This window comes from Maylandia zebra, linkage group LG11, assembly GCF_041146795.1.
Source record: "Maylandia zebra isolate NMK-2024a linkage group LG11, Mzebra_GT3a, whole genome shotgun sequence".
In the NCBI taxonomy this organism is placed as follows: domain Eukaryota; kingdom Metazoa; phylum Chordata; class Actinopteri; order Cichliformes; family Cichlidae; genus Maylandia; species Maylandia zebra.
The window spans coordinates 26,021,580-26,072,534 of record NC_135177.1 but is presented as its reverse complement, the minus strand read 5'-3'; the positions used below and the strand labels follow the sequence as shown (position 1 = coordinate 26,072,534).

Genomic DNA, 50,955 nt, shown 5'->3' with positions numbered 1-50,955 from the left:
CATATTATGTCATGTTTTCGTTTTTTTCATCTGAGGCTGCATTTAAATCATATTAGAACCTGGTAAAGACCCCACATAATTATGCTTTTTAATATGGTCTCAAAACTTAGAACTGAAAGAAGTTTTACTTTCATTGGTGGAACATACTGGCAGTATAGTTATGCGGAAGAATGTAAAATACGTTGTACAAATGGAAAAGATAGTAAAGTTCCTCCTGAATGATTACTATTTAGATTATTATATCAAGATATAAGGTTAGGAAACTATGGTAGAGGTCCTAATTTTGCCCTTGTTTTCTTTCTTTCTTTCTTTTTTTTTAACAAAGCACGTTAAATGCACAAGCCATGTAATACGGTCACCAGTGATGTGTATCTATAAGGAGAACTGTGTCAGGACGCTTCATCTGTGACCCAGGATTTTGCGCTTGTTTTTTGTATTTTTGATTTCTTATGATGTATTGGAGAAATGTTACGTTCTAGTGTTTATTATTAGTATGTCTCAGGTAGTTATCACCCATGTTTCCTTGTTTAGGTGTCCTTTTCTGTTTCCTGCCAAGTCTGTCTTGTCCTCTATGCATGACCTTTAGCTATGTCTGTGCCTCATCCCCTTTATCAGATTCTCTTATCTTCCTGTATGCACAACATACTGTACATTCTTGCACGTAACTGCCAGCATGTTGCACCATAGTTTTGTGAAAAAGAAAGTAAACTTTCTTTCAGTCCTACGGTTTAATGTATGAGGGCACTGTGTGATATGTAAAACATAATTGAAAGAGGAATAATTTCTTGTTATCATGAATCAGTCATCTCTATCTGAAAAAACTACTTCTCTCAGCAGCCATCAAAGGAGAATATAATTTGTTTTTACAAAATGTGATTCAGCTAAAGTCACGGCACCATGAGTGATTGATACTGACTACCCGTGGTAGGCAGAAACAAGAATTTTCCACTAGTCCTGTAAACCACTTGTAAAGAATTATGGATACACCTTCACCATCCAGGAAACCAACAACTGCAAATCATAGCATGCAGAGGGGAAATCAAAAAGAAGCCAACTAGTACAGCAGTGCCAATGCCAAATATCCAGACTTCAGTGGCAAAAGCACCCTTTTCTTTTTTTAATTCATCAACATGCATTTGTTTGGACAGATTTGCAGCAAAGCCATTTCCAAGGCATGTTGAGTCCAATGGGTAGCTGAAAAAGGCATTACGGTTTTCAGAGACCTAACACACAGTGCTTTGACAACATGGCAACCATATAAAATGTTTGTCACAATAGGAATCTTTCCCACTACCCTGAAACGGTTATCTCCCATGGAGCAAGAAACATGTGTCTGTCCATCAGCGTATTTTCTGAACTGCTTACAAGTTCACTTCTTATTGGTCCAGAGTTAAGAGGCTTTTTAAATGGAGAGGAAACAGGGATAATCTCTTTTCTTTTTTTCTGAATACTTTGCGTCTCATAGACGTACTTGAGAATTTGTTCCACAGTTTTCTGTGGCCTCTGCACAGTGTTCTTCAGTTTTCCCAGGAAGGTTTCAAATGGGAATCAAGAAATGCTATCCAAAAGGCCAAAATGTTCTGTATCTTGTGCAAGGTGTATTAAAGAATATACATTATAGCTACCAAATTCAAGACCATAAATAAAACCATATGTGTTTTTACAAGCTGCTTCAAAACATCTCCTGCATGACCACAGTTATCAATACACAAATTGGGACTCAGAGCGATTACCCCCAGGCACACAAGGTGCATATAGTCTAGCACAAAACCTGAGACTAACCCTACAACCAGCTTATTCAGATGTGACACCCCAGCCTAGTGCTCTTTGTAGGCCAAGTCAAACTGCACTTTGATTACTCCAGGGAGTGACACCAGCAAAATTAAACCAATACACACATATTAATAATATATTTATGTAATAGTGTGACAATGCAATTTATAAGCAGCCATTAGTTAAAGTCATAATCAAAACAGCAAATAACTCGTGTTTTGAGGAAACTGCAAACCCTCCTGGCCAATAATCACACAAGCTGTAAATGCAGGAAAAAGGAATTCTAACAAAGTAACATTAACACAGGTTAAAAACAGAGGGCCACAGCAATCACAGTAAAAGCAGTTGGGACTGTGGCCCTACAAGACCGTTCAGTTCCCCTTAAATAATCAGTTTCCTTTGTTTTGGGAGCAGGCACAGCAGCCAGAGATGGATTCTACAGTCAGTACACTATTTCTGATCAAAATTCTCTCTGCAAAAAAACACTGTGTGTAAAAAAATTTTTATATTTTATTTGCTTTTCTAGGAGAATAAAAACAGTGACAATAAAAATGATGATGATCTTCTGTGTTCTGCAGAGAAAGTGTGCTCATTGATCTGCCTTTCTGACTGTTGTGCGTGCTCCCAACACAGGGGAACTACTTCTTGCTCAAGGCCGTTTTTATATACCCCTACCCTCATTGCACTGTGAGATGGCATTAAAAGAAAAACGTAAGAAGGTTACATGCAGCTATATTCCTCTAAAAAAATCTAGAACCCAGTAAAATTGGTCTTGTACAGACATTTATTAATGCTAATCTTATAAAACAACAAGATAACACAGTAATACTTATACTCAGCTGAGGTAGTTAAACTCAGTTGCCTGTTCAACCTACTTCCTATATCTTATCCATATGGTACCCATAGAACATAGCCCATCTGGGCTGGCTCATGTGGGTCCTCAGTGGGTCTGCCCACTTGGAACTCCCACAGCCCTAGTAAATTCCACATGGGGTCATACTGGTATTTGCTATTTGCAAATGTAGAACACAATCACATAAAATCCACAGTGTCATGAAAAGATCTTTGTAGACTTTGTATTCAACTATAATAATCAGGGAAAGGAGTTTGCCATGATAGAACAATATTGCAGCATCCAAGTCTGACAGAGCCTCGTTATGCAGCTGGAAACAGTCAAAGCTGAAAGAGTTAACTGAACACTACTCTTCATGCTTGAAAACAGAGAGAGCCAAGTTGAACTGGAAAGGTTTCTTAGTCAAAAATGTGTAGGCATAGAACACTCTTTAAAGTTTCTGTTACAAAGGTGGAGCCAGGAAGATGAGGACTTCTTGTCGTAACAGTCAGAGAGAGGCCCAGGTCAGATCTGAGTTCTACACAGGTACCTGTACTATCCTGTTAGTCTCTGCCCATGGAAGAAAAGAGGCTAGAGAAAAAGCAGGCAAAGAAGAAATATAACCAACTAGTTTGAATCTCAAGCCAGGTCACAAACCAGCTAAGAGTGAAGGCAGAGAAATTCCAGCCAAAAGTGGCTAAAAGTACAGGTACACGTGTCCAGGTCTATGTGTTAATAGACCTCTCTGCATTGAATCATACCTGTTATTAATCTCCGTCTCTCTTCATCCTGTTTTCCTTCTCTTACCCCATCCGGTCGCATCAGATGGCCACCCCTCCCTGAGCCTGGGTCAGCAGGAGGTTTCTTCCTGTTAAAAGGCAGTTTTTCCTTCCCACTGTCGCCAAAGTGCTTGCTCATAGGGGGTGTGGTGGCAGATTTCTTTTCTCACTTATTAATCGCATATTTAATCATATCACATTAGTAATAGTAATTTCACTTTCTCACTTAGTTGTTTGCATGTTCACTACAGAGGGGCCTTCTGCTCTACACACATAGTGAGGCCATTGTAATGGGAGACGTTAAACAGATGTGAGACTCCTGCTTATCAGGGATGTAAATCCTTAGGTGACGGCTGAGCAGAAAACAAGGTCATAATTCTCTCTCTGTTTTTTTGTTTCCTCTCTAAGGGTTTTGGCATCACACAGGCAGACATGAGTGAAATGAAGCAGGTTGTGCAGTGATTACAGAACATCTTAGTGCGGGGCTCATTATCATATCATTATTCATTTTAAGGTGTTGAGCCCATAGTGTTTAAAACAAGTGGGTGACATTACTTAAGAAAAGTTATTGGTTACAGTAGTTTTAATTAAACACATGGGATGATCCATGGTTTGGGCAAATTATGTCAACAGTAGTGTTTTTAATGATTTGGGGAAATAAACTGCACATGGCACACTTGTGTCTGTGGTGTGGGATGCCTTAATACTCTTATAACCTACAGTTGTTTGCAAGCGTGAAGTTTGCATTTACTCACTGATTTTGGTTTCTAGGTAACTGTGGTGTGGATGCAGGCTCCAGGCAGAGCCAAGAGTTAGACCCACTTAACATGACAATAATGCTGATTTTATTCTCTAACACAGGGTGTAACCCTGGGCTGGAGCGAAGTTACTCTGGAGGAGAAGCAGCTGATGTTGTCTGAGAAATTTTCTAACTAACCTTTTACTTTTTGTTATTCTCCTAGTTCTGATGAGTTGACTCATGGGAGAGACCATGTGTCAAAATGGGGGATTCTACGGTTAACATGAAACAATGCTTTCTATGTTTCCCATCAGTTTTTTATGATTTTGCCACCCAAGAGGGATCAGCGAATGAATGCAGATGGCACCTGATTAAACAGACAGGCAGTTTCCCTGGAAAGCTTAGTGTGTTTTTGAGTTAAGGTGGTCGTTGGTGTGAAGTTAATAATCATTTTATAAATGATATGCATTTATATGACTCTCTGAACATCACAAACTCTGTTAGAGTCCTGAACATGAGTAAAAGTGATTGGAGTAATTATAGCATGCAAGTTTTACAGCAACTTGTGCACATTTTGTAGGGTAGCTAGACTGATTTTCTAGCATGTCAGTTCCTGATGCGTAAGTGCATTAGACCCTTATTGTAACAACAGTTGTGAGTTCCTTTGACATGTGTACGGAACTTTAACGTATTATTTGACACGCTAAAGGTAAGATTTTCAGTTTATCACATTTCACTGAGGGATTTTGATTGGCCTCAAACATGCTGATGTGGGGTCAGTAAAGATAACTGTAAATGGCTTTGAGAGGGTTTATACTGTTTAAATGGGCTGATGGCCCTACAATAGTAAAGAGTACAGTACACTGCATAGATAGAGAGGAAAGATCTATCACTCTGTTGTAAATTTAGCTCAGAAATGTTTGATATATGTTGGCTATGTGGAAATTCATGGCTACTTCTGGGTTTTACCCCAGACTTTGAGAAACGCTAACATTGAATTTAGTTTATGTTTGTGGTATTCATTTACCTATAGTATGCATGTTCACTACTGAGGGGCCTTTTGCTCTACAAACACAGTGAGGCCATTGTAATGGGAGACGTTAAAACAGATAGTGAGACTCCTTCTGCTTATAAAGGATGTAAATCCTTAGGTGACGGCTAAGCAGAAAACAAGACCCTAATTCTCTTTCTGTCCCATGTGACTATGGTGGGTCTCATCAGCAAGATAGATGAGTCTGCATATCAATACCACCTATAGAAATACATTTACTTATAAAATTGGCGACGTGTTTAATACTTACATACATGAACTGTTAATATTTGACATTTTACTTCTGTTACTTAAAGTACATTTTCTGTTTTAATGTGTCTGTTATTAATGAACACATACATCTAATTCAATTCAATTCAATTCTTTATTTATTTGTCACATGTAGTTATAGCTGGTACAACATACAGTGAAATGTTTTTTCTGGCTAAAAAAGTACTCCCCCCGACTGTGCAAACATGCTAAAAAGGATTTTACATAAGCTAAGAAAAAAAGGAAAAGAAACAAAAGTTAAAAGTAAAAAAATATATAAAAAAACAATGTAAAAGTCCATATGTTTGTGCTTATAAATATATATCCATGACGTGCAAGATATTGCACTGTAATGAGTTGAATGAGAAGACTATAAAAATATACATATTTACATAGTACAGATGTATATAATAAGGTACGGATAAGGTTCAGAGAAGAAAGATAAAGTGCAAATTATGTACTGTGTGTGAGATTGTCCATCATGTTGTCCGGTTTGTGTTTTGGTTGAGGAGTCTCACAGTTTGTGGGTAAAAACTCCTCCTGAACCTTTCTGTTCTTGTTTTCAGGCTACAGAGGCGCTTCCCTGACCTCAGTGGCCTGAACAGTTTGTGGGCGGGATGGCTAGAATCCCTAATGATCCTGATGGCCCTGGATCTGCACCTTTCAGCATAGATGTCCTGCAGTGCTGGTAGAGATGTTCCCATAGTGCGTTCAGCTGTGCGCACAACCCTCTGCAGGGCTTTCTGTTGCTGTACTGTGCAGTTCCCGTACCACACCATGATGTTGTTGCACAGGATGCTCTCAATGACACCAGTGTAGAATCTCCTCTGTATATTCTTGGAGATCTTAAACCTCTTTAGACGCCTCAGGTGATAGAGGCGCTGTCTGCCTTTACTAATGAGGAAGTCCGTGTGTGTACTCCAAGTGAGGTCCTCGTTGATGTGGACACCGAGGTATTTGAAGTTGGAGACTCTCTCCACAGGGGTTCCATAGATCTGAATTGGGGTGTGAGTTTTCTCACCTCTCTGTTTTCTGAAGTCAATCACCATCTCCTTTGTTTTACTGATGTTCATGGAGAGGTGATTTGCCTCTAATAGTTTTCTCTCCAGCTACAATAACATCTCACTGCATGCTTCACCATATTCCACTATACGGCATTAAAGAAGTTCCAGGTCAAGTTTTAGTTTGGTAATTGCGCAACTTCTTAATCAATTTGAACATTTCTGACAGATGTAACTGGGCAGGTACTGTATATTTCAGAAACTTGTGAACATAAGTAAACCTTGTACCTTTCTAAACAGTACTAATCCAACTATGACTAAAGAATACAGGAAATAGCAATTTTTTTTAGTGTAAGTGAAGAACTCTAGAAAACAACTTATAATATTAGTTGTAGATTCGAAGACTGTTTTTTTTTCAAGTATTAAAAAAAAAACATGCATTACTTCATAAAGCAATGATGTAAAATCAGTTATATGCTTATGGTGAATCTACTCGAAATTCTTGCCTAGTTTATCATACAGCAATATACACAAATAGTAACATTTTGTTTTTTCACAAAACTGTAGGATCCTCTGTAGTTTCATCACTGAATATTCTTCTTTCCATAACAATTATTCCAACATTAAAGTCTAAAGTTAACAACAAAAATATGATTTCAGCCTAAAAATGTAACCATAGCTTTGCTAAATTTATTTTAAGCTGGATGGAAACAACTCACTAAAGTAAACCCAGCATATCACTCACAGACTCAAAGAATCCCTTTCATGAATGTATTGCAGCTCATGTGATACACATAATCCAGGTATACATGTTGTATTTTATAAACAATGACACAGGCAAATGTACAAAAAGTAATCACATTTATTTCAATTTATACATAACCACCATATATTATGTCTCACCACTTACTTTGATTTTCACATCACATGTTGTCATGCGTCACATGATCCCCTCTGATATACATCTCTCTAGACTCTGGGTACATCCAACACACCATAAAGGAAAGACATTTGTGCTACAGTATGTAGGCATGGCTTGGCCAGTCCTGGCTCCTTGAGTCATTTTTGTCTCTCTGTCTGCCTCAGAAAATCAGTTATAAGAGAGTCTCTCAATCCAATTTTTAAAACTTAGTCCAGGTTTCCTGTGTGTCTCTGTGCCGGTCCAAACGGTGGCCTGTGGGCTGGTTCCAAGCAGCCCCCGAACCTCTAGCCAATCGTGACACCAAAGCCACACTGGAATTTGTTCTTACGGTGGTTGAGGAAAGCCCCGAGGGCCAGTGTGAGAGGCAGCGGCAAGAGCTTTTTCTCAAGAGTTGCTCCAACCACCCAGTTACTGTCAACTGATCCTGCAGAAGAGAACATAGAAGTGATGAATTTTGAAATGGAAATGTTTGCTTCCCCTTTTTTGGTAATGTTCTTACTAGAGATGGCACGATACCACTTTTTTATGTCCGATACATTTGGATATCTGCCGATACCGATATGAATCCAATAGTGTTTTTTAATCAATAAAACTGTTTTTTTAATATCTTGCTGCATTTTGTATAAGTTCATACTCAAGTTTAAATAAACAACAACACTAAAGCTATTCTGTTATACCTGTATGTAAAAAATACACTGCACCCAAAATATTTCATAGTTCAGCAATACTGATCAATCTAATAAACTTAAACCTACTCCATCCTCCCTATTCTGGTATTTTAAAGAGTACTTAGCAGAAATATTAAGCAACCTAACTAACAGGGTTGCCAACTCCCAGCAAAAAATAAAAATAGGGAACCACCCCCCCCTCCACCTCATGATGCTTAATCGACGTAATCAACTTTAATTTCGATGTAGGGTGAAAAAAAAATGCACAGAAATAAATTATTTTTCAAGAATAATTAAATAGATTCAACATCTTTCTTCAACACAATTCCAGAATTCACAGATGATACTTTCCCAAAGGAAAAAGTACTATAGCTTACTAGGGTATATTAGACTTAACAGTTACTATATACAGTAATGGACTTCTATACATTTTACATCAGATTAAAACTTTGGGTGTAAGATTCAGATAATTATTTATTAAAAGCTAGACATTTTAAGTGAGAATAAGAAAGAAAAGTATGTCTTTGTGCCCCCTTTTCATGCCCTATCGGCCCCCCTGGCTAAACTTTGCTAGATCCGCCCCTACACAGTTACCAGCCGTCAGCTGTAGAAAAAGATCCTGGTCTAGAAAGTAATATTAAATAAATTCTAACAACAGCTTATCAAGCTTAAACGTGCTACTGTTGTTCAGCCGCTGGTTTCCTCTTTCTCGTGCAAAGTGGGCCAAAAACAAAGAAGAGAGACGGACTCGCGACAGAAAAGCCGATCAGCTGATGATTAAGCAGTTTCACGATTGAAGTAGCAGCAGGAGAGGGAAGGAGAGAGAAGAGGCAGTCGCTCCATATATCGGTTGTTAAGCTTAACGCAGGAATGCTTTACAAACATTAAGAGATGAACTTACACACTTGCTTTACTTCTCTTAGGGATAACTTCCTCGAGATGAAATGCCGGTTTGGTAGCGAGGCTCCAAATACACACAGCTGCTCTATCACGTGAGGTATACTGCTGCGAAGTGCAACGGTTATGAGCCGAGTTACGCCATGTCGCAAGTTTTGTGAGGTGCTTTTTTGATATTTAATGGATCGAATTACATTTTTTATTTCTGTCCGATATCCAATCCAGTAATTTACGTCAGTATCGGACCGATACCGATACGTAATATCGGATCGGTCCATCTCTAGTTCTTACTGATTGTTACAACTTGTGTACGGTATTTACCTTTAAAGAGCAAATTTGCTTTGGGGAGGTCCAACTGGTAACCAAAGGATGTTGTTGTGTCTTGCATCCTCGTGTTGGCTTCAAATTCAACTCCTACCTGCAACTGTGAAAGAAGAAATTTAAAGTACATGTAACATTAAGTCTGTTAATTCAATATTAAAGTACCCATATGCACATTGCACGTGTGCAAAATATTTTCAAAGCCAAAATCAGCAGACTTGCAAAAAATATATTCCAGAATTTAGATTTTGTTACTCACATCAGAGTTAAGGCCAGTTTTCACTGAATGTGGAGTAGAAAATCAAAACAACCCCAAAACACTGTTTTGCTAGGATTCCCAACACTGCAAACTGTTCACGCCAAATGTGTCACTTTAAGGACAACACAGAACAACACAGGATTTACTTCACCTGTGATTTTTGCAAAAAAAACCCAAAAAAAACCCCCCTCAGTATATTTGTTCCTTTATCCAGACTCCAATGTGCAGCAGTCAAACCCACAATCGAGTCTCATCAACACTCTTTGCAAAATTTTACCAACATTCATAATCTTTGACCATCAGAAGCAAAATTGTCTCTGATGTTAATATATGGTTGTGAATTGCTCAATCTCTCTGGCTGCATGCGTTTTTGACTTATTGTTTTTATTGTAAAAATGTATTATGTGCTCAGGAGAAAGAAGCCATTGCTTATCTAAAGTACATTTGCAAGTTACAGGGATTTTCTTGTAAACGTCCCTCATGATTCTCTAGACTTTGGCTATGCACTGGATGAAAGAAGAGAATCTTTTTGTTGTGTTTTTTTCGTTTGAGCTACAAAACATTTTAACCATTACTGTTAAAGACAGTTACAGGTGGTTATGTTGCCCGCAAAATTATGACAGGTTTGGCATTGTGTCAGTGATGGCCTCAGGAGGCCAAACTTCCACATGCCCAAGATGAAATCCTCAGATCTACTGTGAGGATTTATGCAAGTGTAGTGTGACCTGAGTAGTATAGCAACACAATTTAACTGAAGTTAGATACCTGATCATTGGCTTTGTGATAGTATGTAGCATGAGCTCCTGCTCCTCCCAAAGTCAACGTAGCAACATAGTTTTCACCTGTGGAGTTTTTAAAAAAGGCGGGGAGAATTACTAATCCATCTCTTAGATAGCTCACATTTTACCATACCCTTAAAGCTTCATGATAAAATATATCAATTTTAGCACAACGTAGTCTTACAGTGCAGAATGTGAATCTTAAAGAGCGATTTTACCTGTGTACCTGCCCAAGAGAGAGGTGACCGCTCCTTCCTCCCCTGGTCTCCTGTGATACACAAGCTCTCCACCGAGAGTCAGTGCTGGAGTAATAGACTGAAGATAGTGGGCCACCAAAATGCCTGCAGCAGTAAAAAGCATCTATTACAAATACAGATTATATTTTCTTTTGAGACACATTCCCGTTGTACACTTTTTTATATTTTCTAAGCCGTATGTCATGCGATTGCCTGCTCAACGCACTGAGCTAAACTGGCGCCCACAGAGGATGTTTGTAGTCTATAAGCACTCCTAGCTTTTCATTAACAGCTGTTATAATCCCTCCTGTGTAGTTCGCTAGTTTTTTTTTTGTTGTTGTTGCTGTCGAGTTGGGTTTTATTATCAATGGTTGTGAATACGTGACAGAGTATAGTAGTAGTATTCTAAGAAATGAGAACTTCTTCCAGGAGTCACAGTTTGGACACATAGACTGAACTAGCAATGTATTACTTTCTGTAGGTGAGGCAGCACTCATTCATGGACATCAGGCGCCCCCTGGTTTCCATTAATGTTTATTAGATTATTAGGTTGATGCTTTGCTTCTCAGACATCACACAATTCAACTCAGCAGCAAGCTGAAATTCAGTCACATCAGCTGTGGTTCTGAAAGAACATCTGGAAAGTGTTTTATTGACACACGAAAGCATGAAAGGCCCAATGACGCTCAATTTATTATTTTGCTATTAAAAAAAAAAAAATCTTCCTTTTGGACCTTTGTTTATTGAACTAAATGCATCAGGTTTCATATTCATTATTAAGAATAATATTTTTATATTTCATTTTGCAGCACATTTTTTACTTTTTTTGTTGCAACTTCTGCTACAGTTTTGTCTAGGTCTCTCTTGGAAAAGAGATTTTAATTTCAATGTGACTTTTTCTTCAATAAATAAAGGATAACTGATCAAACTAATCTTTATCATACCAGATCCAACAAGTACATCTGGATTTCCGAGCGTCACAGCAGATGTGAAGTCCTCTCCTCGATACTCCATGTCACACTGCCAGTTCACAAACTTATGCTGCTGAGTCTGAAAATAAATAAATAAAAAGAAAATATAAAATACTGAAAGGACAACAAAACATTCACTGAAACGCTTAATAAAAATTCTAAAGGATCACATCTACATGCTATTGCATGTCTACATACCTGTATGGCTATTTTGGAGCGTACAGCTGTTGTAAGATGGTGGATGACCTGCGCATTCAGACTGCCGGTGTTGTCCATATCTCCAACCATCACTGGGAATGACTAGAGAGAATACCACTTCACTGTCAGCTTTTCAAAACTATGTCAACAGCTGTATAAAATGGCAGTCAGCATCAATACCGGTAATACAGAATCTGGGGCTGTGAAAATGTGAAGAAAAACAATCCAACCAGGTGTTTTTGAAGTTTTGAACTCTAATAATACACTAAATGTCAAACACACTAATAATATGTCATTTAAGCCCCTTTTCCATTAGTACCTACTGGGATCAACTTCAATTGGTTTTTCCATTTAGTAAAAGTACTTGGTATCAGGTACTTTTCGATCAAGTACTAAAATGTGACGTCGTCAGCCTGCATGCCACTGATTGGCTGGTCAGTAGCGTCACTCGATGAGTCATGAAGGCATATCATTAACACCATTTTTGAAACCCACCAATAAGAAAAATGGCTACAAAAAACAATACGGTGATCCCTGAGACCAAAGAAAAGGCACAGACTGAGCAAAAGGTATATTCTTGCCACAACGTCCACCTTTTTCGTAGCGTTCGTGTCATGTTAATTACTCTGCGGGACGCTTGGACGTGTTGCTATGACGACAACCACGCATGTTAGGTAGTACTGAATTGTAATGAAAAAACAGTCGATCCAAGTTGAAGTTAGTCGAGCCAGGTAGGTACTAATGGAAAAGAGGCTTTAGAGACAAACTCTAAATGGGGGGAAATGCACACAATTAACACCATAATAAAGTTGAGTTATCTTTAATTTAGGCACACTTTGTATGTTTCAGGAGTGGCATTGGTTATTAATAATATAATATAGCACACACAATAATGATTTTTGTCATCACTATATTCAATTGTTTTTGTCAACCACAGGTCAGACTTTAATGGTCTGGAATACATCTGGTGTTTAAACAGCTTCCATAATGCTCCAAAATTATGTTTTTCAGTTTTGTTTTGTCCAATTGTTTTGCACGACAAAAATACAGATTTCACATAAGTGGCTGATGCTTTACAATTACACAGGACCCTAAATTCCATAAAAAGATCTATCACGTTCACAGACCAACATTTCCTAATGGTCTTGAAACATTCAGTGTATTATAGCCGGTTGTTTTTGATGTCAATATCCACAACTATACTCAAGATATTTATGAATGTCACTGTAAGCCTCATTGTAGCGTATCTCAGCATCCCACTAAATTAGTGAACTATCATGAGGTCCCCTAAATTTTTGAGACAGGCATTTAAGGTGACACTACTTTGTAGGGGTGGGGGGGAAAATCGATACTGTGTAGTATCGTGATATTTTGTTTGCTAATAATGTATCGATACAGGGACAGCAGAAATCGATATTTTGTTACAAAAAAAGTTTTTGTGGACTGGAACTCTGACTTCAGAGCATGTTGATCCTTTTTCTGAGCAAGGATCCTGACATTCCTTCACTGTCCAAATGTGTTTAACTTGTTTTTTGGCAGCAATAAACATGACAGTTTACTTATTTTAATTTAAGACATGTTTTATTTTAATTAAGTTTAAAACTTTTTTTATTTAATGTTAAAATAAAATATTATTTTATTTTAATTTACTTTCAAATTCTTCAGTTGCTGAATGGGCTGCATAGTTTTCATAAATTGCATAGTTCAGAATAGCTATAATTGTACCAGATGGTTGCATTCAGTTAAGTTGGACTAGACTGTAATACAAACCATTCAGTTTGTCAACAATAAAACTGACTGAAATGAGAGAAAGACTGAGTGTGAGACTTTGATATTAGATAAAATGAATATTGATAAAGTTTACCTTTATGTACAGAATCTGAATATCGCAAAATATTTTAAAAATTGCAATAATATCGTATCGTGCGTTAAGTATTGTGATAATATCGTATCGTGGGATGTATGGTGATTCCCACCTCTACTACTTTGGCTCAATAATCCAAATCAACAAGTTAGTTTTTAGGTTAGGTGGCCACATTTTGGTGCTCTAGATGAATTTCTGATGCATATAATATTGCTATTGCTCTACTGTATGTGAACGTCTACAGTTAGTTTCCACATGCATTCAACATATATTGTAATTTTTTCAAAAGAAATTTATAAAAAAAAAAAATGATTATGCACAGATCACTCAAGTCACAGTGACAGACAAGATCTTTTACTGTTTGCATATAAAATGCAATCCCAGGGATCCCAGGAGCTGTGTTGTCCAGGGGCTTTTGCCCCCTGGTAGGGTCTCCCATGGAAAATTGGTCCTGGGTGAGACACCGGACAAAGAGCAATTCACAAGACCCCTATGAGTAGAATAGAATATTTTATGGATAGAATTTTTAGGCATAGCCAAGTAGCAGAAGGCCTTCACTTGGGTGGTCTCAGAATCTTATCTCTGCTTTTCATGGACGATGTGGTTCTGTTTGCTTCATTGGGTGATGGCCTCCAGCTCACACTGGAACGGTTTGCAGCCTAGTGTGAAGCGGTGGGAATAAGAATCAGCACTGCCAAATCTGACGCAATGGTCCTCAGCCGGAAAAGGATGGAGTGACCACTCTGAGTCAGGGACGAGTTCCTGCCTCAAGTGGAGGACTTTAAGTATCTCAGGGTCTTGTTCACGAGTGACAGGAGAAGAAAGCAGGAGATCGACAGACAGATTGGTGCTACGGCTGCAGTGATGCGGACACTGTACCGGTAAGACGTGGTAAAGAGCGAGGCGAGGATAAAAGCAAAGTCAATCTACGTCCCTACCTTTACCTATGGTCATAAGCTCTGGGTAGTGACCGAAAGAAGTGACCGAAAGAACAAGATCGCGGATACAAGCGGCAGAAATGAGCTTCCTCTTAAGCGTGGCTAGCTTCTCCCTTACAGATAGGGTGAGAAGCTCAGCCATCCAGGAGGGGCTCAGAGTAGAGCCGCTGCTCCTCCGCATTGATAGGAGCCCGTAGAGGTGGTTCGAGCATCTGACAAGGATGCCTCCTGGGCAAGGTGTTCTGGGCATGTCCCACCGGGAGGAGGCCCCTGGGCAGACCCAGGACACACTGGAGTGATTATATCTGTCAGCTGGCCTGGGAACGCCTTGGTGTTCCCCTGGACAAGCAGGACGAGGTAGCTGGAGAGATTGATTTCTGGGCTTCCCTGTGGGAGCTGCTGTCCCCGTAAACCAGCCCCCGGATAGAAAGAAGAAGATGGATATAAAATATCACTAATCATCCATTATGGCTTATTAGACATTTATGTGAAGATTCACACTGAAGTAGAGATACACTATTAATGGTGATCACGAGTTTGACTTCAACCAAATAAATGAACATGATCAAGTGATATTAAAAATGTGTTCTGCCAATCAAACACAAAACAAAATCAAATAAATCGCTCTCTAAAATTACCCCCTGATGAAGTCCCCTGCATATGCCAAATAACAGCTGTTACCTGCACCATAAAATGTATTGGATGTCATCTGAACAAGTATCACTAGATTAAAAAGTCAAACATCTGGTACAACAGAAGGTTGTTTCTCAAAGCAGATTATCATCCGTTGGTTTATAAAATACTGGGAATTTAAAACAAGTGACATAAACCAAGAACAAACAATGTGCAAAAAGTATAGCAGACTCACGTCTGTGTGGCAAAGTCACACAGCTAACTGTAGTAAGATGATTGCATAAAGGCAACGTAAACAATGCAATTGTTTCTTATTGAAATCCTCCAATAGCAGGTCAGGTGTCCAGAAAATCAAGCATGTACAGTTTATCCACCCAGCTCATGAAGACATAGTGAAATTGCCAACACGTTTTACCAAAGATATATTCATCCAGTAAACACAGTGATTAATGAAGGCTTTAGGAAAATAGTCAAAATACTGGACAAAGATGTGTTAACCCTTAAGCATTAAGCAATACTACAATAATACTAAAACAGTAGGTCGTTTCCTGCATAATCCTACCTTTTATTTTCATTTGGCTACACTCAGGGATGGCCACTTTAGTTTGTTTTTTTGTGTTTGTTTTTTATCCTGTAGTTTGGACACAACTTTATTTAGTTCAAATTCAAATGTTTGAATGACACAAGACAATATATTTCACCTCAAAGAGGTGAATAAACACTTTAAAAAGATTTAATTAACAGGAATTTAGCACAATATACAAATACAAAGAGTGTCCTGTTTGTTTTGATTTTATCTTACACTTTGGTAAGTTTTCTAGTTTTCTTCTAAAAGATGCACTGAATCTAGGTGACTTATTTTTTGCAAAGCATTGTACATAAGGAATGTAAGGCAACATGAATATAAAAGCTATGCTACATTTACATGACAGTGCAAAAAAAAGAAAAAAAGGACAATTTTGTTCTAATGATTATTTGTGACAAATAACCGCGACCTCAATAATATTCATGCATTTTAAATGAAATGTTGATGTATTTATGGAATTAACATTCAATTCTGTAAACATTACAAAGATTTACACACAACGGTCAGAATCACATCAGTAGTATGTTAAGGCAAAGGCAAAGAAAAAAGAAAAAAAAGAGAGCATTACCTCTGCTGGCCCAGTCTGTTTACTGCCTACATAGGTAGCACCAAATCGATAACCAGAATCACCCAGGGTGCTGAGGGTAACAGTATGGCTGACCTGGAAGTGGTTACTCAAGCCTTTGTTGACCACTAACCGCACCCCTTCCATCTGAAGTGGAAACACCTCTGAAACGAAGCAGGGAGAACAACACGGCTTAACAATGACACTTGATGCAATGATACAACAGCATAATTATGATGCAAAAGTTGAAAAACAAATGAAGAAATGCAGAGAGAGCGCCTCATTTCCAGACCTTTACATTTGCGGTGGCATTCGTCATATGATCCTGGATTTGGGAGAGAGGCTTGTGCATCTGCCGTCGGCTGGTCAGATCCAGCTGCTGGAGGGACGGAAGACACTGAGGGCATAGTGAACCCAGGAGGGACCGACACCAAGCCTGGCACCCCTTGTCCACTTCCAGCTACAGCTGGGGCTGGACTGGGGGAGGCGGCAGCCAACACACTGCCCATAGTTTTAGATGGTAACAGCCTATTGAGAGAGACAGGCAGTGTATAAATACATTATTGTTTCAAAACAGCAATAAAAGCTGCATATTTGCATTCAGATTACAAACTGTTAAACTGATCTTGTAGAAATGGTCAAAAAGTAAATTTGAACATGAACTGCATATCCTGTGAGGTAAATACACAAATACATACACGCGCATATTCTGCTCAGAGATCTGTTACTCATGCTTCATACAGTATATCTGTAAGCCCTTTAGTAACACGGAGCTCTTAAAGCATTTGCTCACAAGACTTCAGCGACCATCAACACCGCTACCCTCATTGAAGCATTGGTGCAGCATGTTGGTTTCAGCTAAGGCCCAATTTAGTTAGACTCTCGAGATTTTAAATACAATAAAAACAGTATAACCTGATAGTAAGACATGTTGTACTGCAGTTGGTTATTTGTTAGTTAAGCCACATATGGATTTAAGCCACCAGCTGACAAAACTATTCACTAGCAGCATTTAACCTATGAATGCTAAAGCGAGCTAGCAGAGGTTGGTTAGCTAACTGGCTGGCTAGGTAGCCATGTGGAATTGACCACGAGATCTATTCGCCCATATGTGAATAGAGCGGTAACTAGATTTACGACGCAAGACAGAGTAACGCCATGAAATACCCCCCCTGCCCCCAAATGACAAAACACCCCCTTCCTTTCTGCGGTTTACCTACTTACGGTGACGGTTTGGGTCCAGGGGTAGTTCAACACCGGTAAAGTTCACAACGTCAGTGACCGTAGTTGACAAGGATCCGCCCATTACCAGACTCGTCTGTGCATTGGCTCATGTGCATCTCATGCCGGCAACAATTGGCTGAAGCTAGGACAACCCTTTTGTAGTGACGTATCATTAGATTCATTTACTGAACATTCGCATAATTCGGCCTTTCACTGAAAGACATTCCAAGGGTATGGAGCGAACAGGAGTGTTTACACAATTATATGCGAGGAACAAAAATATATTAATTATACTAATATGAGAATACGGGTTTTGTGTATTTTTCAAAAAGAATGGGATCATCTCCCAGTGGACAGGGTTATTCAAACAGGTTCTAACTAAAATGTAAATAATGAAATGTTATACTGCATTTTAGGCAAATAAAAGACAGATTTATGGTTTGACTTGGATTCTGTCTTAGCAAGAAATATTAGGTTACATGGATCAGGCTTACACCAAAATGCAATCATTCATGAAATTAAAAAAAAAAACAGAAAGTGCAGCTGTGGAGTGCAGTCACTTGAACTTTTTATCTGCTTGGAATTAGCATTGCAACACCTGATTTAAAAAAATAAATATAGTCAAGAAAAACATGGTTCATCAAGCCATAGAGATAATTTTCTTCTAAGAATAAAACAAAGGATTGCTGTTCTAATCCAGTAACCAAATCCACGAGTCCAATTACTAGTTCAGACACACTGGAAGAAAAATACAGATGCGCATGACAAAAACGAGTCCCCTCCCTGGGTGCTTAGCACTAATGTGAAAGTCAGCCAGAGAAACAAACATAAATACATATTTTAAATAGATGACCCAATGACACATTCATTGGAGTGTAAATGTGTGTGAATGCTACAAAGCAGTTTGCCATAGAAACAAAGTTGCAGTGTGAATGGGTGAATGAGGCATGCTGTTTAAAACACTTAGAATGCGCCACTAGAATAAAAAAGTTCTATATACAAACCAATCCCTGATGTCAAATAGTTCAAAGTCATTAGTGTAGTTACGACTACTGATATGTGACATGTGCTACATGAAATGCATTTATTAGTAAGTGCAACATTATTGAAACTTTGCTATTAGAACTCACAACTGTTTGTACTATTGGTGAAGAAAAGAAAAAGTGTAATGTTTATCATAAGAAACGGGTGTCAAGCTTTGTGCACTGCAGCAGCACAGCAGCCCTTTTTAAAGGTTCGTCAGAGGAAAGAATTTTTTGCCATTTTGGTTTATGAAGGTTTGTTCCAACTCGTGCTCTTCTTTGGTCTCTTTGTGTACTATATTCCAAAATATTAGGTGCGTCTCACAATTAATGCAAATATCTTTAGTAAATCAAGGGAAAGAAACTTCACCTGTAAAGGCAAGAAGTGGTCACACCATTCAGATTTTCTGCCCAATCATCTGAATGTTAATGAAATGGTGATGACAAGAATGAAAGGATTACTGGTGCTGATTCCATTGTATTTTCCACACAGTTTGTCTCAGTGTTACAAAAATAAACCCCGGGAGACTGCTTGTGAGGGTAAAAATGCTAATGAGAAGGGTCAAGTAAGAATGGCCACATCTGTTCTAGCTGACAGAAATAAGGAAGTTGGGGAGAGGGAAATTTTTTTTCCATGTGTGTCATGTTGTAGCAAATGTGTCCAGACAAAAACTGTGGCTTTACCCTAATGCAGTATATGCAAATTTTATATTGAATGGTCTTTCAATCCTTAGTTTCTGCTAAGATTTTAAAAACCTCCACAGAAGAAGGGTCAGATTTCACACAAGGCCTGTGAAAGTAATGCAGTAATGTAATAAAATACCAGATTACTTAATTCAATACTGCAGACCATGCATCAAATTAATTTGGGGTTGGTGATCTTCAAAACTTTTTTTAAACTGATAAAATACATCATAATACTGAGCATGTCATAATTATCACAGACAGTATAAGAAATGACCAAACGTACGTGACCAAAGTTGCAGTTTTTCTTTATGTCACTGGCTCAAATGCATTTCAGCAGGATGTGGACACAAACATTGTAGTTCACAGTTGGCACTATCCACCGAGTTCACCTTTGGTTACGGTTTTATTCTTACAACAAAGCACCAAAAGCAGATCATTTCAATAGTGGCTGAATTTGGTGAGGTCCTTCAACCTTAGCTCAAATCACATAGGCATGATTTCTAGCAGTGTAGTCTGCCACACTGATAGAAATCACTGTCCATGCTCAAGTGGGAATTTTCTGTGGGACACCAGTTTACTAGTAAACTCAAACAGGAAATGAAAAATGTACAAAAATATTATTTTGAGGGAGGAAGGAGCAGAAAGAAAATCTTCACTTTGAATCTTGTCTGATGTGTAGCCAGTATTGTGTGACAAATGCCAGGCACCATGTTTGTTCTGCAAAACAAAAGAAAAAAGCCAGGAATAAAATTATAATCTCCAGTTCCAACCATGTCAATGTGTCACTACTGTAGTAAACCCACAGAGCAGATAGCTGGCCCTGTGTGCAGATCAGCTCTGTCCAAATCTATGCTGACTGTTCTGTAACCCCTTCACCTTTAAATCTTGTAAAGCTTTATATCCTCTTTCATGAAGATTAACTAATCAATTAAAAAGGTTGCTTCAGGAAGAGTGTTCAGATGCACTACATCCTAAAATACCACTATATATGTACTCTTCTTATGGTTCAGAACACAGCGAGCAAGAATATTCTCTCTGGTTTCACCTGTACATGATATACTTTTTAAGCTATTCCTTGCTGATGAATTCACCTCACAATCATAATACTGGAAACACAGAATAGGGCAGTGAATACTCACTGGCCACAGATCAAACAGCTTTTCAGCAGGCGCGTTCAAGGCCAAGCATGAACCCTGAATAACATTTTGATGTAGATTAACTGACAAATGCAATTAAAATCTGTGTTTACACGGTTGCAACAACCTAGTCCTGAGCAACCAAAGGGCAGCAAACATCCCATCTTGTTTTATTTATAAACCAAACTTTTGACTCTTAGAGATTTATTTTTCAGTAATGCTTCAGTTTGAGCCATTCAAGGAACTGACCATTGATTTGTGCAGCTCCCAGTCCTTAGTTTATGCCTTCTCTTCACCATCTTCTGCGTCAACAGAGTGAAACTCTGCAACATACAGGCTCTTGTCAATGCTGCTGGGTATGGGCTTAATGTCAGTAACCAGCTGGTCCTCAATATTCTTCAAATTGTAGCGATCATCTGAAGTTATGAGGTTGATAGCCAGACCCAAGTGACCAAAACGCCCTGTGGAAAATCAACATGGTGTCAAGCTTGTATTAGTAGTGGTATTACAAACAGTAGCTGTAAACCTAACTTATTGACAAAACGACAGGTTACCTGATCTGCCAATGCGGTGGAGGTAGGTCTCTGCATTTTTGGGGAAGTCAAAATTAATAACCACGTTTACAGCCTGGATGTCAATTCCCCGAGTGAAGAGGTCTACAAGAAAACATGTGCTTACTCAACCCAGTGAACATTTGTTCTTCCACTTCACATTTTTCCAATGCAAAAACTCTTCACCTACCTGTGCAGACTAGGTTTCTGCACAATCCATTTCTGAAGTCATGGAACACACGGTTTCTGTACTCCTGCATCATCTTTGCATGAATGTAGAAGCATGAATAACCAAGTTGAGTGATTTTCTTTGCAAGAAGCTCAACTCTCTGAGTGGAGTTACAGAAGATGATAGACTGATTGATCTGGAGCTGGAAGAGAAAAATACAAAATGAAGGGTTATTTCACAAAATGTGAACAAAACTGTTTTGTTGGAAGCTGTGTTTACATTGCGTTGTATTTTTGTTTTATTAGCTTTAAGTGCAAATTTTATGTTTATCATAAATACATTTTCCTTTTTACTTAATCTAACAAAAAAAAAAGTGAATTCAAATACACGTTACAGGCACAGTGGCACGCAAAGGCTGGGTCAAAATTTCCATTACTGTGAATAGTTAAGGAAGGAAGAAAGGAGGACAGACACCCCCCCCCCCCCAAAAAAAAGGAAGGATTTGTTCAGTGGTCCTCAGGTCAGAGAAAACAAAGAGCAACAGAAAATCAAAAGGTAAATGCATTACATGATCATATGTGAAGCAACATTGGTGTAATTTCAACTAAAAAAAACAAACAAACAAACCATTGTCTTTTTACTAGGGTCAGTACTGCGCGAACACAATGTAGGAGCCAATTATATTTACTCTATACCTCATAATGGTCCACAGGCTAAATCATTGTATGCCACTGCCGACTTTTCAGTCAGCCTCCAGGTGTAAAACATGAATATGAATGATGAATATGTTGGTTACTGGGCAAGCTAGCAATATTTTGGATGGCAGTGAAAGACTGATTTCATGAATACTTTCATAAAAGACATGAAAATGTGTCTTTTCATTTTTTATGAAATGCCTCATTTGTAATTTCATCTCACCTGGACGGTCACAGTATTCTGACAAGGGATGCCCAAACCTGTCTTCTTAGATTTTCAATTTATTTTTGCATATTTTCCTACTAATGTCTTCGACTACAACACATGTCATACAACACAAAAAAAACCACTATCACCCCAAGGGGGCAGAGTTTCTCTTCTTAATGGTGCAGCAATCCAGTCTTTAAGTGATGATGCATTAATTGTGCTTCTGGGTCCAAACTGCTCTTCATTTATTGAGGCTGTTGTGATTTTTTTTTTTTTACATGTTTTAATACTTTGTATCTTGTTCTATTTAATCTGAACAAGCACTAAAAAAAAGAAAAGAAAAAAAAAAAAAAGCAGTGATCACTGTCGGCCCCTCTCGGTTTTTATTACAACTATTCATTTTAAAGCTCAATTTTTAAAACCTTACGATGTAACTACAGCCGAGCCCATGCGGTAAATTAATGACCAACCTCGTATTGTGGCTGGATTGTCTCAGTTGTTCTCCTGACTGAAGTTTGGTCCATTTAAAGGATCCTGCTATGGAACTGAATTTGTCCCCAACCATGGGGAACCCTTGCATTAACTTTTATCGAGTAGGGAAAAAGTTAGCGTTCATCAGCTTACTGTGTTTATATTATGCCAACCATAGCTGCGTAGCTAGCCACCATGTAGCACACCATTATATATCAGCTAGCCCAACTTCAATAACCCTGCAAACGTCACTGCTGCTGTTTAGTTTCCTGTCTTCATTTATCTCAGAAGTGAAAAAACGTTTTGTTTTTTTCAGAAATCCCTAATGCAGAACACGGTATGTCATGTTTAGATGGAAACTAGTGAGCTAACTCCCTGCCAACTTCTAACTCTTACATTTCATAAATTCTGTTTTTATGGATGCCTGGATGTTAAACTTAATTGTTACACCTATTAGAGCAGCCACACTGATCATTTTATTAAAGATGAAAGAGGAAATTTAGACAGTTTGTAACTCTTAGTGACGCCCCAGTGTTTGTTTGACTTTGGACCCAGAAATGGTTAATGACGTCAGACTTAAAGACTGGATAGCACAACTGGTTGGTCAAAACTAGGGGTGCAACAATACATGTATCTGTATTGAACCATTCGATACAGTGCTTTTGGTTCGGTACACATATGTATTGAACAATACAAATTTTTTAAATTTATTTTATCAACTTTTCTTCTGATGATGCTGTCTGTGTTGAGAGCTCAGTGGATCTGCGTTCGACTACTCCGCCTAGGATGCATTGTCGAGTGCAGATCCACAGAACGCCGCCTACATGCATTCACTCAAGCTAGCGAGACAGAACCCTAGTGCAAAGATAAGTGGAAGCAGATAAAAACAACAACAAGCACACATGCTACAAACTTTACCCGAGTCATTTAGACAGCCGTTAGTACATGATTCTAAGAGGGCAAAAGAAATAGACAGGACAATTGCTATTTTTTATGCTGTCGACATGCGACCCTTTTCTGTTGTAGAAAAACACCGGGTTTCAGCAAATGCTGAGAGTACTTGAGCCCCGATACAATATTCCTTCACGAACCTATTTCACCGATACTGCAGTTCCTGCTTTGTGCAAGGAGACAAAAGCCAAATTAGAGACGGCAGTGTCAGCAGCACCCAGTGTTGCTCTGACCTCAGACGGCTGGACTTCAAGAGCTACACAGAGCTACTTAACCGTCATTGCACATTACATTGATCTGGAATGGCAGATGAAAAGCAGTGTTTTGCAGACACACATCATCGAAAGTCACACCACTGACGACTTAGCCAAAGATCTGTCAGAAGCTGTGAAAGATTGTAAGTTAGTGCGACCAAATGCTATAATACCTGTAACTACTGACAATGCTAAGAACATAGTTAATGCTGGGCTGGGGGTAAGAATATACCCCACAAGAAGGGTATATTATAGTTTTGATTTTGGAAAGAGACATTTCTCTGTAATAAACTTTTTTTTCCCACAGATGAGTGATTTCTTGATAAGATAGATTTCTTTTATTATTTTGTTGTTTCAGCAACATCTAATTTGAAAACTGTACTTTTGAGTTAAAAGAAATATTCATAATTTTAATACATTACAGATTAAAAAAAAGACATGAACATTTTTTTTGTATTGAAAAAAAATATCAAACCGTGACACCAAAGTACCGAACTGAACCGTGATTTTTGTATATTGTTGCACCCGTAGTCAAAACTAATCGAAATTTTGATTACTTACCCTGGAGAAGAGTGTGTTAAGACAGTGTACCTTCTGTCTTTCAGTCACATAGGCATAGTACTGAGTGATGCCCTTCAGTGTGAGTTCCTCCATCAGGTTGATTTCATAAGGCTTCTGCATGTGCTTACTCTACACAAAACAGTTTACAACAACTTAAACTGTTAAACGAGAGTACAAACAAAGTGAATTCTTACTCATGCAGAAGATTTAATGTTTGACATCTTACCATGAATTTTTGCACACTGATGGGAAAAGTGGCAGAGTAAAGCAAAATCTGACGATCCTTTGGCATGAAACTGATGATATTTTCGATCAGAACCACAAAGTCCTGGGAGAGCAACTTATCTGCCTGAATAAAGGGAGGGGGAGGTAAAACATCAAAAGGAATAGTATGTCCACAAACTTAAAAAAAAAAAAAAAAAAGTCAACAATAAACAATATAGAAAAAAAGAGAGCAAATCGTACTTCATCCATCACCATCATTTGAGTCTTGTCCACTTTTGCCACACCCTTCTTAATTAGGTCCAGTATCCTCCCTGGTGTGGCAATCACTACATGCACTGCAGGAGAAGCAAGCATGAAAAAAACATTTTTTTAACCAAGAAAAGTATTACTGCCATGGTTACTGGGAGCCATCATGGCTCAAGAGTTGGGAGTTCGCCTTGTAATCGGAAGGTTGCCAGTTTGAGTCCCGGCTTGGACAGTTTCGGTCATTGTGTCCTTGGGCAAGACACTTCACACTACACTTCACCCGCCAGTGTTCAGCAGCCTCGCCTCTGTCAATGCGCCCCAGGGTGGCTGTGGCTACAATGTAGCTTGCCATCACCAGTGTTTGAATGTGTGTGTCAATGGGTTCAGTGTAAAGCGCTATATGGCCATTGTGTTCTCTGCCCTTTAAGTCCAGCTTACAAACTTTCTCTCTTCCTGGCCCCATTCATTGGAGACTTAAGAGCCAACAAACAAGAGTCAAGATAAAGGAACAATTTGAACCTCAAATATGAACATATTTGCTACTTAGTTAATTAGTCAGATAAGCAATTTAAATTTAACTATATGTTGGGGGAAAAATAGTAAATATCTTTAACAATATTAAAAAAAAAAAAAAAGATTCAGTTGCAGCCATAAAAATAACTTTTTTAAAATTGTCTTAAAATGTTAAATACCAGTCTCATCAAGACGCATGATGTCATCCCTCAAGTTTGTCCCACCCGTTGTAGCCATGATCTTGACTCCTCCCAGGTGCTTGCTGAGTTGAATGCTGATCTGGCTCATCTGCAGGGCCAGCTCTCTTGTTGGCACCATTACCATGGCTGGAAGGAAACGGATACAATAAGGGCTGATATTAATGCAGAAAAAATTAAGGTTTCCAGCAGCAGAAAAACTATTGATGGAGTAGTGCAGTGCAGCGATCATAATCAGTATATTATCAATATTTTCCATTAGTTTTAGAGCAACAAAAGAACCACTGATCAAAGTGTGCATGTGTGCAGCTTGAGCACAACATCCCTACAGTTCATGAAATTATCTCTACTTTTCAGTCATGGCTGTCATATATTCATGCTCATGTCTCAGTTTATTTTATTGCACTTCACTTAGTTTTCAGTAGTCTGCAGTGCTGCAGACCACTGATTCTGCACGGTACTTTCATGCACTACTCATACGCTGTGAAGCCACTAATCATGTACAGTCTGTCGCTACTTTCTTCCACTGTTGTCTAGCCACCAGGCATCATCTTAAACTGTAGTTGGTTGTCTCAACACTGACTGTAAGCCATCAGCCCAGACCTAGAAGAAACTCACCCTGGATATGATCCTTCTTAAGGTCTATCCTCTCCAGGAGAGGAATGAGGTAGGCACCACTTTTTCCCGTTCCATTTTTAGCCCTTGCCAAAATATCTCGTCCTGATAAGGCAATAGGGATGCTCTCCTCCTGTTGGCAGACAAACAAGTCGATTCAGAAAAATGGGCATGGTTCATTAGGCATGAAGCAATGTAAATAGACAGGACTAAAGGATCACCCCTACTGTTTCTTCTAACAGTCAAAAACGCGCAAAGTGGCACCAATGTTTAACACTTCATACTTATATGTAATCAGGAGGACTAGAGATTGGACTCATTTAGCCTCCTACTCACTGAAATTAAAACTTGTTCCAGAGTAAATTAATCAAAAATGCTTCTCTTCTGTTTGGTAGATGCATATTAGTGTTTCTCCTGCTGTTTTTTCCATTTGTGGACAACTTCCCTGCAAAGCATATGGCTGAGGCATGGGGCTGTATCAAGGCAAAGTGGGGGTAATGGGATTCTGTTAAAGGGTGCAACTATTTATACATCTAAATTAACACCAGAAACAGGAACCAGAGTTCTGGCTACTTTATTTACCTGGACAGGGGAAGGTTTCTCCCATCCCATTTCAAAGATTCCCATAAGCAGTTCTCGCTTTAAGCAGTAGTCTTCAAATTCATTTCCCTTGGTGGATGTCACATCCTGGAGAACACAACTCAATCATTTTAGTTTACTGTTTAAAACGATCCAGAGGTTGAGGATTACAGCACTAGATGGCAGCATGGACTGAGTCTAAGTAAGCATGTATAACTATACTTGCGTCTAATGGCAGTCACCTACCGAAGTTTTCACCCTGGTATCTTTTGGAGGAAGCTCCAGGCATTTCTTCCAGTCATCACCAAACCTAGTCGTAATCAGGAGTACAATTTTTGTAGGGAAGACCCAGACCATATCAAGTGAAAAAAGAAAACAAAATGTTAAAATAAGCACTGCAACATTTAGTTCTTTATTTCATAATCTTCAGAGAGGGAAAAGGGCTTTAAGCAGTGTGATTTGGCTCAACTTGGAAAGATGAAGACCTAATATACTAAAAATACACAACAGCTTAATGTAGTAATTTCTATGGCGAGCATTGGTGAAAGCAACTTCAAAGCAGCACAGCAATACTAAAACTAATGTATGCAAGGCTAATATTATAACTTCTAAGACCCACACAATGGACTAACCAATTATTAGAAGTACTCATTGTTTCAACTAGATGGCAGAAATTAGCCAGATATAAAGAATAACTTTCACTTGTGCATATGTGTATTACTAGTCTAGTTTGTTTTGTTTTTTAAAATTTACATGTACAATGACAATAACCTATTGTATTCTAAAGCAGTTCTGCTGCTGGCCATAATATTGAAGAGCACAGAGAGCATGCTGACGCCTTTAAAACTGCACTCTGGAAACCAGGGTTATTTTTGATGCCCACTGGTTAAGAAGAACTAAAAACAATTTCAAATTATATTCCTTTGGGTAGGCAGATACTTGCCCTCGACCTGTATGCATGTCCCTGTTTGGTAAGTGGGCAAACATCTAAATAAGTGTTAAATGCAAATCTACTTCTTTTGGTTAATTTATTTTGGATCTTGCTTTTAACACCCAAGCTAGCCCTGGTGTGAATGCTGATGATGTTCTAAAATTGTCACATATGCACACAAACCAAATGTGAAGTACATGATCTTCACAAAATTAACAATTCTGTAATTCATGAACTTCCAAACAAAGTACTAAGTGCTGACAACAGCAAAAACATCTTACTGTTAAACCTTAAATTATTAAGTCATGTCAGGACAGGTGTAATGGTAATTAGAGCTGATAGCAGGGATTTAAAAAAGGCTTTGACTGTTTAGAAGATTTGGTGAGAAGTCCTGAACTTTCCCATGGGGTTCTCATGCAGGTTTTCTCTAAAGCACAAGCTGTCAAGCTGCAAAAAATGATTACGTGAGGAAAAAACGACACTTTTCTGTTTTCAAAGTAGAAGAGAAACATTACTAAAGCAAGTATCTTACTTGATGCCTCCACTGCTCTGAGGTATGCTGGTCCTTTTATGGGCACTGGGATGTTGGACATTTGACAGGAGTTCAGACTGTTGTCCACCTGTCTTGGTCTGTCCCCTGAGCTGCCCATTTGCTGGTTTGTTCAATCCAGCCATTGGTGCTGGGTTTGCGGTTCTTGCTGTCGCCATGTGTCCAACACCTTAACTGGATTTTCCTCGCAGTATTGTAATATTTCAGCTCAGTTCCTTTTCACTGCTCTACTTTAATGTGCACATGTATTGCAAAACTAAAACGTGAGAAAAATAAAACCCTTTTCTCTTATCTATCCTTTTTAAACCATGTGTTCACAATCTAACATTCAGACCTCTTCATAAAAAGAAGTTTGTGTGTAAATTCTGCCTATTTACAATACAACTCTCCAAAAAGGAGAAATCAATATAAATAGCGTGACTAATATGACCAAACAAACTTGTGTGTGTTTTTAGTGTGCACTTGTGAGTATGAGTTTGACTGTTACATTGACTGAAAATGGGTAGTATTAAAATATGGACAACTTGATCACATATCTAACTGCTCTCATGTTCAAGTATATAACTCGTACTGCTGGGGTTTAATACTGGATTGTTCTTAATAGTGGTCTGAAAAAAATTACAATCCCTGCAATTTTTTTAAAGCACTGGCAGGCTACATTAAATTTTGGGGGTCATTTTTTTCGGTTTTCAATTCTCCTGTAGCAAAACGCCAAGATGGAAGCCTACAAAATGTTAAAGGAAATGATGAACAATACACAAGAAAAGTAGTCCAGGTTTCCTGCAAGAAATAAACAATGGCGGTTGTTGTTGTTTTTTTAAGCATTAACAGGCTAGTCAAAAGAGACCTGACCAGATCAACGAAATACATTTCAGATGTGTACCAAAGGCAAAGCTCACCTTTGTTATATTGTGACAAATAATGCTGCCACCACAAGACTGGTGGTAGATGGCAAGAAAGTCTATCAAGTATTTATGGAAATATAAGTAAAATGAGGAGGTTGAAAAACGTGGAGTTAACATTTTAATTCGGACAGCTTTGCCTTTGTTTTGATGCCGAGGCTAACAACCAGTGTAAACTTAATAACAGCTGCAAGCAGTTTTGAATTTTAGCAGCCAGTGTTATGGTCACTTAGCTAGCCAGTGCAATTGTTAGCTATGTTAAACAACAAAGTAAAGCCAACAGTGACCGACATGTGTTTAGTTTATCCATAAAGTTACCGCTATCGATAACAAAGTTAGCTAGAATACTTTAACTTACACGAGTGTACGCGCCGTTAAAACTTCACGTACAGCTACGTGGGCTTTGCCATCGAGCTAACAAGCTAAGATTGCGTCTTTTTTTTCCGGTTTGTGAGAAACTGTTTCAAAATATCTGTCGTTTACAAAGAAACCGCATCTGCATCCGTTTACATCTCACCCTTCAGCACTTTCATTCAACCATCCGAGCACGCTGATTCTAGCCTAGGCAGTATACGCTAACGGTGACGCTTAACTCTACCAGTCAGAGAAAGATGCTACCTTTCCCTTACAAACTTACCGCCTGTGTCGTGATTCAACTGTATATCGGCTTTTCGTTTAAGCTTGGTAGGCACTACTTTTGACAAAGGCACAGAAGTTTTTTTTAACCTTTTGTCTCTTCTTTGAGAGAACTGACAATTCAACATGGCCGCGCTCGTTTTGGGGTTGGCTGTTTGAACCAATGGAACTGCCAATTGGCCAATCACGGGCCTGTTTTCAAACGCCTCAAAAGTTTTAGCTACTCAGCTCAGGCCATCACTGAGGCACCGACTCTGAAGCCCAAAATACTGGCAATATGTAATTATAATGACGCTGACATTAACCTTAATACTTTTATTATTATGATCTCATATGAATGTTGCTTATTGAGGTAGTGAAGGTGGGTGAGCTTAAATACATGCAGTCAGCCCTGTGAAGTAATGACAGTGCACCAGAGAAGTGAAGAAGAGAGGTCTGGCAGGTTAGAGTGGGTGGAAATGAGTGTCAGGGGTGATTTGTGTAAAAAAAGGATAGCAGCAAGAGTGACAGGGAAGGTGTGCCTGATGACAGTAACACCTTGCAAACACGGGCTCTGACAAAAAGACATGAGAGCTGGAGGTGGCCACTGTGGAAACCTTTAAAGGGAGCAGCCAAGTAAAGAAGAATATGAGTTTTTCCCGTTAATATGGTCAAATATATTCATGTCATCCAGAAATCCAAACCAGTATCTGATAGCCTTAAATTTATGCACAAGTCGTACATCTCATATAACAAATACCAGTGTGAATTCTTATTGTGGTTGTTAAAACAGAGAATATAATTTTTACTATTAATCAATATCGCATCCTCTTTGGAGCCAACTATAGATAACAGGCACCCGTTGTTAGCTGGTCTCATGAGTTTCACAAATGCTGTTAGTATGGGAATGGCTCTATTATTACTGGGATATTGCACAGGTGGAGCTTTCCGCACCACAGTTATATTATGTCCAAACAAAAAAGGTGTTATGTTTTTGTCAAAGCTGACAGAGAAAATCTGTGTTATTATAGATGCTGTTGGCAATTTGTTTTTTGTGTTCTTGGCTATCTTGAGTTATTTTGAAGAGATTTGTATAATCATCTATTTTGCTTTGTGTTTAAACATTGGTGATTTATCTGTAATGTTCAGATGATGCTTTGGCAGCAGTGAGGTGTTTCATTTCCCTCGTGCTACCCTTGCTTATTGTGTTAGGGGTTTGTGGGTGGGCGTAGAGCGGCTTGGTTAAAAAAGGAAAGTGAAGAGGGGATGGAAACTGTTTTGTCTCACATCCTGTTCTGTCACCTGTGTGCCTGTCATCATACCCCTTTTTAATCTTTTCTTCTTGTTACATAAATACTTGATCACAAAAAGGTTTAAGGTGAATAATAAAGCTAAAGCAAGACATCACATTTTTTTATTATATTGATTTATTATATTTTTATGTTTTATTGTTTTTATTTATAAAAATATCTACATTTTTTTAACATTAAAAAAACACATCAACACGCACACTAACAGACATAAGAGGTACAATGCCTGTGCACAGATTATCAAAAGAAAGGAAACCAGGTATTTGACTGTGCAATATATAAGTCTTACAAGGATACTGCAAACTTAAGAAGTCTTGGTGGCATAATGATGAAGACACTCTTAATGCAATATCCACAGTTCAAGTAAGGCCAGGTACATTTGTTGCATACCATCATCCCCTCTAATCTGCTAATCAGAAATTAAGACAAAGTGCCTAGAAATACTTTTACGATGGGACTCTGAGTTCACTGAGCTTTGGTCCGTAGCAGTCATTTACTCATGTCTGTACATAGTTTTAAAAAATGTTTTTTATGTTCAGTCTTGAATGCATGCAGTGGAATATTTCTACTGATGCATAGTTTTCCAGCAGTGTTTCACTCCCCAGTTTTCAAAGAGTCAGTACAGGACCGGAGTCTCCTTAGAAGCAGCAAGCTAAGCAGGGAGGTTGCAGGCAAGTCTGTCAAGGCATGAAAGCCTGAGAAAGGACACAAACTATGATTGTCCAGGGAAGAAAAATGGGAGGTTTGGCCTGATTTCAGGTGCAGTCCATTCCTGCCCCGCCATCCCATTGGGTGAAGCCCTCTCCAGCATGATGTTGTCTGATTGCTTCCTTGATGCTCGACTGTGTGGACATAGATGCAAGTCTTACTGGAAAATAAGTCTGAGATCGTAAAATGGAAGTCTCTGGAGAGTGGGAAGCATTCTGATGAACAATGTGTGGCGTAGTTGAAGGTGAGCACCCACGACTATGGCTGGGAGATGGAGACCCTAAAGGAGAAGCACAGAGTATAAATTAAATACTGCAACTTTTGTTGTTTCTGTGTGTGAGACAAAAAGACGCTTGAATGCTCCTCACCGTTTTCTGTTAGGTTGCTCTCAACTGGTGAGACTGACATACAGTGCTGATCTTGGACTCTTATTTGCCTGGAGCCTCTTCCTCGTAACACATCTGCTATCTGTAAAACAATTTATTGTTCATTAAAAACTTTGTACGTGACTTAAAATAAGTCTCATAGTGATATACTAAAATAACTAGAGGGAAATGGTGCACTATTCAGGTTTGGCCTCTAGAGGGAACGATACACACATTTACTTCCCATTTTGGCTTCAACTCTTTCTTCCCACTAATAAGAGCTAGGCCAAGTAGGTTTTGCAACTGTTTGTATCTGTTCTGACATAAATTATGTAACACATAGCTGTGAATTCCCATAGTAAAATCATAGAGAGAGACTGAAAATTTGTACAAATATAAGGAACTGATTTACTGTTAGATCAGTAACCTTTAGGAGGTTTATTGTTTTCCAGCACAAGAAGCAGGAACATACAACCATAAAACAGAATAAAAGGAACAACACTGTATCAATGGAATTACAGCAATGTCCATTATATTTATTGTTTTTCCTCTTTGTCATCGCCTCACTCACTTTTTTGTTCTTGGCCACCATCACTGGGGTGTCATTGTGGTAGTTCTTGAGGCTACTGTCAGCTCCACTCTTCAGCAGCAGCCGCACTGTCTCCACCTGACCTCGGCCACATGCGCTGTGTAGGGCCGTGTTCCCACTATATGACTGGCTGTTGACATCACATCTATTCTGCAAAATAGAAAATCACCAGAAAATGATTCATAAAGGAAGCCAGAGTAGATGTCGGTAACTTAGAAAATGAAACAAGAGATAATGTCCCAAAGAGGTTGAGTGTAGTCTGTGATGAAGAAAGGAGAAAAGATTCACATATACAGCATAGCTGCTAAACTCTAAAAATAAAGAAAAACTACAATTATATTGCAATACTTTAAAAAGGACCCTAAGAAGAAAAAAGAATACAAAATTATGCACTGATAATGAGGTGGAAAGAGAAAAGCAGAATTATTTAACTCTGCTGAGTCACAACCCTTCTCTCCCCTCTTCTACCCACACAAATTCATTACCTCAATGAGGAAGTAGACCATGTCTGCGTTATTGCTCTCCACAGCATGCATGAGAGGACTCTGGCCACTTTTGATGTCCTGATTAGAGAGAAAAAAAAAGCACCATGGGAAAAGTCAGAGAATGCAGAGCGGAAATGCAAAAAAGCCGTGATGCTGTGAAACCCACAGTGCTGAGTCGGTACAACAGGGACTGACCATGGCATTGATGTCAGCTCCAGCATCCAGTAACATTCTTGCCAAATCCTTACGGCCCTGCAGAACAGCCAGATGGAGAGGGCTCAAACCTAAGAATAATAAAAAAAGGAAAAGCCTGCATTTTATATTCATGTTCAGATTTTATACGCATTGAAAAAACAGATATCAGTTACAGAGGTACAAATAAATGTCTTCAAAGCTGCTTGGAGATTTGGCAATGCGACACTACACTGACACCAGACCACAAAGGAAGGAAATGTCCTCTTCCCACCCACACACCCAAAACAACCAACCCAACCCATACCTGAGGGTGGCTTTACATTTTTCATACCCACCAACAGACTGTTAAGGCAGTTAAGGAGATTATAAGAATAGGTGTATTCACTGTAGTAATGTAGTAATGCATTTTTCTTTTCATAGCGCTTTCAGTCTGGAAACTGTGTCAGCGGTTTTTAATTCACTTCACCTGGTTGTGCACATGTTTCAACTGATAGATGTAAACGTAAACTGGGTCACAAATACAGGGGGCATGTGACAAAAACAACAAAAATAAACAGAAAATATATCAGGAAGTATAATTTGATTGCTAGCCAACCATGTTTAATTTGATATTTTATGAATCAGTTAAACTAAATCAAAAATTATAATAATCTGAGATAAAAAGATGCTTGCAAATAATTACAGGCTTTATCATACTTAGTGAGAGCTAAAGAGGTGTAAGCAACCCTTTTAGTGTAATACATGCCAAGAAGTATCTTTAGTAACTCACCATCAAAATTTCGGATCTCAAGGCAGGTGGCAGATGATGGCATAGAAAGCACTACAGACAGGCAATCCCGCTGGTCATATTCACAGCAGAGGTGGAGCGCTGTTTGCCCATTACGGTCCAAGGCTGCAGGGTCAGCCCCTGCTTTCAACAAAGCTTCCACCATGTTTGCCTGCTTAGTTATCACTGCCAGATGAAGGGGAGTCTGAGGGGGAATAACAACAAAAATTATAGTTTAAACAAGCCAGATATATCACAGCTGATAACCATAAAGATGCAGTGCAGTGTTTCTCAAGCTTTTGGTTTTTTCACAAAGCCCACAAACAAGGGAAATACATACTTGACATAAAAAAGCACAGTGTTTACTTTGGCTAATTTACGATAACTATTCTTCTCAGTGAAGTTAAGAACGCGGTGTTTTCTTGTAAAGGCCTCTGTTTACCTATAACCTGTTCAACAGGTTAAAGGTCAATGAGACAAAAAAACAACAACAAAAAAAAAAGAAGCAAGAACACATCAACACCTAGAAGAAACACACAATGACCATGAGCTGGCTTCACCTATGCATGTGTATTCCTAGATTTACACAAATACACTCACTAAGTGCAAAGTTTTCAGCACTTAAATTAATATATCTTACAGAACAAACACTGTCAACAAGAGTAGAAGCATCAGACTTTGTGATTAACTGAAAATGAGGAAGAACCTGTTCTGAACCGCAGTCGACAATGCCGGGAAAAGCAAAAGTCACTGTTCACCAGGTGTTTGCCTGGATGAATATTGTAAGCACTGACAAAAATCCCTTTAGCAATCTAGGATGTTCCTGTGGGTGAGGTCACCATGTATCATCCTGTTTATATTATGTCAATTAAGGCTTGGGAGGGCGCAGGCAACCTGGGGTTCATTAAGCAATCCTTAGTTCATAGTTCAGTCATAAAAGGGAAGTATTTAAACCTGGACTTTTTTAGCTGCTATTCTAGTTACACAATAAATGCAGCAAGTAGGAACGGACTGCTTCTCCAAGTTTCACTTTTGCTGTGTTACTACTAACGTGTGTGTGTGTCTGTGCACAGAGAGTTCGTTCCAGTAAAGACTATTAAAGTAGGTAGGGTAGCAGTGGGAGAACATCTTTGTGGAATTCCTCCAATGTGTCAATGCAACTTCCCTGAATCCTATGACTCACAAACATGCATAAGTACACAGTCATATACACAATCATGTTCCCTGAAAGATTTCCAGTATTTGAACTTTCTGCTATAAACATTTACTATAGAACAATATTATGAAATGCTACCATACTATTAACTTTTCCCAAACGCCATTAAGGACATGTCTTAAATCCCTTTCGATATTACTTTACCACTAAGGCCTTTTATGGCCTTTAATATAGACCCCCTTAGAGCTGGCAGGCTCTGGCTTTGGTTTCCTGTAATAGATTTCACAGTGACTAAACTAAATTTCAGCCAAGATAAGAGGAAAGGTAGGAAGGGAATGAAGGGGTGGAGAACAAGGGGAAAAAAACGGAAGTGGCAGAGGGGAGTCCAAGGGAAAGACAGGAGAACAAGGGAAAATCCCTTCTCTTTCCCTTGGGTCTGTCCTCATAGGCTTACATTCCCGAAAGATGAGTGGATCATCATGGATGAGGTAAAAAGATGACAGCAGTAGAGGTTTGGAGGCATGAAAAACAACCCCAGGCAGTTCCAAACAAGGGGAAGGCAGCACAAAGCGCCAAAGACTTGTCTTCTGCTGTGAGCACAAGAGGGTAAAGCCAGGCCTATTGCACAAATAAACATCACATGCTTACGTCAGTGTTGTTGACAGTTACACTGATAGGATCAGTCAGTTCATCAACTATGGTTAGAAACCAAATTCTATAACCAAAGATATATGCAGTGAGAGATATAAAAAAAGAGAGCGAGAGACTGAGGGAGATAGAGAAACAACACAAGTGAGACAGAGAGAGAGAGGCACGCGCATGAAGGGAAAGTCCCTGTAAACTACCCTCTGAACCTCACTGCAAGGTATGTTGAGAAACAGTCCAAAGCAAGGCGGGGGGGAGGGAGGGGTCATGTGACTTCTCGGAACGAGGACACTAAAGTACACACAAACGCACACGGATGCCTTGTTTGTGCACACACATGCACACACGCTCACACTGAAAAATAAAATGGCATACCACCAACGTACCATAAACAAAAAGAAAACAATTATTCAATTGTTAAACTGCCAACCGCATACTGCACTGTAACGGTAACACGTCCACATGGTAGTCTCTGTTCTAATCCACATGGCAGTCAGTGCACGTTTTAGTGTGGGTGGCCCCAAAGGATTTAGTCCCCAAACCCCACAGTGTCAGCATCACGCTACATTATCCGCTGTCGTAAGAGAAGCAAAAGTTTACCATTGTAGTATGTGTTTGTGTAGCTGATAGCATGTGGGAGTATCAAACAGCTGTCTCTATACTATTGTTGTAGTTCTGGGAGTGGAAGGCAAATCATGCCGTGACACTTGCACTGCTCTTCAGTTACAATACTGATAGTAACACTCTGTCAAAATGTTCCATATGCAAAACCACAGAAACTCAGGATTTGTCATCATTGGATAAGTTGTATTTTAATTGTGCCTGGTTTTTTTTTTGTATTAGAAAATGGCCTGTGTCTTCTGGACTACGAAGTGAACTCAGTGTTTTTAAAATTTAAAAAGTTCCCTACCTTCATGTTGATAAGTTTATTCATTGTGCCTGGTTTTCAGTCAAAACCACACAATCTGGTAGGCAAATGACTGTGGCGGGACCTATGCCTGTAAATCTCCCTTTTTGGTTATAACTGTGTATGACTTCAAATGTGAGTGTGTATGTGCATGTATGTGTGTGTGAGTGTGTGTATTGCGTGCATGCATTTTCATACATAGGGCAAACACAGGATATCATAAAACCTATGCTGTCAAGCCTCAGCGATGAGGAGAGACAACAACTGATGATAGCACAAGCATTATTTCTGGTAAGCTTGCCTGTGGCGTTCAATGTGGTGTGAAACCCCACACTTGAGAACAAACTCCAGACTTGAGAACTGAAGCTCTGAAAAAGCTTGGTTGCTTTTCTATTGAGGAATGGAAAAGAGAAAGCCAGCAGAAATCAGGAGACAACAAAGGAGAAAAGAATGTTGAACTGTTGGCTTGGCACCAGTGCCTGGGACAGCCCTGGATTGGGAAACACTTAAAAGCAACTCCATATACACAATCCCAATAAAACATGTTGATAGAGTAAGTAGGGAGTTGCACTGCTCCATCATTTTTTTTGGGAAAAGTCACCCTAGTGAAACTGCATTGGATCTATTTGTCAGTTTTTCACATTAAAAATCCAAAATTGCCCTGCACAAATTAAAACATGTGCAAAATACAAGTTTAAAAGGCGCTTTTGAAAATTTTACTGTGTAATTTTGCATATGAACATTTTTTTACTTAAGGTAAACACACTCAGTGTAAGGTTTCTGGGAGTTAGTGTGAGTCATTTTTGTGCCAATTAATCATATTGGCTTTCTTCTTTCTGAATTTCACAACATGGTAAATCCTACATGTAAACACTGAAAAATCCCTTGCTACATATACAGAAAGTGACCACTAGAAAACCATGTGCAAAATACAGAACACTGGAAATCACACATAGTCCTTCCCAGAATGTGCATGGCTTTGGCTTGTGGCAAGTACAGGTGGAGAAACCGGGAAGGGTGAATTCCACTGCACAACCCTCAGCTGCCATGACCGTAAGTGTGTGATAATGCACTGCAAGGCAAGGAGGAAACCAATTCACTTCCTCTTTCTTTCTTTTCCATGTAAGTGTTATCAGAAGGGTGAGACGGGGAAATATATTGTGCATGCTGAGGCTGTTTTACATGCTAAGCTTTTTCTGCAAGCGTGCACATGTCCACACATGCCAACAGCTCCATAATCAGCAAAGATTCTTCGCTTTAAACTATTTAAATTTCTTTGCAAATCCCTATGACTATAAAAGCTCTGTCTCCTGGCATTTAATGGTCAGAACTGTGTGCATGTGTATATTTGTCAGTAGCTTTATCAATGCATCTGTTTTACCTGGCGGAGATTGTTGTAGATATCAACGTCTTTATGACCCAACACCAAGAGCTGGATGAGTTTGTAGACTATGGCCAATGCTCCCTGGACCACGGCTATGTGGAGAGCTCTGTGAAGGACACATGCACACAAAAAAATGACACAGTCAACAAGTGTTGCATTTTCAAATTGGATTTAACATAACCTATTTCTCATTTTCAACCTGATTATCATTGATCAAACCTTTAAAAGCTAATCTCTTTTCAATCAAATCCCAATCCCAATCCCAAAACCCCTTCATGGCTGAAAAAGTGGTACATGTAACTCTTCACTATTTCCCCAATATGAATCAATATATGTACATATATGGAAATTAGTGTGTGCCTCATTCCTGACCTCTTGTCAGAAACCTGCAACCACTCTCTCTCTTCATCTGTGAGTCTCACTCACTCACTCACTCACTCACTCACTCACTAATTATTGTGCTAAATAAAAGAAGGCAGCACATGCGCACAACCCACAATATTAGTCAGGAGAAGAAAATCATTTAATTTTTTTTAAATTGCAGGAAGTGTATTGGATAGCGTATAACAAGTTGTTGCAGACGATAAAGTTCTCATCAAACCAAAGCTATTTACTTGTTAGGAAACATACTGTTGGGCATAATGCAACATGTGTAAAGTAATGAGTTATAGTCAACTCCAGAAGCATTTCCAGAGATGGAGCATAGACATACACAGACACACACATGAGCAAAGACTTGTTCCAAATTACCAAGCCTGACAAGTTAGTCTCGCTCTGCAAGCTGACAGAACTGTTTTCTTTTATTTCATTTTCTTACTGTGAAACCTGGGCTCTCAGTATTGACTCCAAAGCAAAAATGCTCAGCCACGTTCATGAATGCTTGCTTTGTTTATAACATTGTATGTCCTCTAGTATATAAAACAATACCTTTTGGATAGGTTAACAAGATTAAACTGCAAAACTACTGTGTGATTATGTGCTTGCATGAGTAATGGCAGTTCTTTACATCATATACAGAATTAACCTTTAAAATTAATGCATCCCCATCATAAACAACTTAAAACAACAAGTGGAAATGGAACAATAGCGAGCCTGGCTGAGTCTTTATTAGAAGCCACCTAGTAGCACTTACACACTAAAGCACAATGAAGCTTTGTTCACACATGGCCTATTGAAGAAGTAGGAGAACCGGGTCACCAGACTATTACTTGTGCTATTGTCAGACTGTCACAAGTATATATCACATGAACTTTAGACAGGAAGCTGGCAGTTTTAAAGTCCAATCCACTTATAAATGACAACTGAATTCTCCATGCATCGTCCTCAGGTAAAAGTTCATAACTTCCGTGCAAGTGTAAAAACACCTTAATTAACACGTAGCATGTAAAAACGAAAAACAACAGCTGTGGTTTTGCTAAAGCGATGAGCCAGACTAAGTCAGTGCCTGGAAAAACGTCTTAGATGGTTGCCCGGCAACTTTACTGTGGCAACAAACTTTTTGTTTGTTTTATTTTAACATGTACATCACATTTATATATAGATTAAATGACTGAGACATAGCATCTTCATAATTGTACTTTTTAATTGTTTTCTCCCTGTCGTTAGCATGTATGCTAAACTAAGCTAACCTGCGATAACCAAAGAAGGGGGCGATTATTTTGTGGCCTTTAAACTTAACATGTGGAGGACTAAAGTTTGTTTTTTGATCAAAATCAGCCAATTCTGCTTGATCACTTGATATAAGTTATAACACTGAAAGTTGCACTGACAAGTTCAGTAGATGTACAGCACTGACTCACAGTTCCTTTATCACACAACCTTATCAAGAAACCACTGTCTGTGATCTATACATGAAGCAAATGAACAAACACAGGGCGGGGTTTGGGGCAGGGAAGGGCAGGAAACTGATTGGTGGTGCAGAGGCATGTTGTAGAAAACAGTTTATCAGTTTTCACATTTTTCTTTTTTTGCTCTATCAGAAGAAGCAGCTTCCAGTAAGACCCAGACAAGTTTTATGTCACTTCCTGTTGTCACTAACAAAGACAGCATTCTTTTTCCTCTATCTTGGTCTATGTGCACTGAAATCTAGTTATTAAGCCGTATGGTTTCTGACAGGGGCTTTCTTTAGTTTTGCTCAGTCAGCTTCAACAGATAAGTCATAATCAGACATACAGTGCAATTATGCAACAGGAAACAGAGACAGTTCTTTAGAATAAGTTAAAAGTACCTTTGAAGGCAATATGAGGTCAAAAACATAAGTTCATATAATGACAAAAGCACTTGCAACACTTTGCAACACTCTCAGTTAAGTGAGATGTGTCCCAGTGACACAAAGTTAAGTTAAAGAAGAGTCGCGCTTGAAAAGAAATAGCTTAAACTGATTACAATTTTCAACATTACATACTACATATTAAGATTTCCCCAGTATTATTTTTTTTATCTGTGTCCTGGCATTTAATGATCATAAATATTCCTTCAAAGTGTGTTCTGTAACCAACATTCACTTGGCAGTTGCAGGAAATATGTGTGTGTGTGTGTGTGTGTGTGTGTGTGTGTGTGTGTGTGTGTGTGTGTGTGTGTGTGTACTAAAAGAATGCAAAATAAATGCAAAAAGTAGATAAACCATCTGTGCATATGTATATGCATGCTTAATTCTAAAAGCCACGCTTAAGCAAGGCAAAACAAATGTTCTCTGTGCAAGAGTAGTTTTCAAGTGTGACTGCAATAAACAATTTTGTATGTCAAGTGTGCAGGGCGGTTCTTCCCTCAGCAGATCCCTGTTCCTGTAACTAAGCTCAGCAAAGTGAAGAAATCTGCATCAACAAAGGTTTGGTTATATTTACTGTACATGTTATTGGCTACCCATAACTAGCTTTAAAAAGCACCTGCAGTGTCTCCACAATAAACACTACAGTAAAGGAGATAATCATTCATGGCACAGTATACCTGGTCTCAAACATAGTGACAGGCAATTCATATATGACTTTAGCAGAGTTTTGTGATTCTGAGCCCTGAGAAAAGTGTGAAAAATAGATTTATCTTTGGATCATTCATCAATAACCCTTAACAAACTTAATATTCAGATCCTTTGCCTCCATGTATGCCTATTATCATTCTGTTTATCTTGCTCAGCCCTTTTATATCATCATCTATGTGTCTCTTTTCTCTTAAGATGAAACTGCACTGTTTCTTGTTCCTGGAAGTGGGGCAGACCACAGCCCCAGATAACCCCAGGCCCAGCAGCCCTGACGCACACAGGAGTCCCAAGCTTAACACAGATGGTAACTGTGTGTATGTGTGAGAGAGAGAGAGAGAGAGAGAGAGAGAGAGAGAGAGAGAGAGAGAGAGAGAGAGAGAGAGAGAGAGAAGGCATGTGGTATCCTGTTTGGTATGGAGGGTGAGAGTGCAGCCAGACTGAATGATCAGACTGAAGCCTAACATTTCCTGTGGTCTGTGGACCAGCTGAGCAATGAGATGATGTGTCAGTTTGAACGTGTAGTAAACAAAAGAGAAGCAGAGTCACACCACAGTCCAGTTAACAAGAAATGACGACTTACTTCACATCCTACTGTGCTCGTCATTAACAATTATACTACTTTCAGTCTATGATGGTGCAAATATATTTACGTGGGAACTTTGATGAGCAAGTAGTTTATTATATAAATATACTGTTTGTCATTGCATCCACTAGAGCAAGTTAAAAACTTTACTATGCAAAGAAAAAGCAGTTCTGGCCTGACTCACATTTTAAATCCTTTAATCGTGGATGGATGCAAGTTAAAGAGGAGAAATACTAGCTGTTAGAGTTCAATCAAAAGCACTCATAATTCTATAAGATCTTGAACTTTCATATCTGTGGAGGCACCATCAGTGCCAACTAATGTAAAACGGCTTTACAGGACTATCCAAAAGTCTTGAGCCACCAGAGCCAGTGGTCTTCAATAATAGTTCTCCAGATTTTCTGAAGGTCTTTCAAAGTTTTTATATGTTTCTATATGTCCTCAACCAGAAAAGGCCTTGGATGGATGGACTGGTTACATTAACAAAAGTGATCCTTCACATGCAAGTGATAAGTGATTCAGTCTTATCATTTTTGTGGACTTTCAAGATTAAGTGCAAGTTAGTGTTCTCAAGACCATCTCACCATTACACAAAAAGAGAAAGAAAACAGAAATTCCAGTTTAGAGTTTTTCAACTGATAAACTTACATCTAAACACAACTCAAATATCCATGCTCCCAGAGGACAAACCTAATAATTTTTTAGTTTTCATCTAATCAAACTTAAATGTGTCAGTTTAAACCTATGCACTGAATGGATGCAAGCTGATAAAGCTGAATAAATGCAGTTTGAATAAGAGCATTGCTAAACTATGTATGTCATGGTATGTAACTATGTAACTGACTGACTGGAAGCATACATGTAGGAGCTGTAAGTAAATCAACAGTTTTGCACATCTTCCATTGAAATGACAGTGTAACAGAACAGAAAAGAGGAGTGAGAGAGAGAGAGAGAGAGAGAGAGAGTGAGAAAGAGAGAGAGAGAGAGAGAGAGAGAGAGATGAACCTGATAGAAAGAAAGCGGTAAATGAGGAAGTCAAGAGCGGATGTTTGGGTTTTTTGAGCCCATTCATTTAAAAAACACAGAGAAGAAAAGAGAGAGACAGAGACACCTGAGAAAAACCACAACAGCTTTTTAAAACTGAGCACTCACTGGTTTTCCCGAAACTAAGGGGCTCAGAGGCGCTGAGAACAAATCCCATTGACGTAAAAGCAGGCGCATGCTCACCATCAAACACATTATGTATACACGCACATACATACACACACACACAAACACACACTCACACTCATATGCATACAGTGTGAAAAACGAGAGGGTGCTGTAAATGTTTCTTTCTGAAGAATTCACACAAAATTTTAAACAACCACAAAGCAGCAAGAAGGTAACCGATGCCTGCGAAAGCAAAGGGACTAGGTGTTGTGTAAGGTTTCTGCACTTAATCTGTCTTGCACCGAGTTTCTGCTAATGAGACAGACTTTTGATTTGCATTATGCCTACACAGCAAGTTTAGTGTACAACTGTGAGGTGCACAAGTGGAGATAAAAAAAATAAAATCAGAGCACAGCTAAGATGTCAAAGGTGGTTTACTTTAATAGAATATAAAATAAAAACTGTTGTTTTTAAAGCTTTTTTTGATCTGAGACATGCATTCATCTACTTCCGTGGAACCATCTGTTAAAGATGGATATGTCATTGCAGTTACAAAGCAAATATGAGATAATAAGCAGCTGTAAGATACCACGGGACTTAACTTGTGGCTCGGCTAAATATTGGTCATCATGAGGTTTGGTTTTTTTTGAGTGAATGCAAATGATGATGATACTTTTTGAAACTGCATGATCAAAGTACCAATAAATTCTTGGACATGCTTTGCTTTCGGTCACATGATTCTTTGTGTCTTTGTATGAATTTCTGTAGTTTATTAGTGTGTGGGTGGTAGATTTTGACAAAGTAAAGTAACCATGCGTTAAAGTTTAATATTTGCATTCATGTGGTCTCGAAAACTCCTCTGGTGCCCTGTGTATTCTCACTACCACCACCTCACGCCTCGAGGGACCAGTCAGCTGACTCTGGATTGTTCAACATGTGAATACCAACAAATCACTCTCAGCCTAGATCTATAGTATACCTGTAGCTTCCAGGTTAATATGTTAGGTATGTTAAATCTCAATAAGTCCTTATCAGCAGTGAAAATGCAGTCAATAATGGGAGGGCACACTGACTGACTGTACCTACTCAGTATGCACAGTCAGGTGAGTCATGGAGATCAAATAAACAAAGAACGCTACTGATATCTCACGTCCAGATTGTGCAACAGCAGAAGTTTTGTCTTCGACAGCAGGACATTGACATTAATGTTGTTTGGGTTGTTCCTCGTAAATCAATTGCACTGACATCTTATTGAAGTGAACAGTTTTCCTTGAGAACTTAGTTTAGACTTAAAAAAGTGAAAGCAATAGTAATGATCAGACTGCACGTTTTCATCACAAGGGCCTTTCGATTTTTGGTAAGAAGTTGTGATACATGATTAATGTTAGAAAGCTTTCTAATAAAAACACTTTGATATATAATACAGTAGGAATAATATGACTGCACAATTCCATGCAGCTGCTTTAGTTTCAGGGGTATCGTCGCATTACGAAGGGTGACTGGGAAAGTTGAATCAAACAAAAGCATCATTAACTGCATATGGTTTTCCTACGGTGAAACTCAAAACGTCTGTTGTGAAACTGGATTAGGATGCGTACTCATACACCTATACACTGGAAAACACATTGAGATAATGGGATATGTGTGAAACCTATAGCTTAAATATAATCACTTGCTATCATTTGCATGTTTGAATAAAGAGGCGTGGTCAGGAGCTGAAAAATGAAGCCAACATGTACATGCATGTTAGTTGACTTAGCTATTTTAAGTTAAATCAACTCATATTGACTCCCATATGTATGTGATATACCCACACGCTTTCCTAACCAAGCTAGCTAAGTGGCACTGTAAAGTTAACTCTCCATGTCCTTTTTATATCTATAGAAACTTTTTGCTCCCAAATGACCACCATCATGAAGCTAAAGTTGCAATCATTATACCATGGCCATCTTTTACATACAGTTTGTGATTTTAATGTTCATGGTGTTGAGGATGAGTCTGAACTTGTTGCATATGTCCTTCTATTTACTGTCACTGGCCATGTTATACGGTTTAAAAATGACAATATGAGTCAGATTTAAACTTTACATTTTTTTGTAACAATAAACTTTTTTCTGACAAAGTTTAAGCTGAGTGCAACTTTCATATCTGGCAATTGATGAGTCACCACTTCTGAGAAGTTGGGATTGACTTGAATCTCAGACTCATACTGTACAGTAGACCTCAATTTTCAAACCATTATCCTCTTAGAAGTCCCTCTAATGAAAATTTCTTGAAGTGAAATGATTGTGCTGAATTTTCAAATCCATAAAATGTGCCAAGTTATGACTTTCAAAATGACAAATGACACAATCATGCACAAGGTGGATGAATCATCTTTTAAGTTTACTATATACACCAGTTACCTGGATGGATGGATTGATTGTATATCATAAAGTGACACCCAAATATCAGAATGAAAAAGAAAAGAATCAACATACGTATCTCCATCTTCATCTTGTCTTGTTGCTTGAGCGATACCAGCCAGGACGTTTTCAGTTTGGTGGGCCACAACATTATTTGGCTCTGAGAGATGAGGCAGGCAGAACACTGGGTAATGACCTAAGCAGGGATGACACAGAATGAGAAATAGAAACAATGAGAAAGAGAAATAAAAAGAAGTTTGCAGGGAGAGAGAAAGAAAAGAGAAATGATGAAGATATAAATGAATAATTAGAAAAGCTCCTGGCAAGCAAGTGATTTCTGTAATAAGGAAGTGGATAAGTTACAAGTCATATACTGTAAATATGAGTGTGCTGTATTCAATTATAAATTATGAGCTACTTTGATTCATGCAGTGAACACACTAATGAGGGGTACAGTAGGTGTAAAATAGCTTAGTGGGCATTTTCAGCAGCAGTAGCTTCTCTATGGTCTCTGACTTCACTGTCTTTTCTGCCACAATGTCACACTGGCAGAGAAAACCACTAAAGAAAGGGGAGGAGGAGCTGTCTGTTGCCACAGTTTTAAAAATCAAAACAGCATTAGCAGGTAATGCCCTGTAATACCACAAAAATGATATGCCCCAACATGTAGTGCCTTGCTCTGTCCTCCAAACCTACATTTTGTCAGCTAGTCTGATCATTTTACCCACAGGCTGCTATTTCACGTATTATTGGTTAAACCAAACAAATATTCAATGCGTTTTTCTTTGGAGAACAGTGAAATCAAAACTTCAGATGGTAATTTTACAGACATCTCATGGTCTCATAGTCTCATGGTCCAATTCTTACTTTGGGGTTTAAACACTTACAATATTTAAAAACAAAACAAAATAATAAAGCTGTTGCACAACATACTGCAGTATTAGACTTAATGTTGGCCAGCAGGGCTTACCGTAAGGGAAAAAGCATATGGGGTATCCATTTGGAATCTGTCCTTCCAGCTGCCTGGGAGTCACTGGTGCTATGCCGACTCTTTCCACGGGATCGGCTAAAGTCTTATCTTCCGGAGGAGAAAATCGGTCTTCTCTTTCTGCTTTAGACGGTGACAGTCTCTTGGTCTCCGGTTCGACAGGAATCGGGCGTTTCCTAAAAGGAAGCTGTGAGGCAGATCTATCCGCTGGACGCTTGCGAGAAGTACTGGTTGGTGAGACCGATACGCCTCTGACCGTGGGGCAGTTTTCATCTAAACTGTCCGCCCCTGTGAACGCCGGAGGTGCAGGTGAACCGCCTGTTACCCGAGCGTCCCTGGAGCCACAGGCTGGAGTCCCCCCGGCGTTCCCACGCACTCGGACATTGGTGCGCAAATCCAGCGGCACTGGGGCAACCGACTTGTGGGTACCGTTCATGGTCATGATCCTTGGCATCAACTGGGAGAGATTCTTCGAGATCTGAAGAAGTTTATTGGAATCAGTCAAAGCAAAGTGAACCGACCGTGCGCAATTCCCATATCCATGAAATCAACTGGACAGCGATCAGACCATCACCCTGTTTCCTTTTGAGTCACTAGTGGGGTTTAGATAAGCGTTCGAATTCAATGACCTGTGGGGGGAAAAACACAAAAATTTAAAATAAAATAGTCTACATGTGAAGAAACGCTAAGAGATAAGGTACTTATGTGTGTCCTAGTGCACCTATGACAAGGTAGAGTGCAGCTGCGCGACTTTCATCTGCTTTTAATGAAGTGTCAGAGCGACACGGTGCTTTCCCTTTAAACCGAAACAAAACGATTCTACCACTTAACTTTATACTAAGAAAGGCAGGAAAACAGCGACGAATTCATAGCATTCTTGCATTTCCGACTTCTGACATCTGTCTGTTTTGCATGCAAGTTAAAAACATTTAACACCGAATTTCGCAAGAAGTTCATGGCTCGTTGCTTGTTCAGAGACTCTGTGCAATAGCAATGTACAGAACAAACACGGAGGCACTAGTCGACTGTCGATCGACTGTCCAGCACATGATCAATAGGTGACAACTTTTTTCTTTTAAAATAGTTCAACATTGTTTCACATTTAATGTTTCAACATTAAATTTGGATTCAATACAAATTTTGATTTGTGAGCAACTTTCAGTTTAGCAAGGTAATCAAAGTATTCATTAAATTACCTTGCAGAAACTATTACTACTAACTACTATCAAAACATGAAAAAACAACCCTTTCTGTTACAAAGACGAAGTCAAGGAAAAGATGACTTGATGCTAGATTCAAACATAATAATTTTTTAAGGCTGTCTCAGCCGAGTTTAGAGCAAAATATTTTATTTTGCTAGAGACTGGTCATGAGTAAATAAACGAATAGCCACACTATTAACTGGGAACTACATGAATATTGCTTTGCTTTCTGTCTTTTTTGTTTGTTTTTTTATAATTCAATTCAGGTTCAGCTATATATCCTCAAATCACAACAAATACTGCCCCAAGGAGCCTTAAACCATAGCAATCAGTCAGACACCAACCTCTCAGAGAACAGAACAGGTGAAGGCTCACGCAGGTTCATCCAGTCGTGCAGTAACTTCTAAAAGAAGCATGAACTTCCCTAAGATTTTGTTACTTACCTGTGTATTTGGAAGGCCTATCATTGATTACTTGATGCTGTGAGTTATGGGCTCTTCTGCGCATGCTCTGCACAGCCATGTGGTGGTGGCCAAATGAGACCTTTCAGGGCTAAAGAAAATTAAGCAATATTGGAACTGCAGTTCCTCAAATGACCACTTCAGGCTGACTCCTAAAGAAAGTCCGTCCACATGGACTCCAGTATTAAAGTAACCAGTTTAACAGCACAATTTATTTTAATTAAAGTCCATAATTGTGGTCCTACTATAGCTTTTGGAGCGTTTTTAATGCAATTATCTGACTAGTAATTTGGGTAGTCCTATCCATCCATCTATCCATCCATCCTCTTGTTAGCACTAATAAGTAGGTCTCTATGTCTGTGCCAGGCATCTATATAGTTTGAAAATCAAGCTTGCAAGCTTTTTGACTCTTCTAAATTTTGTGACATCTAATAAAACAACATTGTGACAGTTATAAAGCAGACCACAAATTAATGTGTGACATCGTTTTGTATGCTATCTGTGGTGATGCCCTGCCTGACAAACGCGCTGGCCATACCTTTATAGTTCAATGTCATGATCTATATCAAGGTCATGCCCCAGAGTTCTCTGTGTTTTCAGTAAGCAAAGACTAGCAAAGGAATAGTTGAACTACTCAACTCATTATGCAAAGAAGTAGTGCAGCTACCAGAAAGTTACTGAAACCAGCAGGTTACTGAAGCAAGCTACTCCAACAATGCATTTAGTGTTTTCCTTTCTGTTACTGTAAATATGTTCACTGTGCAAGCATAGCCACATGCTTGGACCATGGCTTCTACCTTGTATTTAGAGTAATTTAAGCTGTTTCTGCCATATAGCAAGCAAACACATTTCATGAGGAAGAGGTGACAAAAGACAAAAGATTTTGAAAGGTAAACTTCCCTTTTGAAATTTTCAAGGATCCTCTAATGATGAGAGGTTGCATACATCCTGGACAGCTCAACAGCCTGTCGCAGAGCAAACACAGAGATATAGACAACCATTCACACTCACACCTAGGGGGCAATTTAAAAATTACCAGTTAACCTAACCCCACTAACTGCATGTCTGGGAGAAACTGTGCAAGCACGGGGTCCCAGCCAGATGGTGGAGTTGAGTGCTAACACCTTCACCACAATGCTGCCTTAGTTCAAATAAGGCTTAATGTGACATTGTCAGCATTTGTCTCAAATATTTGATTAGTTTATCCCTTGCCTTGAGTTGGTGATATCACCAGGCTGCAGATCAGAGCTGAATTCAAGCAATCTCCAAAGGGATTAGGGATAAAGGAAGATTGACTCATCAGTTAATTCATGTTACTGCTACGCTTACAGGTACCCACCTTTCCTGATATCAAATTCTGCATGCAATCCTGAAAATGCAAACACATGCAAAAATCACATCTCATCTTCTTATCTTTAATCTTATCCCACCCCACCCTCTGCCATGTTCAGATTACCTTGGTCAATTTGGGACTTTCCTCTTTCCACTGAAGTGTGGAGTGGGCAACGGAAAGTTAAGTATAGTGTCTAAAGTCCCTAAAAAGCCCTGACACTATACAAACAAGATCTGCAGCTGTTGGGTTATTCAAGCATTATGGTCTGGATTTAAGTGTCAGCCTTTATGAAAATTACATGCTTACTTCTTTTACACCCGGCCTGATCCTGAACACGCACTTCATATCGATTACAGCAGGATGAAAGTTTGGTGAAGTTACTGAAGTTTGGTGACATTTAAGAAGATGCAAATATATGTCAACAGAACATCTTCTCACACTCATTTAACATTTTAGGGACTTAATTCAGGCTTCAGGTGAAGTAATAATCATAGATGATAGAAAGTAAAATATGGACACAAGCTGCAAAACACTGAAATGGGGCCCTCTTGTGCTCTGAGAGCACAGGTGCATCTTGAATCTTTAAAAAAAAATGCAGACATGAATTGAATCTTGCAAAAACATAAATAAATGATTTGGGCCTAAACAAACTTCTGATGTGTTCCCCTGATTAGTGGGTTTGATAGCTGTTATTACTAGCAGATGGAGGAGCACTAACCTACTGCAGCATTTACAGCTACAGAAAATGTGACTTTTAGTGAGTCAAAAGACCAAAGCATTTTTGAAATGTGATATGTATGTTCTTCACTTAACGCAGAGTCAACTGGAATTTAAGTGAAAAGTAATGTAAGTAAAGTAAAAATAAAAATAAAATGAAAAGACTGCACTGGCAGCTGAAAACTGGATGTGCTTAGTCTGATAGGCTGAGTTAGTGTCTCCCCCTTGTGGATACTTCAAGCCAGGCTTCATTTAGACGATGCATGATTAGATGTATCTACTGTATATGTAATACCTGTTTGAAATGTAATTTAAACAAGATACTGACTCGGTATCAAAAAAGAGCAAGAATGAAAATATGTCAGTAAATGTAAAATGAAAATCTTTTCATTTACATTTCACACCTGGGGATTTGTATCTGCTCCTGTCCATTCTGGATTGAGTCCCAGTACAGTTTACATACTGTGCCAAAATCTCAAGCCACCTCTCCTTGCTTCATTTTTTTCCCTTCCAAGGAACCAGACTTTGTTGTAATTATTTTTAGAAGGACTTGATCTGTAGTTGGTCTTTTAAAGTTTTTCTTGGGCTGCCTTTTCACTCATTTTCAGTTCAGTCTTCATACCTGACTATTTTCACCTTTTATGTATTGATTGAAGTGTCAGGCCTAGAAAAAAATATATACAGTAGATGAAAGTCGTGTCCTTAAGAAAAAGGAACAAATCCAACAAGGATCTGACACAGAGCCTAAAAGATGCATCTGGCCTTTCAGTACTGTTCACTGAAGCCTCATCAGAAATGCTCTCGGTGGAAAGGTGCCTGTCGAGATCTTATTCTTAATGAAGGGGAAAATGGAGAAAAGGCTGCACATGAACTGGACTAAAAATTAGTAGCAACAGATTTTAAGAAGTGATGAATCCAAATGAAAAATTTGGAGGTTTTCCAGACTAATGTTTAGTTTGTTTTCTTTTAACTTTAGCATTTTGCGAACATCGTATATTTGACATGGTTATTATTTGTGCTATCAGCCTCCTGAAAAGCCATTAGCAGATCAGTGCTCTTTGCTA

The 50,955-nt window shown here is 38.9% G+C and overlaps 3 protein-coding genes across 11 annotated transcripts; all 3 read right to left on the bottom strand.

The window, feature by feature from the left end:
* Positions 1 to 7,268: 7,268 nt before the first annotated feature.
* Positions 7,269 to 17,627, bottom strand: tomm40 (translocase of outer mitochondrial membrane 40 homolog (yeast)). Of its 4 annotated transcripts, none has more exons than XM_023152621.3 (9): positions 17,486 to 17,627; positions 16,554 to 16,789; positions 16,265 to 16,425; positions 11,676 to 11,777; positions 11,451 to 11,556; positions 10,489 to 10,611; positions 10,257 to 10,333; positions 9,233 to 9,335; positions 7,269 to 7,770 (listed from the first exon to the last, which is right to left on the bottom strand). In XM_023152621.3, the coding sequence occupies exons 2-9, from the start codon at positions 16,768 to 16,770 to the stop codon at positions 7,631 to 7,633; spliced, it is 1,029 nt and encodes a 342-aa protein (XP_023008389.3). In that variant the 5' UTR covers positions 16,771 to 16,789; positions 17,486 to 17,627; the 3' UTR covers positions 7,269 to 7,630. The 4 variants fall into 4 exon arrangements, with proteins under 4 accessions (XP_023008389.3, XP_004550991.3, XP_014263706.3 ...); XM_004550934.4 differs by having other exon boundaries at positions 17,482 to 17,624; XM_014408220.3 differs by having other exon boundaries at positions 17,478 to 17,620.
* Positions 17,628 to 20,579: 2,952 nt separating this feature from the next.
* Positions 20,580 to 29,739, bottom strand: ddx61 (DEAD (Asp-Glu-Ala-Asp) box helicase 61). Of its 5 annotated transcripts, none has more exons than XM_004550928.4 (12): positions 29,586 to 29,739; positions 28,029 to 28,826; positions 26,812 to 26,875; positions 26,569 to 26,673; positions 25,990 to 26,119; positions 25,354 to 25,500; positions 24,656 to 24,750; positions 24,417 to 24,539; positions 24,191 to 24,319; positions 21,072 to 21,252; positions 20,885 to 20,986; positions 20,580 to 20,791 (listed from the first exon to the last, which is right to left on the bottom strand). In XM_004550928.4, exons 2-12 carry the CDS (start codon positions 28,202 to 28,204, stop codon positions 20,610 to 20,612), a joined length of 1,434 nt encoding a protein of 477 aa, XP_004550985.1. In that variant the 5' UTR covers positions 28,205 to 28,826; positions 29,586 to 29,739; the 3' UTR covers positions 20,580 to 20,609. The 5 variants fall into 5 exon arrangements, with proteins under 5 accessions (XP_004550985.1, XP_004550986.1, XP_004550988.1 ...); XM_004550929.4 differs by having other exon boundaries at positions 28,029 to 28,770; XM_004550931.6 differs by lacking the exon at positions 29,586 to 29,739 and adding an exon at positions 29,466 to 29,563.
* A 1,259-nt stretch (positions 29,740 to 30,998) lies between these two features.
* On the bottom strand, positions 30,999 to 47,780 carry bcl3 (BCL3 transcription coactivator). 2 transcript variants are annotated; one of them, XM_076890118.1, is made up of 10 exons: positions 47,725 to 47,780; positions 46,161 to 46,807; positions 45,266 to 45,386; positions 38,071 to 38,179; positions 33,985 to 34,186; positions 33,216 to 33,304; positions 33,021 to 33,098; positions 32,518 to 32,685; positions 31,950 to 32,049; positions 30,999 to 31,861 (listed from the first exon to the last, which is right to left on the bottom strand). In XM_076890118.1, the coding sequence occupies exons 2-10, from the start codon at positions 46,630 to 46,632 to the stop codon at positions 31,629 to 31,631; spliced, it is 1,572 nt and encodes a 523-aa protein (XP_076746233.1). In that variant the 5' UTR covers positions 46,633 to 46,807; positions 47,725 to 47,780; the 3' UTR covers positions 30,999 to 31,628. The 2 variants fall into 2 exon arrangements, with proteins under 2 accessions (XP_076746233.1, XP_004550984.1); XM_004550927.3 differs by lacking the exon at positions 47,725 to 47,780 and adding an exon at positions 46,900 to 46,998.
* Between the last annotated feature and the right edge of the window lie 3,175 nt (positions 47,781 to 50,955).

Coding starts and splice junctions, on each gene's coding strand:
- tomm40 (XM_004550934.4), bottom strand. CDS start 17,567: ATGGGCGGATCCTTGTCAACTACGGTCACTGACGTTGTGAACTTTACC. Junction 10,334..10,488: donor TCTCTTGGGCAGGTACACAG/GTAAAATCGCTC, acceptor AAAACTCCACAG/GTGAAAACTATGTTGCTACG. Junction 7,771..9,232: donor AGCAAATTTGCTCTTTAAAG/GTAAATACCGTA, acceptor TCTCTTCTGCAG/GATCAGTTGACAGTAACTGG.
- ddx61 (XM_004550928.4), bottom strand. CDS start 28,204: ATGGCGACAGCAAGAACCGCAAACCCAGCACCAATGGCTGGATTGAAC. Junction 26,120..26,568: donor AGAAACCTTCCCCTGTCCAG/GTAAATAAAGTA, acceptor GTCTGCCAACAG/GAGGAGAGCATCCCTATTGC. Junction 24,320..24,416: donor TCAGTGTGCAAAAATTCATG/GTAAGATGTCAA, acceptor TGTTTTGTGTAG/AGTAAGCACATGCAGAAGCC.
- bcl3 (XM_076890118.1), bottom strand. CDS start 46,632: ATGCCAAGGATCATGACCATGAACGGTACCCACAAGTCGGTTGCCCCA. Junction 38,180..45,265: donor CAAGATGAAGATGGAGATAC/GTATGTTGATTC, acceptor TGTCCTTCACAG/AGCTCTCCACATAGCCGTGG. Junction 33,099..33,215: donor GAGCTGACATCAATGCCATG/GTCAGTCCCTGT, acceptor CTCTCTAATCAG/GACATCAAAAGTGGCCAGAG.